Below are 69,716 nucleotides of genomic sequence, written 5' to 3'. Positions count from 1 at the left end.
AGTTAGCTCTGAAAGGACCCACATGCCACCATGTCCTCAACGCAAGGCTGTACTGACTCCAGCCTACTGCAAACACAGGCCTTCAAATGAGACTGCACCCAAGGTCTAGAGAAAGACTAGGTCCCAAGAATTCGTACCTGAAGCTGAGAAAAAGACATGAAATTTGTAAAACTTCCCTAGCAATCTTTGGAGGTGGGGACCTTATAGAAAATTCTAGACACACAAATTTATATTTTTTAAATAGTGGAGAACTGAATCCCCAAATCGATGGAAATTCCTTTGAAACAAAAAGCATACCTAGTTTGTAAAATTGTAAGGACTAGTTTTAGGTGAACCTGCCCAGATCGCAGGGCGCCCAGATATCTAGCCAAGTATTACTTTCAGGTGTCTGTGGGCACTTCTGAGTGAGATCAGCATTAGAATTGGTGCACGGAGTAAAGCAGGTGCCCCGCCCAGTGTGGGCATCATCTGATCTGCCCGGGGCATGAACAGAAAAGGTACAAGGGAAAATGGGCTCTCAGCCCAACTGCTGAGCTGGGACAGGGCCTTCCTCACACATCACCTCTCCTGGGTCATCAGCTTTCAGGTGACACATCAATGGACTTCTCACCAAATTTTAAAATACGTATCTCTTAGAGTTTTGATAATTTTAGTTAACAGGAGACCAACAAGAAAACCCTGCTGTCGTTAATACACCACAAAACCAATCACAACCCCTAGGTCAGACCGTACCATTTGACTTGCTCAACACCAAGAAAATGGCTCCCATTTTATGTAGTGGAGATGAAATTTATTTAATTGTCCTAAACGGATACTACTTTAGCTCTACCAAAGTTTAGGTCTCGAATTTTTATTTATTTTTTTTAGCAAGCTCCACATCCAGCATGGGGCCCAAAGCAGGGCTTGATCTCACGATCCTGAGATCGAGACCTGAGCTGAGATCAAGAGTCCGACACTTAACCGACTAGGTCACCCAGGTGCCCTCGGATTTGATATTCTTACAGTGTTTACAAAAATTCTTCCTGCTGATGTCTGGCTAAAGCTGATTTGAAGGGCTCTTTGCTTTGGTCATTTTCTTCTGTTCTGGTTGATTGGAGTTTTCCTCCCACACAGCCATTTCAGACTGCTTAGCCACTCCACGGATCGGAAATTTTAAGACATTCCATTCACATTCATTAATAAAACCGAGATGGCTTTGAAGTCGCTTTAAGGTAAGCTGGGTGGACTAAATTCCAAAAACCCTCTTTGTCACAAGGGCTTGTCATTATGCAGTGAGCAGCCGACTGAGAGAGTCATCTTTTCCAGAAAAATTTCTTGCTCATAAATAGAAAAAAAGGGGCTCCTGAGTGGCTCAGTTGGTTAAGCCTCTGCCTTCAACTCAGGTCATGATCTCAGGCTCCCTGCTCAGCGGGGAGTCTGCTTCTCTCTCTCTTCCCGTGCTTGTCCTCTATTTGTCTCTCTCTCAAATAAAACCTTTGGAAAAATAAATAGAAGGGAAAAACTGACAGGACCTGTTTGTTTTTTCATCTTTTAAATACAAAAACAGGGGTGCCTGGCTGGATCAGTCAGTGGAGTATGTAACTCCTGATCTTGGGGTCATGAGTTTGAGCCCCATGTTGGACGCAGAGCTTGTTAAAAAAAAAAATCTAAAAATTAAAAAAGGATTAAAATACAAAAATAGCTCTGGAAGACAGAAAAATATGAGAAGCAGAGAAAGAAAGGAAGGGGCGCCTGCGTGGCTCAGTTGACAGATGATTGCCTTCGGCTCAGGTCATGATCCCAGGGTCCTGGGATTGAGCCCCGCATCGAATTCCCTGCTCAGCGGGGAGTCTGCTTCTCTCCTTCCCCTTGCTCATGCTGTCACTCACTTGCTCTTTCAAATAAATTAAATCTTTGAAAAAGGAAATGGAATGAAAAAAGAAATTCTACTTTCTAGATCTGTCCTGCTTAGAGACCACAAGTTATAACACACTGCTTACTTCAGCCTTTATTTTTTAATAAAGCACATTAGTCCAACAGTTCCAAGATACAAAATTCACCAGTTCTGAAGTGACAAGGATAACAGCACAGAAATCAATCCTTCCTCAGGGGAACGGTCTCCTCCCGGATGCCCTCCTTGGTCACGATGCAGATTCTGAGCGCGTCCCCGGTGTACACGTCCCTCTCGGCCGCAGAAACGAAGACGTCTTTCACGAGCCGCATGGCTCTGTCCAAAGACAGTGGGACATGCTCCACGTTCTGCATGTTCTTGAAACCAACCTGGTGGGACAGGAAAGGTGGCTGAGTCATCACATGACAGTAGGAATGCCTTCAAGTATCTGAGGATTCGCAACGAACAGATCACACAAACCTGGTATGTCTGCGAGCTGAAAAGCAGTGACACCTGACACTCATTCACTAAGACAGAGCTCCTGCTCCTGAGGAGCACACACAGCCTAGAGAGGACATACGAAAGCAGAGCTGCGGGCCCCAGTGTGCTCCCAGCAAGAAGGAAAAAGAGCCAGGAGAGCTGGAGCTGCCGTAACTAGGTCGCCTGATGGGAAAGGCTTTGGCAGAAGATACTTGGGTGCAGGAGTGGGAAGGGTGAGCCACAGTCAGAGGGGAGTGACACTGCGGACCCAAGGCCTGGTGACGGGGCAGGCACACCACACCGGAGGTGCGGGTGTAAAGAAGAGTGGCAGGAGACGCAGCAGAGAAGCAGCACACACCAGTGGCTACACATCTGTGATACACTTCAGAAGCACAAGGAAGGAAGCCTGGAGGCAAAAGGATGCTGGGAAACGCAGGCCTCAATTTAGCAACAGTAACAGAAAAGGGGTAAATAAAAAAATGTACTTGGAAGTCAGAATACAAAATTAGGTGACAGAGAAATGGTGAATATGGGGAGAAAGATATATATTTTTTAATCTTTAAAAAAATTAACATATAATTTAGGATTTGTCCCAGGGGTACAGGTCTGTGAATCATCAGGCGAACACAGCTCCAGCACTCACCATAGCAGGTACCCTCCCCAGTGACCCTCACCCAGCCTCCCCACCGCTACCCCCAACTCCCTCCGGCAGCCCTCAGTTTGTTTCCGGAGATCAAGAGTCTTATGGATTGTCTCCCTCTTGATCCCACCTTGTTTCATTTCTTCCTTTCCTACCCCCCAAAACCCCCCACCTGCCTCTCAAATTCCTCAGATCAGAGAAATCCTATGATAGTTGTCTTTCTCTGATTGACTTATTTCACTCAGCATAATACTCTCTAGTTCCATCCACGTCGTCCCAAATGGCAAAATTTCATTTCTTTTGATGGCTGCATAGTATTCCATTGTGTATATGGACCACATCTTCTTTACCCATTCATCTGCTGATGGACATCTGGGCTCCTTCTGTAGTTTAGCTATCATGGACACTGCTGCTATAAACATTCGGGTGCACGTGTCCCTTTGTATCACTACATTTGTATCTTTAGGGTAAATACCCAGTAGCGCGATTCCTGTGTTGGAAGGGTAGATCTATTTTCAACTTTTTGAGGAACCGCCATGCTGTTTTCCAGAGTGGCTGCCCGAGCCTGCATTCCCACCAACGGTGTAGGAGGGCTCCCAGGAGAAAGGTTATTTTCAAGATCTTCAGGGAAAGGTGCCAGAGAACTGAAAACATGGAGCAACCACTAACCACTGTAGACACCAGAGCCTGGACTTCATAGAACACAGAAGATGCTACCGCCGTGGGGCAGAAAGAGGCCACAAGATAGCCAGCCAAACAGAGACAGGAAGACTGGGGTAGGGAAAATCAGCCAAACATATTCAGCAGGGACACACAAGAAAGCCCTGATGTCTCCATTCTCCTCCGCTGGCAAAGAGGAGAACGCAGAGGAAAGCACTTTGTGTCAACGTCACATGCAACATGGATGCAGTCTCTTACCTGGTTGTCAAGCAGGGGCTGGAGCATGGCACTGGCTGAGCCTCCAGCCTTGAACGAGTCTCTCTGGTAGGACCCTACGGGGTCAAAGCTATACACGGCTCCCTTCCCTGAAAGAATAAAACAATCTCTATAGGGGTCCATCCTGACCACAATCCCAGATCACAGCAAGAATAACCCTAGTCGAAGTGGGACTATGCACGTGACTAAAATTCCAGCCAAATTCGGTAAGAAGTACATCCGCTGTGATAGCCAGGGCTCCGCTCCCCTCTTCCCAGAATGTGGTCAGAGGCACGCCTGCCCGTTCCTGCTTCCTGATGGTGTTTTTGCCCCTGGAGCTCCCTGCTGTCATCAGGGGGACATCGTGGATCGCCCAGTGGCTCCCAGTACATTTGTGGTCTCGCAGGCACACTGGTGAGTCACAGCTCCTGCTCTGAGTTCTGCACCAAGCTCCTCAACAGTCCTAACAAATGAACTAGTGCACTTCCAGCACCGACTTGCGTTAAAATTCTTCTGCTGAATGTGAACAATCACAAAGAAGATTCACTGTGTGTTTTTACTTTTTATTTATTTTTAAAGTATTTATTTGACAGAGAGAGAGAGAGAGAGAGAGAGCGAGCGCACAAGCAGGGGGAGTGGCAGGCAGAGGGAGAGGGAGAAGCACCTTCCCGCTGAACAGGGATCCCAGGCTTGATCCCAGGACCCTGGGATCATGACCTGAGCTGAAGGAATCCGCTTAATCGACTGAGCCACCCAGATACCCCTCACTGTGTTTTTAAACTAAGCAGTAGCACACTCTTTAGCATCAACACTATAAAAAAACCTGATTCTAATAAAGGAAAAATTTCAGAAAAACACAAACACCACAGGCAAAAGTTTCTGCCTAAAACGTCATCACTCTGCTCTGTACTACTGGAGTTGATCAGTATTGCAAAAACAAAAACCAAAACAGAACAAAACAAAACAAAACTACCAAACCAGAATCTGGATGTACACATTTCTTTCTTCTTTTTTTTGGATATTTTATTCGGTGGAGAAAGAGAAGAGAACGTACGCACAGGAGCAGGGGCGAGGGGCAGAGGGAGAAGCAGACTCCCTGCTGAGCAGGGAGCCGCTGCGGATCATGACCTGGACCGAAGGCGGCAACTTCACTGACTGAGCCACCCAGGCACCCCTGAATGCACCCACTCTTAACAGCAGTTACAGAGTGCTACAAGGGGCGGAAAAATGGGCCTCTCGGGCTCTCCTGAAGGGTGCATAAATTGCTATGACTTTTGAAACAGCAATCTGGCAGTAGTACCCATTTAAATGGAAAGGTACACACCCTATGGCCCAGTAACAATCCCACTGTAGATCAGATCTACCTACAGGAAGGCGTATTTTCACCAGCACCACCCGGAACGCAGAGGGAGACAGGACTGCCCCACGGCCCACAACCACCAGACGATGTGCAATGAAGAGCCCTATAATACCTGTAGCACAGTCCTGTTGTTTAGAAGCGTAGGGAAAACACATACGTATTTGTACAAGCACACAAAAAGCATGGTGAGATAACCTGCAAACTGTAGTTGGTGCTCTCTGTGGGACTAGAGGCAAGAAAGGAAGGGAATCGTCTGGTAGGCTTCGGTACTGAGTCTGTTACTGAGCACACGTGCCACTGTAATTTTTTTTAGAACAACTGTGTTTTGGGTGTGAGACATCATGGGTCATTTACGAGGTAGGCCTTAAAAATGACACCTGTGGTCTAGAAAACACATCACACCAGAACTTAAACACCTGGGAAACGGGAGACGAGGACAGCTGTCTTCCCCCCACGGGCCTCTGCTGCGCTCAGCGGTGTGCGCTTTCTCGGAGGCAGAATTACTTACACCTCTCGGCTGAGAAGGCAGCGTCCGAGGTGCTGAGGTCGCCCAGAAGAACCCGGGGAGTGTTTCTGCTGGGAGCAAGTGTGGGACAAGACGGACATCCCAGTGGCCAGTTCACTAACTTCAGCACACGAAAAAGGGACAGCAAGTACAAAGCCAAAGAGTCACTCTATCTCTCAGCAGGCCAAGAGGCCACAAGTGAAACGAGCCCAGGTTTTAACCAAAGGCAGAACCAATCTCAGAAAGAGCTACACACAACACACTGAAGGAAAAGAGGGTGGGGTAAGTTGAAGACCAGAGCTTTGAAGACCTTCCCCCGACTTAACAAAGGCAAGAGACACATGTGTAACATCAGAGCAGAATGGCATGAGTCTTGACTATAGATAGGGTGCTTTTTCCTCACCATAATGCCCAATATTAAAAAAGCACAACAGCTTCAATGTAAAAAATAAAGTCAAAACAAGACCTAGAAAGAAATAAACATAAACCCCAAAAGGGCGAGTCCTAACAAGGTAGGACACTCAATGTCATTAAAAAAAAAAAAAAAAAAAAAAAAGGACCATTAGCCTGGACCATATGCAATTCAGAAAATTCTGCTTCTGCCATAGCTAGACACCCCCCAAAATTAAGAGACAAAACACTCCTGGGAGCGGCGCCTGGGTGGCTCAGTGGGTTAAGCCTCTGCCTTCAGCCCAAGTCATGATCTCAGGGTCCTGGGATCAAGTCCCGCGTCGGACTCTCTGCTCAGCGGGGAGCCTGCTTCCCTCTCTCTCTCTGCCTGCCTCTCTGCCTCCTTGTGATCTCTCTCTATCAAATAAATAAATAGAATCTTAAAAAAACAAAAACCAAAAACTCCTGGGAGGCATCCACTGCATACATTACAGAGCTAAAACCCCTCCTAGGTATTCACGCCCCAGCTACAAAGGCCTTTCTGAAGAGCAAACCAGGGATGGCATCAACATGACAAAAGTATGTCTTCTCTGACCCAGCAACTGAACGTCCGGGAATCTTTCCAGGGAGGTGTAAGTAGTTAAGAAGTTTACAAAACTGTAAGTACAAGAATGTTCATTACATTGTTTCCATTACGGAAACTGCAAACAACTGAAATGACCTTCAGAGGACTGCTAGGTGAATGCCGGTGGAGCTACAACCTATGTAAGTCAGTCAGCGATTCATTACGGATCTTTACTCACTGGCATGAAACTGTCTCCGTGACAACACATCCCATGTACAGACGCATGCACTACACACTCTACTTACACAGCGCACAAGCACACACGACCGCCAAGATATCTGGAAGCATGCTCACCAGAAGTTTAATAGAACTCCTCTCAAAGTAGAAGCTTGGCGTGATTACTACTCTCATTCCTGTATCTTCTCATACTATTCAAAACTTCTACAGTACTACTGTTTTTGTTTCAGAAAAACTAAAGCCATTTTTAACTGGGCCACGGGCGGGGGGGTGATTGTATGTATGTATGTATGTATGTATTTATTTATTTGACAGAGAGAGATCACAAGCAGGCAGAGAGGCAGGCAGAGAGAGAGAAGGAAGCAGGCTCCCCACTGAGCGGAGCGCACCTGAGCCAAAGGCAGAGGCTTTAACCCACTGAGCCACCCAGGCGCCCCCCGGGGGGGGGGGTTGATTTTTAAAGCATGACTGTAAGTAGAGACGTAACAGCGCAGAGGTCAGAGCGGACGGCTACTGAACTGGCTATCCCGAAAGGCAGTTGTTGGATCTAGTGCCCTAAGGACAACCACTGATCTCACTGTCCTAAGTTCAGCCGTTGACCCCAGTGTCCTGAAGGACAGACATTGACCCACCTACCCTAAAAGTCTCAATTACGAGCACTGCTCTCCTAGTCACATAAAATCCTCTAAAAAATAAGAATAAACATAAAGGATAATCAGGGCAGACCAGAGAAGATTTAAAAAGAGTTGGAGGGGAGCCTGGGTGGCTCAGTCCTTAAGCATCTGTCTTTGGCTCAGGTCATGATCCCAGAGTCCTGGGATCAAGCCCCGTATCAGGCTCCCTACTCAGCCAAAGGCCTGTTTCTCTCTCTCTTGCTATCTCTCTGTCAAAGAAATAAATAAAATCTTAAAAAAAAAAAAAAAAAAAAAAAAAAAGACAGTTGGAAATGCCTGAGAATACCACCAAAACATCAAAGAACAGAGCTTTGAACTCAAAACAGATTCAAACCCAAACCTTGGCTGGGCCTTTGCCCTTCAGTAGATGTGAGCATTCCTGAACTGGTGTGTGTCTTTCAGTAAAACTCAAAGGATATTGTCTAGTGTTCTCAAATTCAATGGCAGCTATTATTAATGTTGCTAAAACCTGACTTTGACATTCAAGTCAGACATACTTTAAGTGAAAAAAAGTGTTCAGCATGTTGGGTTTGGCAAGATGACCTGAGGCTAGACTACATCCATGCCTTGCATTGCCTCTCAGTTTGCAATAAGGTTGAAAGCCTCAAAATACACTGTGTCAACCTAATTTGTCTACATCTAAACCGCGGTAGATAACAGGACTAGAATGCTCCCGGAGGCCACGTTTGGGGGCAGCTATTAAGACAGAAAGAAAACAAAGGAAAAGCCCCCGGAACAGAAGGGGCAGGAGTAAAAAGTGGATACAGGACAGGAGAAGAACCCAACTCCTTGCCATCCAGAAATTTTCCCTCTCAGGAGATACACTTTAATATATTGTTATCAGCCGGGCATTTCTAAAACTTTTTTTCAGTGGACTACTGTAAATGGTGGCACAGATCTGTCCTGAGAGATAGTGTCTGGTTTTTGGAAGCGAACAAAAGTCAATCCAAATGAGATCCAGTGAAAACCACCAGGGTCCCTGCTCTGTAATACAGCTTTGTATCAAAAAACAGGATGGGCATGTCAAGTAACAGAGACTGATTTTCTTAGGCCCTCCAGATAGTCCTGAATACATTCAGGATACAGTGTTGGAAATGCATACATTTCTTTTAAGGCAGTGCTTTTTAAAAACTTAAAAGTCAAATATTTTTGGAATGTACAATGATAATTAGATCAAGCTTCTTCAAGTCTGTTTTCTCTCCATAAGATTCAAATGCTAATGATCTACTACTTAACTCATGTGAGATCTTCAGAAAATACTAGTCATTATCAGGGCTTCCGGATACAATCTGCTGATCACCTCTTTACTTTCCTTTTACCTTCAGTTCCTTATTGCTTTAATTAAGAAAAATGAAACTGTTGGGCAAGATGGTCTTTATGGTTCTTTTCGACTCTACATGGAAACACACGTTATCTAAAAAATGCCACCCCCACTCCATTTTCCAGAATGAAAGAATTCTACCTTCTTCATCCAGTCCCCCGATGATGTTGTACACGTAGTAGGGAAAGAAACGTCTTGAATAGAGGATTGTGGACAGCATGGCAGCAATCGCCCCGGTCGTCATGGTTTTGTTATTAGAATGCTTGTACATCTGCAAGTATTAACGAAAGTAACAGGCATGGAGAGGCAGGTTGTACTACAGACTTGAACGAGGAACAATCAAGTTAAAGGGTGAACGCCGACCTGGTGAAAGAGTGCCCATCTCTTCCGTGATCACACAGCAATACTAGCATACTATCTGGGAGGGCTATAAAAGTTTTTAAGGGAAAGAACTTTAAATCTGCCCTCAGCTATTTTCCATGCCACCTTTATCTCAGGAACTGCTCATTCAAGAGCAAATGCACACACGAGGCTTACGTGGGGTGACCTGGGAGGAAGACTAAAGTCCAGCTCTCCTCTACCTCTGCCGGCGTCGGCAAACTAGACCGTTGGACCAAATGCAGCCCACCGACTGCTTCTGCAAAAACAGCTTTATTAGAACAGTCTCGTTCATTCAGATCTACCTCTGCCTGCACACTGCAACAGCAGAGTCAATGGCCCATAGAGCTGAAAATAATTACTCTCTGGCCCTTTACAGGTCAAGTTTGCTGACCCTTGATCAGACCCAGATACAAGCCCTTCTCTTTGCAGAGCAGATACCTGTGACAACAGAAGGTGTGAGGGCAGGACCCTTACTCTGGGAAGTGCTCTTGCTCCTTAAAGCATCTACAGTGGAGAATACAAGTATCCAAAGCAAACCTTATTGTGATTTTGAATCCCAGATTTACTGCAGTCTTGGGGAACCCTAAATTATCCAACAGAGAAATTCTACAAAAATTACAAACATAAAATAAACTTAAGTTCACAAATTTATGAGCCACAGAACAAGCATCTCTAAAGATTCACTTAAGAATACAGGCCAAAATAATCAGTCAAAATACCAGAAAAAAAAAAAATTGGGAAAAATAATCTTTGTTTCAAAAGCAAGCATCAACACTTTAATCACCACACCATTTGTGTGATAATACATGAAAGAAATTTCAAGGATTGTGTAATTGTGTTGAATTCACTGTTCCTTGTTTACTTTATTAACACAACACTACCCTGCTAGTCATGTACTTCTGTACTTTAAGTTTCACTTACAAAGTATGTACCAGGACGCATATAAACATGTCCATAAATGTACAGGGAAGCGTTCAATGTAAAGATTTCAAATACTACTAATAAATGGTTAACTATTGAATGTAATCATGTCTACACTCCAACGAGCGATTTCAAAATGATTCAGAAACAGGTTACATTTATTACAAACTCCAGTACCTATGACATCATTCGTAAGTGCATATGATCTCGTGTTACTCAAAACCAGGCAAAGACAGAACGTGCCCGCCTCTGCTAACTTCTTCACGTATCAGGTGTCCTTACCACCACCTAACAGTTGGGACGCGCACCCGACAGAAGTGAACCCTACTCCACCCTTGTATTTTTGCCAGTGAAGAGTATGTATTTACTAGTTACTCTCACAGATAAAACCCGTTTTACTTATCTTCAGAGAAAAAGAGAGCATGTCCGTGCACACAGGCCGGAGGGAGGGAGTGGCGCAGGGAGAGGGAGAAACTTAAGCAGACGCTGTTCTGAGGGCAAAGCCTGACGTGGCGCTCTACCTCACTACTCCTAGATCATGACCTGAGCTGAAACCAAGAGTCAGACACTTAACCAACTGCATTACCCAGGTGCCCCTAAAATCCCATTTTAATACAGGCTACACTACTCCTAGCCTACTCTCCTTGAAATGATTGGAAGTTACATACTGCTGAACATACAAAGGGCTTAATAAAAATCCAGGCGCCCACGTCTGGTGGCTCAGAGGGTTAGGCCTCTGCCTTCGTCTCAGGTCATGGTCTCAGGGTCCTGGGATCGAGCCCCACATCCCGCTCTCTGCTCAGCAGGGAACCTGCTTCCCCCTCCCCCTCTGCCTGCTTCTCTGCCTGCTTGTGATCTCTCTCCCTCTTTCAAATAAATAAATAAAATCTTTAAGAAAAAAATCGACGTGCCTCTACTTTTATTGAAAGTCAGTATTCCTTTGTTCCTCATGCCTACCCATCTCACACAAAAAACATGCAGGCAGTGACACCGTCAGCCCCTCCAGAATCTGCAGGACAGGTTAGAAAGGCTCATTCTCGCACTTCCTTCTCATACCACCCTTTCCTGCTGTTCTACTCCTACCCCTCAGGTATCAAAACTTCCCTAGCGGGCAGTCAACTGAAGCCTACCAAGGTGGCAGGTGAGGACAGCTTGGGTTGTACCTCCTCATCCAAACACTCCTGCCTCGTCTACTCCTGTTCCTGCTCTTGCATCCTGTTGACTCAGAATGCAATGCCGCAAAGAGAGAAGGCACGTCAGCTAAGGGCATTCCAAACCAAGTTCCTATGCAGAAGCTTGCCTCCTCCAGAGAACATTTGTTTTTGAAGATTATCTTCTGAAGAAACCCTTCCCAGGCTACCTTGAAAAGGGTAGAGAACCTTTATATTGCACAGAGATTTTAACAAAGGGAATATTCTGCGGTTTCACATTATGCTACTTTCATGTGGCTGTATGAACAGTATCATATCATTTTCAGAATGGGCGACATGTAGTTTCATCAGCTAACCTGGAGCTTCTCCCGCTATTCTGAACGACAGTTCTGCTGTACACTTCCAACAGTGGAAGAATTGCCATTAACTTTCCATAGCATAGACAGGTAAGGAAGGCATCTACCTTTAGTCTTGCTTCAATAATCTTTGTCAGGGTAAGACAGTCTCCATGAAAACCACTGCATCCAATGACTGTTTTGTCTGTTCTGTAAAAAGCACATTTCAAGAAACTGAGCTGGTCAGATAACAAAGTAAAACACGCCTTGGGCAATTTTAAATTTAAAACTCCTATTCCCACTACTTACCAAACGGTAATGGGACTAGTTAGCCCTTTGTTGTTGTGGGGAGGGGGGTCATCACTTTATTCCCTCCGCTACACTAATTACATGCAGATCAAAGACTTAGAAGAATTAAAGAATGAGTGGCCTACAGAAAACACAGGTGATACAATCTTGGGTTGGGAGCCACCTACTTAAATATGATACAACCCAATGTACACACAGAGAAGTTTCATAAATTTGACTACACAGCAAATCAAAAAATATTTTTTTAAAGATTTATTTGAGAGAGAGAGAGACAGAGAGCGTGCGCATGCATGCATGAGAAGGAGGAGGGTCAGAGGGAGAAGCAGACTCCCTGCCGAGCAGGGAGCCCCATGGGGGACTCGATCCCACGACTCCAGGATCATGACCTGAGCTGAAGGCAGTTGCTCAACCAACTGAGCCACCCAGGTGCCCCGCAAATTAAAATTTTTAAAAAGATTTACTTACTTACTTGAGAGAGTGAGGGAGCGAGTGAGCAAGCAGAGGGAGGGACAGAGAGAGGGAGAAAGATTCCCTGGCAGAACCCCCACTGAGCCGTAAACCTGACGCAGGGCTCCATCTCTCGACTGCGAGATCATGACCTGAGCAAAAACCAAGAGGTGGACACACAACCCACTGAGCCACCCAGGTACCCCTCAAATTAAAACTTATATAGAGAAAAATGATAAAGAGAAAAGAAACCCTACAGTAGATATGACCGAAGTCTAATTTTAACCTTAGTCTAAAAGGGCTCCTATCAATATCAAAAGTATTAACACACTGTATCATGGGATGTAATGTGCAGCATGATGACTAGAATTAATAGCACTGTACTGAAGGTTTTAAAGTTGCTGGGAACAGATCTTAAAAAATCCCCAACAAAAGAAAAAATTCTGTAATAACATACGGTGACAGGTGTTCACTGACTTGTGGTGATCACTTTGCAATACGCACCAATATGGAATCATTATGTTGTACACCAGAAACCACTGTATATGTCCATTACATCTCAATTAAAAAAAAATGGGAAAACTGGTACAGTTAAATGAGTCACATAAAAGGAAACACAAGTCACCATGAACATATGAAGACCCTTCATGTTGTTCACAAATCCAAAGCTACACAGGAGATGATTTCAATCAATTAGCCTGGTTAATAATGCCTAATGCTGGGGAGGCTGTGGAAAATGGTACTCCTAATAAATAACTGGCTAAGAGTATATATTAATTTAATTTTTTAAAAGGGTCATTTGGCATATCCAGCAAAAATTTAGGTGAACATCAGTTTTGTTCAGTAATTCCACTGCTAGAAATTTATCCTGTAAATATACTGATGTAAGTTTGCAAAGATGACTACACGCTTATTTGGGAAAGTATACGTGCTACGTTAATGGCTCTGTAAACAAAACAAACAAAAAGCAACTTAAATGCCCACCACTGTGGAACTGATTAAATTCTGGTAGAGCCAAAGAAATTCAACCAGGTCTCAAAGACTTCTGAATTTCAGTATCAATCTATACGGAAACCTGTATCAATATCATCAAGATAATTGCAGAAGTCACATGATAAACTCTTCCTTCCAGAGATTTATGAGTGATTCATACAAATCATACCTGTCCAGCCAGGGGAACTGACAGCTCTGGGGGCATCACCAGCATTTCCTGACCTATCGCTACAACCAGCCTCACTGCACCGAGTTAAAGAGCTCCAATCCTCCGTAAGGCTGCAGTGTCTTTAGTTATCAAGATGGTCAGTGAATAATACCAATAGAGTAGGACAAAATCTCGGAGCTTTAAGATGCTTCTCCCAGATATTCAGGTGCACATTAAAGGGAGGAGAGTCTGCATGCAAAGAATGAAGACTAAATGCAGACTCGCCAACAGGTGGGGAAGAAGCAAGTTTGGCTCTAAGTCAGCCCCAAAGGACCTGGGATTAGGTGTACACAGGCAGTTTCAGCTCTATGTATGGTTCAGTGCGGAAGATGGATGATAAGGATAGAGGACGTTACTAACGTGCTATCTATCTACATACCTGTAGTATTGCATAAAAAGAAAAAAGAACAGGTATTCTCCTCATAAACACACACGCTAAAGCAGAACATTACAAAGATAAGCAGAACCTTGCATGACAATGGTATTTGTAAAGTTAGGTTCTTAAATTTTATCTGTGACATTTACTACTTTCAAATTATGAAACATCTTAGAAGAAATGAGGTAGCATCCATGCACTACGAATTAGAGAAGAGAAATGTCGAAAGATGGAAGGAGAGTGGATGCAGGGGCGTCTGGGTGGCTCAGTCAGTTAACCGTCTGCCTCCAGCTCAGGTCACGATCCCAGGGTCCTGGGATGGAGGCCTGTGTTGGGCTCCCTGCTCGGCAGGGAGCCCGCTTCTCCCTCTGCCCCCTGTGCATGTTTTCTCGTGCATGCATGCGTGCGCTCTCAAAGTCTCATAGAGGGAAAAAAAGAGTACATGAAGAGGACTGGGAAGATGAAGACAACCATCAGTTGTTCTTTAGGATAGGGTGTAGGCTGGGCCTGGCCCAGGAAGGGAGACAGAACCCTCTTCTTTACCTACTCATAACACAGGGCCCGATCCAAAGGACTTGAACCCCATCAATCCATTCCTATTACAATTCAGGGTTAACAGGCTCTTGTGGACTAACTTAGGAATTAACCACCATTTGTAACTGTTTCCAAAAATGTGAACTACAAACCAACGCCCATCAGTGCATATTTCATTTTCATGGTTTAGAAAAAATATAGCTAGCCCATTAAGACTGTGGCTCACAGACATAGCTGCTTAGATTCTGGGTAAATGTTCTGGTTAAAAAAAAAAGTGGGAGATTAAAAAAACATGCAATGGGTTAACACATAAAAGAATGCAAAGCTATGTGATAACGAAACTATACAAAATGTTAACAATAAGAGCCACGTGACAGCACACAGGTGTTCACTATAAAACTCTTTCACCTTTGTTGTATATTTGAAAATTTTTATGATAAAATGTTAAGGTAAGAATATTTCCTGCAAAAAAAAAAGAAAGAAAAGAGTATTTCCTGCCAGTACAACAAATACCATGAAGACTACACATTGAATTATTAAGAAATACCAATTCAGAAAGCGATTTTCTAACAAAAATGCAAACTAAGCTCTAAATACGCAATCTAAAATCTCATGAAATAAACTGTTTAGAAGTGGGATCTCTTACAGCAGTACACCACCACAAGGCATTGGGAAATGCATCCCTAGAAATATTTACTTACAATTTGTAACACTTGGGGCTATCCCGGGTGTGAATCGAATACCCTTCACTCAATCGAGTGTCAGAAGCAACAATCGAAAAATCTTCTCCAGCGATTGCCAATACAGTTCTGCGGGGGGGGGGGGGGGCACAAAAATTAATGAATATTTGTGGGTGATTAATAGCACCTCTCTCTAGAGGACAGTTACCTGTAGCATATATTGGAATAAAACCCATGGGATTTGAGCAAGAGCAGAACTCAGATGAAAGATGAAACATCAGAGGGAAAAGACCCCTTCCTATGAGTCATCTGGGAAAGAAAAATTTAAGTACTCCCTGAAAAACACACGCCTAAATCAGAGCAGAAGTCACGTAACAGAAGGTAACAGAAAAACCACTGGCTTCTCATAACATCATCAATACATAACGACATCAGAAACATTAAATACTGACCTTGTGCAAGATACTGATATCACAAAACTGGACCCTAGTCCTGCCCAGGGGATGAGGGACAGACAGTGGTACCAACACCAAAGCCCTCTGAGCTGAGAGGAGGCTCAGTGGTTTCATTCCTTCACATCCAAGCTCTTAGTAAACAGCATGTCGGAAATGAATGAGCAAATCCCGAACCTTTCCTCTTACTGTGTACGATCTTTGCTAACAGTTTACGGAAAAGGCCTGAAGGACGAATTCCAAAGAAGTTTATCCAGGTCTCATTCCGGATCTCTCCGGACTGTGGGTCCGCTGCTCAACATCCTCATGCACACATCAGAGACCCTACAGTAACTACCTATCAGGACCGTGCAAGAGTTAAAGGACTTAAGGACTGTAAAGCCCTTTCACTCTGGCCTGGACCGTAACGGGTCCTCCCGTGTTAGCTGTGATCGCTGTGGCATAGGCGGGAGGAAGGAGCGTGTGATCCCGGGGATCCTGAGCTCCGGAGATACTGGAGACCCCGCCTTGCCACTTCCTGGCTCTGTGCCGCCGCCCCGTGGTCCAAGTTCCCGCGGGCAGTAGCAGCTCCCGAGTAACAGGACGACTGCCCGGGCGAACGACAGGGATCACAGCACCCAGCACAATGCTTCACAGACGACCAGCCTTCAGGACACGGTCCGTTCCCTTCACTGAGGCCGACGCGCCCTGAAGCTCTAAGTACCAAAGGGCGGCATTCCGGGTCCCGCGGACAAAGAATAAAGGGACCCGGGAGGATCCAGCAACTCCACACACGTCATTCAGGCGCTCCTTTCGCTGTGAGCTCGGGGAAGCACCTAGGGCTTACGGGCAGGGCGCGCGGGTGACTCCGCAGCACCCTCACGTTCCGCTGCAGGGCTGAGTGGTCTTACAGGGCCCCTGGGCCAGGAGCGCCGCGCGAGCCGCGCCGGAAGCGCTGCCCCAGGAAGATGGATGCAGCAGCGCGGCCGCAGTGCGACCCGGAGGAAGCGGGGACACGGGAAACGCCAACTGGGCAATTTCTGGAAGCACCGACCGTGCCAGAAGTGCCAGAGGCAGCTGGGTGGCCAAGACTCTCAACCGGGCCAAGCAGCATGTGGCGTCCGTTAGGGCCGCGAAGAAGGGACTGAGGAATGACGCGCTCGGTTTTGGTTCGGGCGACCTGGGTCACCGCGACAGCGAAAGTCGAGCGAGAAAGGTTTCAACTAAGAAGCCCCAAAGGAAAGACAAGGAATAAACAAACAAGAAGCCCAAGAGGAGGGACTCGAGAGAGGCTGGACCGGGCGGCCCCGTTCGGGAGTCGCCCGCCCACGGCGAGCGGAGCCAGGAACGCGGCCGAACCCGCTGCGCTGCGGGGACCCGGCGCGGCTACGCGGGGAGCGGCCGCGGACTGCGCTCCCCGTCCCCGCAGCGCCTCTGCCGACTGGCCCGCGCGGTGACGCGGACCGGCGGCGAGAAGCCGCAAGGCTACACGAGAGCCGCCCCGGGCCCGACCCGCCCGGACACGACGGACCCCGGGCCCGACCCGCCCGGACACGACGGACCCCGGGCCCGACCCGCCCGGACACGACGGACCCCGGGCCCGACCCGCCCGGACACGACGGACCCTGGGCCCGACCCGCCCGGACACGACGGACCCCGGGCCGTCGCCAAGAACCGGGTCCGCCCGAGCCGCGGCGGGGGAAGCTACGGACGCGCCCCGAGCGCCGCCTCCCGCCGGTCGCCCCGCGCCCCCGCAGGAAGCACCCGCGTGAAGCCGCCGGTGCAGACGGACAGCGGAGGGCGGCGGCATCGCAAGGGCCGCTCCGCTCCCGTTCCCCGGAGCGACCGGGCCCCCGGACGCAGGCACCGAGCCTTCCGTAAACGCCGAGCGAGGTTCCGCTGGCGACGCGCCCACGACCAGCGCGTCCCGACGCTGACCCATCGGCCCCCAGGAGCAGCGGCGGCCACCCCGCGGCCTCGCCGTCCGGCCGGAGCCCCGCTCAGACGCCGCGGAGAGCCTCGGGGTCCCAGCCGGGCCTCCACTGCGGTCCACGGCCTCGCTGCGGCACGAGCGACCGGCCGGCAAGGCCGCCACAGCCTGTAGAGGGACGGGGGAAAGCGAGGCTCTCGGGCCGTTACCCTCCGTTGAAAGCGTAGGGCGAGAAGCGCAGCTGCACGGGGCCCGCGGTGCTGGCGGGCTCCATCGCCGGGTCTCGGCCGGGTCCCCAGCACCCTACGGCGGTCGACAGCATCGCACGGCGGGGGCGGCTCCGACGGCTCCGGCGGCGGCTCCCGCGGCGGCGGCTGCTGTCTCACGGCGAGATGGCGCCCGGCCGGAAGTCCCGTCACTTCCGGCTCCGGCGGCTCCCGCGGTCTCACGGCGAGAGGGCGCCCGGCCGGAAGTCCCGTCACTTCCGGCTCCAGCGGCTCCCGCGGTCTCACGGCGAGAGGGCGCCTGGCCGGAAGTCGCGTCACTTCCGGCTCCGGCGGCTCCCGCGGTCTCACGGCGAGAGGGCGCCCGGCCGGAAGTCCCCTCACTTCGGGCTCTGGCGGCTCCCGCGGTCTCACGGCGAGAGGGCGCCCGGCCGGAAGTCGCGTCACTTCCGGCTCCGGCGGCTCCCGCGGTCTCACGGCGAGAGGGCGCCCGGCCGGAAGTCCCCTCACTTCGGGCTCCGGCAGCGCTCCTACCGGCCGCTGTATCTCGCGGCTGTCGTTGCTCCCGTGGAGAGCCAGGCGCCCCCTCTTCCGAGGAGGCCGCCAGATTTTTTTCTCCCTAAGAAAGGTTTTCCTTTCCCAAGAAAACATTGGAATTCACGCCTGGTGGACAAAAATTTCAAAGTCTGACCCTACAAGAAAATTGGCGGGACTGTGGAAGCTCGACTGCTCTGTGGGCGTTGCCCGGCCCCGCTGCAGAAGCAAGCGGTCCCGGCGCGGGCTGGAGCCTCGGCACAGCCCGGGCGCGGGACAGTGGGGGCGGCCCGGCTTCCCCGGCTCGGAGCGGCCGGGTTGTCCCCGCCCCGAAAGCCGGCTGACAGCCTGGCGGGAGGGAGTCTTCCGCGCTTGCGCACCGGAACGCGCGTCCCGTCCCGCGGGGGCGGGGCTGGGGGCGGGGCTCGGGTCCCGGAGCCCGTGCGAGTCCGCGCGCGGGCCTCTGCGGCGGCCCCTGCGCGACCGTGGACCGAGCCCTGAAGACGCGGGCGAGCGGGCGGTTGGCTCGTGCGGGACGGCCCCGCGGACACGCGCGCAGCCCGGGGCCGCGGAAGCGTTTGGGGAGCTTCCGGGGAAGGTCCCGCAGGTTTCTCGGCGAGCGGAGCGTGAGGCCGCGTCTCCGCGGTCGGTTCCGGGCGGAGGGTTCGGCGGGTTCTGTGCGGGCCGCAGCGCGCTCTTCCCGGGGCAGTGTCCGGCCCGCTCGCGTGTGTGCGTGACTCGCTCCCCGCCGCGTCCCGCGGGGGCAGGGTCGGCGCGTGGCCGGCGGCGCTTCCAGCCCGGACGGACGCGGGCGCGGGCGGCGCCGCGGGGCGCGCGAGGACCCTCCGGGAGCCGGGCCGGAGCCTGCGCCGCGATGCTGCGGGGGCGGCGGCGTCGAGTCTGCGCGCACCGCGCCCGGCCGGGACCGCGGGAGGCGGCTCCGCGCTCGCTGGTGTCGGCAGCGGCTGAGGGGCCGCCCCCGCGGCCGAGGACACCGGGTCCGCCTCCGGCCGACTCCTCGCTGATGCCCCAGGGACGCCGGCTGCCGAGCTCGCTCTTTGTCTCGGGGGAGAGGGCGGAGCCCGCGGGGAGGCGGACCGACTCGGGACTAGTCCGCCCGTCGGAAGCCGTGCCGGTGCCCGCGTCCCCGGGAAGCGCCGTCCGTGCCTCTCCCTCGCAAGCCTTGGCTTCGGGGAGAACCGAAGGGCCCGAGTCACGGTCCGCGCATTGGGGATTGGGAGCAGGTCAGCTCGGCTGTGGGTTGGGGACGGCCGTGTGCTGTCGTGTCACCCTCGTGCGTAACGGGAGACGCCGCCCCAGCGCGCCGAAAGCCCCGGGCCGAATTCGGAGGAGGACCTGGAAAGGGTGACCTGTACTGCAGCGCGGTTGGGCCCGGGTACCAGTTGGAGAGGTCAGGGGACCCCTAAATGGCTCCTTTGGATTCCTGCCTCCCATTCAGGTGCCTCCCAATTAGGGATCTTGGTTTGGTTCCGTCGGGGAGGACCCAGAAGCGAGGAAGCCTTCAGTTTAACTGGCGAAGCCAACTTCTAGAGCGGGGCCAGGCTGGCAGGTCCTCCGGGCTTCGTTGAGTCGAAGTCCCAGGAAGATGAGGAGTATTACTTCTGTTCCCAAAGAAGGTCCACGAGGGTCTATTTTAATTTTTTGTATTATTTCTTAAAGATTTTATGCATTTATATGAGCGAGTGTGCGCGCGTGCGGGGACACACACCCACGCAGGCGGAGGGGCCGAGGGGGAGGGTGAAATAGCCTCCCTGCTGAGCAGGACGCTAGACTCCGGGACCCTGATATCCTGACCTGAGCCCAAGGCACCCATTTTTTTAAAATTTTAAACTATTTTTCTAAGATTTTATGTATTTATATGACAGAGATCAGAAGGAGGCAGAGAGAGAGGGGAAAGCAGGCCCCCGCCGAGCAGGGAGCCCGATGTGGGGCTGGATCCCCGGACCCTGAGATCATGACCTGAGCCGAAGGCCTGAGCCAAAGGCAGAGGCCTGACCCACTGAGCCACCCAGGTGCCCCCAAGGCAGCCATTAAGCCTTTAACCGACTAACCAACCCAGGCGTCCCACGAGGACATGTTTTAAATAAATGATGCAGCGAGCTGAAAATCAACCAGAGGGAAAAGACCTGTTTTGCAGAGAGAGCCAGAGACAAACAGGGGTGGGTGGGAAATGTTACTCGAAGCTTTGAATCTGCTCCCACCTCTGCCTCCACCTCCTGCTCCTGTTTCTGCCCCCCCCCCCCCCCCCCCCCCCCCCCGGGGACTCGGCTCACACAGCTGCTCCACCGTGCTGGGTGCTTGCCCGTGCCTCTGGCTTCTGCTGCTGCTCCTCCTCCCCTCATGATCAAGGAGTGCAAAGCACCCCAAGAGACTGGGCCCTTCCTTAAGGGTGTTCAGGATAAAGTGCCTCCCAAAGCGCCTCCCAAATTAACGTGAAGGAACCCCAGGGGCACCCTGGGCTTGAATTGAGCTAACCTCAGACCCCCACAGGTGCCCCAGGTAAAAAGTGACAGCGGGGAACAAATCAGTGGTCTTTTAGTGGATGCAAGTGTGACGTGTCCAGTATTAAACCTAATTCATTGCTGTTGGTATAATTAAAATAAACATGTTTTTAGAGTTGTCTGCATGGAATACAATACATTAGCTTTTACTCTACCTGAGTTTATTAATTAAAGTCATTATGGGGGCGCCTGGGTGGCTCAGGGGGTTAAAGCCTCTGCCTTCGGCTCAGGTCATGATCTCAGGGTCCTGGGATCGAGCCCCGCATCGGGCTCTCTGCTTAGTGGGGAGCCTGCTTCCTCCTCTCTCTCTCTCTGCCTGCCTCTCTGCTTACTTGGGATCTCTGTCTGTCAAATAAATAAATAAAATCTTAAAAAAAAAATAAAATCATATTGTATCTGTTGTATTGTCAACAAAAATGACTTTTTTGTCTGTCTCATAAAGTTTTCATAAGTAATTGTTATAATCAAGTAGGTTGAATAAATAAAAAGGCATATAGCTTTCAAAATCTTTGGCAACCTTGAACTTTTGCTAAGTTAAATGATAAATTGGGCTGAACTTACTGGATATGTAATTCTTTTCTAAATAAGATAATATACTAAAACATTATTCGATAAACAGGCTTATCTGCTTCTGGCTTCTTAATACAGAGAAACTTGGGTCTGCTAATAAACACAGTTTATACTTAATTGAAAGATTGTGCTATAATACATATGTTTTTAGAAATTATGAAATGTATTAATAAATTTGCCCCCTGCAGAATCCTGGTGTAACAGTTCACAATTGGTTACTACTTAATTTTCACTGGAGACGAAGGTTTCTAAGAGTTCAAATTCTGCTAAGTGTAGTGAAGACTGATGGAAATAAGGAAAGCAGCTCCTTATGTAGGAAAGAAAGAGATGTGTAAGAATGGGGGGAGGGGCGCCTGGGTGGCTCAGTCAGTTAAACAAATCAGGTCAAGATCCCAGGGTTCTGGAACCAAGTCCCACATCGGGCTCCCTGCTCAGCGGGGAGCCTGCTTCTCCCTCTCCCTGCTGCTCCCCCTACTTGTGCTCTCTCTCTTGCTGTCAAATAAATAAAATCTTTTAAAAAAAAAAAAAGGTAAAGTGGCAATCTCCCTGATTTCTCTTAAAAAAAAAGAAAAAGAAATGAGAATGGGGCGCCTGGGTGGCTCAGTCATGAAGCCTTCAGATCGGGTTATGATCCCAGAGTCCTGAGCGTCTCTCACCCTGCTCCGGGAGTCTGCTTCTCCCTCATCCTGCTCGTGCTAGCTCTCGCTCACTCTCTCAAATAAATAAATAAATCTTAAAAAAGAGAAAAGAGAATACACTTTTCTTCAGGTAAAAGAAAGTAATTTTGTCCTAAAAGGAGACTGGTTATATAGAAAAAAAGGCTTAGGACAAAATCTGAATGAAAAAGTTGTGGAAGGTTTGTGAAGGTTTGTGTTTTTCAAATGGGAAAAACTAATTTTATGTGTGCTCAAAACTAAGATGGAAATGAATGGATTTTAAAAGTATACTTGTATAAGACTGAAATTCTGTTTTTCTTTCTATTAAAAAAAGTTTTCTGGAATTGTTGGTCAATTTTTTTTTTGTTAAGATTTTTATTGATTTATTTGACAGACATCACAAGTAGGCAGAGAGAGAGGGGGAAGCAGGCTCCCTGCTGATGCCGGACTTGATTCTAGGACCCCAGGATCATGATCTGAGCCGAAAGCAGAGGCTTTAACCCACTGAGCCATCTGGGCACCCTTGTTGGTCAGTTCTTGATAAAATACTTTCTTATACTTGATATGATAGTTACTTGATAAGAAAGTATAAACAAAGTTTTTTTTCTTTGTGCAGAAAACCGAAGTTTCTATGTTTTGCCTTTATCAGGTCTTTGATTACTTAAGAGAACTAAAACTCAAATATTAAAGGAGCTAAGTTTTGCTAACTATATAACCTTCTGGAGACTCTCTTATTGCCACCTTCGTTAAATAGTTAATCAAATATTAAGTGTTATAGGGGCGGCAGGGTGGCTCAGGGGGTTAAAGCCTCTGCTTTCAGCTCAGGTCATGATCCCGGGGTCCTGAGATCGAGTCCCGCATCGGGCTCTCTGCTCAGCGGGGAGCCTGCTTCCCGGCCCCCCCCCCCCGCCTGCCTCTCTGCCTACTTGTGATCTCTGTCTGTCAAATAAGTAAATAAAATCTTAAAAAAAAACTTAAAAAAATTAAGTGTTATAATAGTGGTCCTATTTAGGCATGTGTTTTAGAACTTTCAGGTTTTTTAAAACAAACTTCCCTAGATTCAATTTCTAAATGAAGTCTTTTTGACTCATTAAGCTCTTTTATTTGGTATGTCAAGTTACTGATGAGCCTGGTTTGAAGCATTGCTAGTTCTCTAATGTTTGTTCTTCCAAATTTAAGGAAATTTTCTCTTAGGATATCTGTGACTGATGGAAATATGATAACATATTCCTTTGTGAATAAATTTAATCATTTAACTTTTCTCCCTACTCAAACCCTCGTGAATTCAGAAACTCTAAGTATTCTTTCTTTCATGACAATTAAAATTATTTGCATAAATTTGGCAAAATTCTGTTCTTCTTGTAACAGGACACCATTGGAAACATTCATTATACTACCAAGGCTTTGACTGGAATGCCATATTGGAGAGAGACATACATAGAATCAGATTTGACTAGCAGCTTTAAGGAATTAAGGTTGACTTTACAGAGTCATTAAAGCTCCTTGGGGATGTCAGTGGGATATCTTGCATAGGAAGTCCCCAGCAGCCTTGCTAGGTGAGTCAAGAATGTCACTTCCTGGCAGGTACTGGAAACTTTAAAATATTTGGGGGGACCTCAAGAAGAAGAATTCACCCAAATCTACAGGTATTACAGGCAAATCTGACACAAGTATTTGGCTTGGCTTCTGGCCTCAGGACACTATTAGAAGTTCAATCTGGGGGGCTTGGGTGGCTCACTCAGTTAAGCTTCTGCCTTTGGCTCAGGACGTGATCTCAGGATCCTGAGATCAAGCCCTACATCCGGCTCCCTGCTCACCAGGGAGTCTGCTTCTCCCTCACTCTCCCTCTGCTCTGTCAAATAAAAATCTTAAAAAAAAATTAAATTTCAATCTAGAGAATCCTTATGAAAAGTTCTAGAAAAGCAAGTTTTAAAGAATTTATATAGTCAATCACTATTCCTGCTGAGCTTATGTAAATAATTAGGCCAAGGTTGTTAAAATTGGACTTGTTTTTCAAATGATTTAGTCTCAATTTGCTATCTTTAGAAATGAGGGCGACTTTAGGAAGAAAAATTGTTTCAATAACACACCTTCGTCGGTGTGAAGTTCTAGTCCTGATTATCTTTGAGTGTTTGCCTGTGCTAGACAGTTTGAGTTAAACATCAGAGAAATTGTCACAGTAGCTGACGTATAGACAGGCCTCATGCTTCTCTGTGGGGATAATAACAAGACCACGTGGGCATATGATTAATTGAACAGCGGGACAATGGGATGGATTCCCCAACAATTATGAAACTCAACTATCACCTTGACCAGTTCTCTGTGGTTGGGATGGCAAAACTGTTCCTTCAAAGCTGGAGCATACCCCATTCCATGGTGTTAACAATGGACTTGTGGAGACAGTGCATGGCCTAACTTTCCTTATGGTAGGATTGGATGATGCACTTGGGGATGCCCTTATTTCCTGGAACAGGCCCCCTCCCACTTGCCATGATTCCTCTTCATTAAGGCATTCTTAAGGCTAGGCTTCCAGCAAAGAAGGCTTCTTGATTTCCTTATCCCCTTAGCTCTATCTGTCCCAGGAGCTGTCTCTAGTGAACTAAAATTCCAAGTAGAGGCGTTAGCCAAGCATACAATGCCACCGTTTGGCGACCCTGTCACTCACAAACTCAGAAGGCGGCTCTCTAAAACCAAATGGTTCTTACAGATACTGACTGCAGCTCAAGGAGGACCTGTGCTTGCATTGAGTATTTGTGCATATGTCCCGAATTACTAAAAAATGTAGCTGATGTCACGAAAGAGTTAAACACATCATCACCATAGATGCTCCAGCTCTAGACCTTTTAGCAATTGGCTAAATGTAACTCCTCCTAAATGGAAATATACCCTCTTGCGCATTGCTCTATTTCTTGTTCTCCTTGTCTTTGGTTGTTTGAATTTAGGCAACTGTCAAGCAGGAGCTCTCTGTATTCAATACTAGCTTGGAGATGCCCTTAGTAGAAATGCCAGAAACAAGACCCCACCCCCCACTCAGTAAAAGTCTTTTCTCCAAGATCCTTCTGTGGTCCCCAATTAGGAGGAAGTAGCTCCAGAAGAGGAGCTTCTCCTTTAATCCCAGATATGGACAGAAGAAACTGAAAGTGCGGAATGGTTGGCTCCCGACCAGTCCAGCCACACTGTACCCTTTGAGCTCTAGCAAGCACCCTTGGCCCCCGTGAGTAATCTTTACCTGTACACCATGCGTTCTTTTTTAAAAGATTGTATTTATTTATTTGAGAGAGTGCGAGCGAGAGCGCCCCAGCAGGGATCAGGACAGAGGGGACAGGGAGCCCGATGCCCACCTCGTCCCAGGACCCTGGGATCGCAACCGGGGGAAGGCAGACGCTTAACCGACCGAGCCCCCCAGGCGCCCACCCGCACGGAGCCGACACCGCGAGCCATCCCCCCAGCACAGCTTCGGAGCGCGGCGCTAACGTGGCTGGCCGGTACCGTCGATCTGCGCCTGGTCCCGAAACGCGAGGGCCGCTGCCCGCCCGTAGCGATCAACGGCCCTGAACTCCTGTAAACACGCCGAGCCAGGCCCGACGCCGGAGCGGGCCTTCTTCCCGGGGTCGCGCTCGGGTCCGGGCGCCTCGCCCTCCGCGGCCAGTGTGGAAAGAGCGCGCGGGACGGCGCCGCAGAACCGGCGGCTTCCGGCCCCTCCCCGGGCCCCGGCTCGCGCCTCCCCGGCCCGCCGGCTCGCGCAGTCCCGCCCGCGGGGCGCCCTCGGCGGGCGATCCGTCTGGGGCAGAGCGACGCCGCCGCGCCGCGTTGGAGGCCGCGTTGGAGAAGCGCGATCCGGCCCCCGCGCAGCCAGCGCCCACCCGCCGCGGCCCCGGCCCGGACCTGCGGGGGACGCCGCCCGCCGCTCCTAGCCTTTCCGCCCAGGGCCGCGGCCGCGGCGGAAGTGCCCCGCGCCCGCACGACGCATGGCCGCCGCCCCAGCGGGCGCCGCCTGCCGAGGCCGAGGCTGGAACGGGCGGAAGTGACATCATCAGCGCGCGCCAGAAGTTCGTCAGGGTCGGGAAGGGTCGCCGTGGCGGGCGCCTGGGCCGCCCGCGGCTCAGCTTCGTTTCCGCGGGCCTGCGGCGGTCTGTGCGGGGGCTCAGGTAACGGCCGCTCTAGCTGCCGCTCGGCCGGGGGATTCGCGCAGGGGCGACCGCGCAGCGAGCGCCCGGGGCGGGGGCGGGGGGACGCAGAGCGGGCCGCAGGCCGCGGGGGGAGGGGACGTTCCTCGGGCTCGAGCCGCCGCCGCTCCGGCCTCTACCGGCCGCCCGCCCGGCCCGGCCCGCTGCCCCGGTGCCCTCAGCGGCGGGCCTCGGGGGCGGCGCCCGTCGTCGGAGCGCGGGGCTCCGGGAGGCCCGGGCCGAGCAGCGCCGCACAGCCTGCGGCCGGAGCGCCGGTGGAGCCCGGCCGGTGCCCGCCTGCCCGGCCGCCCGCAGGAGCGCCGCGGGCCTCGGGCGCCGGAGAGCCCGAGGGGAGGCAGCAGCCCGGGCCTTCGCAGGCCTAGCGGCGCGGCTCCCGAGTCCGGACGTGTCGCCGGGCGCCCGACCGACGTGCGCCCACGCCGGGAGCCGCGAGGCTCGAGGCTCCCCCGTCGGCGACCGTGCGTGCGTCAGCCTGCGGGAAGGGAGCGCGTCCCGCACGCGGCTGCGTGTCTGAGGGGTAAGTGGGCGCTGCGGGGGCCGCCGTGAGCGGGCACGGAGGGCCGCGCGCGTGCTCCGGCCGGAAAGGCGTGCGGTCGGCGCGGCGAGCGCCCGGCTCCGGGCAGCCCGGCGGCGCGCGTTCCCCGCGCGGAGGGTCGCGATGCCGGGCCGGGTCCGGGGCCTCGGCGACCGGGGACGTCTCTTGCGCGTCTGCTCTCGGGTCTCGGCCTCCGCGGAGCGTCGCCTGCGGGCAGTTGGGTCCGCCCAGACTGGCCCGGCCCGCGGCGAAGGGCACCTTTTCACGCGCACGTGCGAGCCCCCGCACCGCTCTCGCCGTGTGACCCGGGGTCGCGCTCGGAGCCCGCGCGTCGCGCCCACGCCGGCCGTGCGGGTCCTGAGCTTGGGTCTCGCGGGCCGCGCGCTCTGGAGTCCTGTGGCCCTGCGGGGATCTTTGGCCTGAAAGTCGGATGCGTGAGTTCCTGCTCAGCGGCCCGCCGGACGCAGTGGCGCGGTCGAGCTTTGCGAAGACGCCGGGCTTCAGAGCGCCGGGCAGGGTGCCCGGGTCTGCGGGCGCGCGCTGCCTCGGTGCCGCGCTGTCCGCGGGCGCGTGGCGAAGTGGCTGCGCTGCGTGGGCCCCTCCGGTGCGGGAATGTCCGTCTGGCCGCGGGGATTTGCCTGCCTCCGGACTGAGCGTGATGCTGACGGCCGTGCCCTTACCGTGCTCGTATTGTAGCACTGCGGGTGTAGGACAGCAGTTTTAAAAATATGATTTTCTTGAATCTGACATTTTCGGAAGTGGCTGTTCCCTTTTTTCTTTTCTCTCTCTCTCTCTCTTTTTCAGTGATGGGTATGTGGGATATATAGTCTTTGGGTCCTTTGTCCTCTCAAAGTGATTGTCTCGTTCTGTCATTCATTCAGGAAATATCTGAGTGCTCGGTTTGTACCAACACATGCTTGGTGTGTCTTTGATATGTAACATGTAACTTTGAGACCAGCAAGTTTTATATGTGACAATATCTTGTTAGATAATAATGTTTAAACTGAAATAATAATAGCTAACATTTATCCTGTGCTTACTATGTGATAACTAGATGCTGCTTTTAAAAAAAAAAATTTCATTTATTGACAGAGATCACATCTAGGCAGAGGGTGGGGGGAAGCAGGCTCCCCGCTGAGCAGAGAACCCCATGCGGGGCTGGATCCCAGAACCCTGAGCTCAAGACCAGAGTTGAAGGCAGAGGCTTCACCCTCTGAGCCCCCCAGGCGCCCCTGGGTGGTGCTGGTGATGTGTTCATCAGCCAGTCCTGTTTGATGCTATCAGTTCTCATAGCAAGTTAACGATCCATCTGAACTAGACTCAACAAAAGGTAGTCGCTTGGTTTTTTTTGTCTAAAAGAAATAAAAAATGTGCCGCTAGTAAAGAGACAACGAGTTAAGGAAAACTAGAGAGAGCACAGTTTGTATTTATGGGTTTTGAAGAGCTCAAGTTACTACGTGTATAAAAACATGTTTTATTTATTTTGGGGTCTGTACAGCTTCTATTACAGTGTTCTATTAAATTAGTAGATCAATAAACGGTTAAAATGTATTGGATCCAATTCAGTATTTATTGAACTTAACACCCAAGACATTGTGGAGAATATAACATGTCTAATAGCACTGATACAGTCCTCAGTAAATATTTCTACTCAGATATGACAGTTTGCTTAGGAATTTGTTTTCCCTGGATATCTTTTCCCTAAAGATATTTAACATCAATTATGACACCTTAATCTTGAACAGTCGTATTTAAACATGTAATAAAACAATTTTTGTTCTATTGATAGTTCTACATACCATCACAGTAAACATAGAAAAAAATAACATTTCAGCATTATAAGGTTAGAAAAAATATGGCATACTAGGTTCTTTGTTTTTTTCTAGTTTTGTGTAATTGTGAAACTGGTTTATGAGACTGTACAGCTTGCCTGTATTCTTACATTAAACTTTGAACTTTTTTCAAAGCAGACTGTTTGTTGATGTACATGAAGATAATGCAAGCAGTTGAGGAAGTTGCTAAGAAGCGTGGACTGGGGATGCTCTAGGAAAAGACTGAATGCCGAGGCGCGTTCCAGTGCAGAGGTACTTGATTTTCCCAGAAGAAGGTGAACATCATGGATCAGAACAACAGTCTGCCGCCTTATGCTCAGGGCCTGGCCTCCCCTCAGGTAATACAGCGGGGGGGCGGGGTGGGGGGAGTAGATGGGGTAGAATCCGCATTATTAGAGCCCTTGTAAAAAGGAAGGAAGGAATTTAACCATTTATTGTTGAAAATGGATTTATATGGTTTTATGTTTCTCTTACTTTCTTGAGAAGTTCTATTAGGCTTTGAGTAGGCATGGCAGTATTTAATTTGGGGAGTTAAAATATGTATCTGTCTATAAGTCTTAATCTTTCTGTAAACATTTTTGAAATGTTGATTATCAGGTCTTTGATTTTGAAAGTCACCAGGTTATATTCTGGTTTATCTTTCCCTTTTATGCTTACGTTTCCAAATAACATCTACTTTTTTTTGTTTGTTTGTTTTAAGATTTTATTTATTTGAGAGAGAGAGGTATGGGGAGGGAGAGGAGGAGGATCTCCAGCAGACTCTGCACTGAGCGCAGAGCCCTGTGCTGGGCTCGATCCCATGACCCTGAGATCATGACCTGAGCCGAAACCAAGAGGTGGCTGCTTAACTGACTGAGCTCACACCCAGGTGCCCCCAAAACGTTACATGTTTTTAAAAAGTAGATACGTTATTTGTGGGTGCTGGGTGGCTCAGTTGGTGGTGGGTCTGACTCTTGGTTTCAGCTCAGGTCCTGATCTCATGGGTTATGGGATGGAGCCCTATATTGGACTCTGGGCTTGGTGTGGAGTCTGCTTGGGATCTGCGCTCCCTCTTCCTCTACCCCTCCTACTTATGCTTTCTAATAAATAAAAAAAAAAATCTAAAGAAAAATGCAGTCTATAAGTCAGAGAAAGACAATTATCATATGATCTCACTCATATGTGGAATTTAAGAAACAAAACAGAGGGTCATAGGGGAAGGGAGGGAAAAATAAAATAAGATGATATCAGAGAGGGAGACAAGCCAAGAGATTCTTAACTCTAGGAAACACAGGGTTGCTAGAGGGGAGGTGGTGGAGGCATTAAGGAGGCACGTGATGTAATGAGCGCTGTATGTTGTAGGCAGCGCTGAGTCACTGAACTCTGCCTCCAGAACTAATAATACACTATGTGTTCATTCACTGAATTTACATAAAAGATTTTTAAATAAAAAATTAACCTTAGATATGATTTTCATGAAATGGAAACATCTATTTTAAGTGTTTTGATAATTGTGTATGCAAAATACGCATCTGATCTGCTGATTCACAGCTAAAGAGAGTTTTGCCTAGAGTTTCATACAAATGGAATTATATCAGGATGTACTTTTGTGTGTGTCTGTTTTCTTTGTCCAATATAATGTCCGTATGTCTGCAGATTCCTTTTCATTGCCAAATAGTACTCGGTTGTGTGGATGTACCACCTTTTGTGTATCCGTTCTCCAGTTGCTGACATTCGGGGGGCTTCTAGGTCAGGCTTTTATCAGTAAAGTTGCTGTAAACATTTGTGAACAGGCTTTGTGTGTACTGTTTCTGTCTCTCTTGGGTAAACACTTAGGAGGGGGATTGCTAGGTCATATGGTAAAGTGTATGTTTCACTTTACAAGAAAGTGTCAGACCATGATACCAGCAGCGTGTGAGACTTCTGGTCATTCCACATCCTCACTGACACCCGAGGCCTTAACTTTTCACCATTCTGGTGGTAGTATTTCTTCGTGATTTCAGTTTGTATTTTCCTGATGGCTGACAGTCTTGAGCATCTTCTCAAGTGCTTATTGGCCCGTGACACGCCTTCATTTGTAGCATGTGTCCTCACCCTTTGCCCGTCTGTTCATTGGATTGCTCGTCTTCTATCGAAGTGTGATTGCTCTTCCTGTGTTGTGGGCACGGGTTCTTTCTCGGGTAGGTATTGTAGAGGTTTTCCCTCAGTCTGTGGTGTGGCTTACTTGCTAATTTTCTTAGTGATGTCTTTCAGAGAGTAGAAGCTATTACTTTTTTTTCTGAAGTCCATTTACGTGTATGTCTGTGGTCCATTCTGTGTTCATTTGTATATGTGATGTAAAGAGGCAGATCTTTTTTTTTTTTTTTTAAGATTTTATTTATTTATTTGACAGACAGAGATCACAAGCAGGCAGAGAGGCAGGCAGAGAGAGAGAGAGGAGGAAGCAGGCTCCCCGCCGAGCAGAGAGCCCGATGCGGGGCTCGATCCCAGGACCCTGAGATCACGACCTGAGCCGAAGGCAGCGGCTTAACCCACTGAGCCACCCAGGTGCCCCAAAGAGGCAGATCTTTAAAAAACCTTAATCTTTTCAAAGTAACAGAACCTGAATATTTTCTTGCCAGTATTTTCTAGACCTAAGAGTTAGATGCAGCAGAATAATGTCTGTACTTAGGGCTGCGGTATACGTTCGTTCTTCCTTCCACTCTGCTGGTTAAACGATTCACCGTAAATATCTTAGACAGTTTTGGTTTGTGTGTTCTGCCGGATAAAGTGGTAGAAGTGGGAAAGGGTTAGGCTGTCTTTCGGATCTTGCCCCCATGTGAGAATCTAATGAAGACTATGGATCCCTTCTTGCCAAAATACTGGGTATAGTTTTAAGAGGTCCATGAAGTCACAAGCTCTGCAGGCCCCGTGGGCTCCATGGATTTCGGTGTCTGGTTAGTGCTTTGGACTGGATCTCAGGAGAACGTAGCTGCGATTGTGGCTTCTCCACTAGGGAGATCTGTGGTCTCAGGAAAGTCATTTAGCTTTGTCTCCTGGTGTCAGTTCTCTTTTCCTTAATGTGGGAAGAACAGCATCTGTTTTTCCCCTTTCCCAGAGTTAATAAATGTAACAGTGTCTGCAAAAGTTAAGCATTTGGAAAAATAAATTGATATTGTTCTATTAGAACAATATCTAACAGAACAATACAGTATTGGATTTTCTTGATTTAAACTTCTTGGAGAGCAAATGACCCACGTTTTTGTAGAGTATTCTGATAATTGTCATTATTGTTGTTAACACGTCAGTGTTTTCTTTGTGCCTGTCATTGTGTTGAATTAGTTAAGAGGCATCTCTAGGGTAAGCCTATAATAATCATTCAAACTTGGACAGATCCCTTGAAAGTGAACAGGGAACTAGCCAGGCAGTATACTAGGGTAGCAGTTTAAACACAGATGGGGAGTCACTCTAGTTGTTTGCTTTATTCTCTCTGTCGGTATTAGAACATTATCCTGTGGATATGCCTGAAGGGCTAAGCAACTTCCTCAAGTTTTCACATGTAGTAAGTCGCAGGGTTGGATTTCACACCTGGGTTTGATCCCAGATACTAAGCTTTTACCTACTGCGTTATGATGAAGAGGAAAGAGATATGTATGAGAACAGCAAATGCCTTTTTACTAAGGCATCATAATCCCACTGATACTCGAAGGCATCTGCCCTCCTACATCTCCCCTCCTCCTCTACTGCACACGTGCCGGGAACACCCATTCCCAGCTGGCCTGACTGTACTGTTCTCCTGATTTTCCACAGGGTGCCATGACTCCTGGAATCCCTATCTTCAGTCCGATGATGCCTTACGGCACAGGACTGACTCCACAGCCTATCCAGAACACCAACAGCCTTTCCCTCTTGGAGGAGCAGCAAAGGCAGCAGCAGCAGCAGCAGGCCCAGCAGCAGGCCCAGCAGCAGCAGCAGCAGGCCCAGCAGCAGCAGCAGCAGGCAGTGGCGGCGGTTCAGCAGTCCACCTCCCAGCAGGCCACCCCGGGGGCCTCGGGCCAGACACCACAGCTCTTCCACTCACAGACTCTTACCACTGCACCCTTGCCGGGCACCACTCCACTGTATCCCTCCCCCATGACCCCCATGACCCCCATTACCCCTGCCACACCCGCCTCTGAGAGTTCGGGGATCGTGCCGCAGCTGCAGTGAGTACTCTCTGTGTTGTGTCTTCTCCCTTGCCCTAGAAGGCTCCCTCGACTGGGTGCTGCTGTTCCTTGTTTTCGGGTGGATGAGCTTGTGGAAGGATGTAGCGCCAGTGGTAATCGTATGCTAACGATTAAGAATACATGTGCTCGTATGCTAACGATTAATCAATACATATTAATCGATCGTATGCTAACGGTTAAGAATACATGCGCTCTCTCTCATGAGAAAGGGATGCTAAGCTGCCTTAGAGAGTCAGGCCCTTCAGTAAAAGACTTGCATGACATCTTCAGACGTTTATGATTTTGGGCCAGATACACAAGCTACCCAGTTGTTACAGGCATTGCCCTGCAGCTGATCTGGTGAATCAAGCCTTGTGTAGTGTCCTTCCCTTGTCAGGTTTTCAGTTTCTGGGAAGGGAAGATGAGTGACTTAGTTTTTGTTAGTTCATGGTGATCCATGATTGTCTTCATTAGTTATTATGAGGGCTGCATATAACGCTTTGGAGAGCTGTGTCCTTTCCATGAGCTGAGGATGTCTTTTCTTGTCCTGAATGGACTTTGCTACATAAATGAAATGGGTTCTTTATGTAACCGAATTGGGTGTGGGGTAGGTGGGAGTAGGAAAAAAAATTATGAAAAACATACAGATATTCTCATGTGTCTGTCAATGAGAAGTACATAGCCTTTGGTTTTGGAAAACTTACTGCCGAATTGAGGGTCATTTGCAATAGCTACATCATCTAGTTTTCTTGTAAGCCATCTCTGGTCATTTTTAGAGCTAAGTAATATTTACTTATGGATCCTGTTATCCAAATCTTGCCTCGGGTGTTTGACCTGACATAGTTTTAAAAATCAGACACTTTGCATTTTACTGATTTAGAGAGATAATCACTTGTGAATTCACCTTTGTCAACACCACTTCCTGTTGTCTTGCATACTTGTTTGGGTCTTGTGGGCACTTTTGCACCTCTTGTTTAAATCAAATTATGACTAGTTGTGATGGGGGTATTTGTTTCTTGCCGGCACCTTAAACTTTCTGATACTCTACAGAGCATCTAGTCAGACACATTCCTGAGTTTCCATATCAACTAAGAGCCCTTCTGGGTGGGAATCCAATGGTCTCTAAATCTTAGAGGCTTATGAAGAGTTGGGGTAAATAATTAATATTTAAGAATATGTTTTTAAGGGGGGCCTGGCTGGCTCAGTTGGAAGAACATGTGACTCTTGATCTCAGGGTTGTGAGTTTGAGCCCGTGTTGGGTATAGAGAATATTGAAATAAATAAACTTAGAAAAGAAAAGAAAGGGTTCTGGGGGGAGGGTAAAGCAGGAGAAAAGCCCTGGACCACACGGACCACACGGACCACAGGCTTTGGGGAATTCTCTCAGACACTTAAAGAAGAACTAACACTAACCCTTCTCAAACTTTTCCAAAAAAATTGAGGAGGGAATGCTTCCTAACTCATTCAGTGAATCCAGCACTGTGCTGACACCAAAGCAAAAGACACTGTAAAAAAAAAAAATGTAAGATCTGTATCTCCATGATCATTGATGGAGAAGTCCTCAACAAAATGCGAGGAAACATCATTAAGCAGCGTATTATACACCATGAGCAAGTGGGATTTTTATTCTTAGAATTCAAGGGTGGGTCAGCACACAAAAATCAACCAGTGTAATACGCCAGAACAATGAAATGAAGAAAAGTGATCATCTCAGTTGATGCAGAAAAAGAACGGACAAAATCCAACATCCTTTCATGATAAGAACAGTCAACAAAATAGGAAAAGATGGAAACTATCTTAATAAAATCCATATGTAAAAAGTCACAGCAAGCCTAATACTCAATGTTGAAAGACTTAATGCTTTTCTTGTAAGATCAGGAATAAGGCACTTACATTTAGCAGATTACTGGAAGTTCTAGTTGGAGGAGTCCTAAGAAATGCACGGCATTCAGAGTAGAAAGGAAGGAGTCAAGTTATCTCTTTGCAGATGTTACGATCTTACACATAGAAAATCATAAAGATTCCACAAAAAAGTATTCGATTTAATAAGTGAATTTATTGAGAAAAGTGGCAAGCTACAAAGTTAACACTCAAGAGTCAGTTGCATTTCTGTACACAGTGAACAATATAAAAAGGAAATTAAGCAATTCCATGAACAACGTGATCAAAAAGAAGGAAATACTCAGGGATTAGATTAACCAAGGATGTGAAAGACCTATGATGAGAACTGTAAAACATTGCTGAATTAAGAAGACCTGAATAAGTGGGAAGACATCTCATGTTCATAGATTGGAAGATTTTATATTGTCAAAAGCTTAATATTACCCAAAATAATCTATGTATTCTGTGCTATCCCTATCAAAATCCCAGTGATATTTTTTGCAAAATAGAAAAACTTAGGCTGAAATTCATATGGAATCCCAAGGGACCCTGAATAACCAAAACAATGCTGAAAAAGAAGTACAGCCTGGGACACTGACACTTCCTGATTTCAGAACTTACTACAAAGTTACAGTGATCAAAACAGCAAGGTATTGGCATAGACACAGACATTTAGACCAATGCGGTAGAACAGAGAACCCAGAAATAACTCTTGCATATATGGTCAAATGATTTTTGTCAAGGGTACCAAGACTGTTCAATAGAGAAGATAGTCTTTGCAACAAATGGTGCTGGGACAACTGGATATCCACATGCACAAGAATGAAGTTGGGCCCTTAACTAACACCACATTCAGAAACTATGGCGACAACCTCCCCATAAGAACATGCCTGTCATGAAGGACCTCCTTTACCCGACCCCAGAAGAGCAGAGGAAGTACAAGAAGAAGCGCCTGGTGCAGAGCCCCAGCTCCTACTTCATGGCCGTGAAGTACCTGGGATGCTACGAAATCACCACTGTCTTTAGTCACCATAAATGGTAGCTTTGTGTGTCAACTGCTCCACTGTCCTCTGTCAGCCCACAGGAGGAAAAAGCCTGCCTTTTAGGTGGAAGCAGCTCTAAAAGCACCATGAATCAAGATGACAGGATTTTGGATATAAAAAACAAAAAAATTAAAAGTAGATCAAAGACTTCAGTGTAAGACTCAGAACAGTAAAACTCTGCAGGAAACGTAGGACAAAGGCTTCATGACATTGGATGTGGCAGTATTTTCTTTGATGTGACTCCAAAGGCACAGATAACAGAAAAAAATAGAGAAATTGGACTGCATGAAAATTTTGAACACCTGTGTATCCAAAGACACTGTTCACAGAATAAAAATGCAAACCACAAAGTGGGAGAAAATGCTTGCAAATTGTGTATCTGATAAATGATGATTATCCAGATATTTAGAGAACTAAAAACCGAACAACAAAAAAACAAAGAGCCTGATTGCAAAATGGGCAAAGGGCTGGAATAGACATTTCTCCAAAGAAAATTCGTGAATGGCCAATAAGCACATGAAAGGGTGCTCGAGGTCGCTAAACATTGTTTATGTAAATGCATATCAAAACTGCAGTGAAATACCACCTCCTACCCATTAGGATGGCTACTGTCAAAAACAATATAGCAAGTGTTGGGCATACAGAGAAGTTTGACCCTTATGCACTGGTTTTGGTTAAAAAAAAAAGAAAAAAGAAGAATACATGTAGCAATCGTATGACTTAATTTGTGGTAGATGCCCCACTACCTACTTGATTCCATTTGTAAGGAGAGAAATGCCAAAGGTAGGTGTGTATAAAGTTGATTGGAAGCAAACAGATGATGTAGAAATGAAAACATTCATTGGATTGATCATTCTGATTGCTCTTAACAATTGTGTATTAAGGTACCCAGCTGTCCTCTTATCCAACCAAATTGTGAGCCATCAGGTTTTCAGAGTATTGCATTTTGACAGGACAGGAAAGGAATCAAAAGCAGCAATGAGCTAGAAACAACTGGAGGTGTATTTGCCGTCTGGAATCAGTATTCACAGGATGGTGATGTTCCTCCTCAGCGCAAGATGGTTTAAGGGCAATTAGTTTTATTCGAAGGGTTTATCAGGGCTTCGTTCAGAAGGCTAAGGCATGGCTCTAGGGATAGATGAGCACAAATCCTGACTCACCTGGCACAAGTAGCCCCATTTAAGCCTCTGCGTCTTCCCCTGAAAATGTGATATTAATAGTTACTACTTCATAGTGCATTGTAAGTATTAAATGGGTAACTATGTAAGATGCTGACCATGGTGTGTGGTAAACAATAAATGTCAACAGTTTAAAGAAATAGATTTAATATAATTAAATTTGTTCTAGTAAAAGAATCAAATTTCTAGATAATTATCTAACATCTCAACCTATAAAAGTTAAATAAATGATCATGTTTTCTTTTCAAATTTCTTGCAGAAATATTGTATCCACCGTGAATCTTGGCTGTAAGCTTGACCTAAAGACCATTGCACTTCGTGCCCGAAATGCTGAATATAATCCCAAGGTCAGGGTGATTTAATGTATTTTAAACTGTAATAATACAGGAATTTACTGTTAAAGGTCCCTAAACCAAAATGTTTGTGTCATACCTACATTTGTTGGTACCAACAAAATGAGGAATTATAGCAAAATGCATATATATATATTTTTTTTATTGAAGAGTCACCATGTGAGAGACCCTAGAGTAATAGCAGTCTACATGTTAAACTACTAAAATTTATTTCCCCGTTATGATGGGGATCCTGTGACATTAAAGAACAAAGTCTGTAGTGTGACTGCATCGATGTTCTGAAATCTGTGTAGAGTGGAGTCTACTTCAAAGTGAGCCTGTTGGAGAATGGGGGAGGGCATTTGGGTGAAACAGGGTGGCCAGAAGTTAATAATTTTCAGAATTGGATGGTAAGTACAAGGGGGTTTATTATATTTTTCTAAAATTTGTATAACTTTTAAACTTTCTATAGTAAAAAGATTGTGGGATAACATACCTATAAGAATTTGTTGTTAAGGTAGCAGCCTGAGTACATGGTAAGACTCTGCATTAGTAGATAAGCTGTTTTTTTTTGCTGTTGTTTTGTTTTTTAATAATACAGGGGCGTCTGGTGGCTCAGTGGGTTAAAGCCTCTGCCTTCGGCTCAGGTCATGATCTCAGGGTCCTGGGATCAAGCCCCACATCGGGCTCTCTGCTCAGCAGGGAGCCTGCTTCTTTCTTTCTCTCTGCCTGCCTCTCTGCCTACTTGTGATCTCTCTGTCAAATAAATAAAAAAATAAAATCTTAAAAATAAATAGTGCATATTTGCATTCACAGACGAGTGGACATTCTTTGAGGACCAGAGCAGACAGGTGAGGTGTTTGAATGTAGAAGATGATCCGATGGAGGGCTTCCAGGACAGGGCCCAGCAGAAGACTGTTCCCTAAAGTTGAGAACATTTATTATTAGCATGCTATTTACTTTCTTACCTGGGGAGCTGATACTAAATTTATTTTGTCAAACAAAGAATAAGGTTTTATATAAGAAAAAGAAAAGTAGGCAGAAAGAAAAACTTGAGAATTAAACTGAATTATCTGTGACTGGCCGGCTGGGTAATGGGTGTCATTGTGTGGTTTGTGCCTCTCATTTTTGCCGGGTCAGCACCGTTTTCTTTCCTGATGTCTCCCATGTTCCCGCTTTGGTTAAATTCCCAGTCGGGGTTGCCCATGAGGGTTTTACTCTTTGTCTCATGTTGCATTATTTGAATGTTACCTTGAAAAGAGGGGCCAAGTGGCAGCCTTTTAGCACCTGGATACTCGACAGTGGAAGAGTCGTGAAGAGTAAGAAGCATCTTAAGTGTCCTAAGAAATAAATGGAACTCACTTCATATATCCAGGTTTTGTTTTGTTTTAGTTTTAGTTTTCTGATGCCTAACTGAAGAATTAACTCCCAGGAATCAGTTGGGTCAGTTTTAGGAATGAAGTCTTTTCATCTCAAGTGATTGATTGTTCTGTTCTGCGTCCCCCCTGCCCACCCCCCATATTTGTCCACTTACTAGCAATTGTACCAGTACTGCTTGGCTGGCCGGTAGATAGTTGAGGACAGTGTTATGAGCCAGCTCTGTTTTAGCCCGTGAATTTGTGATCGTTGGGGGAGGGGTTTCGTTTGTTGTCTGAGCCACAATCCGGGAACTCCGCAGTCAGGGTAGAAATTTCATACACAAAGTGAAATCCTGTTCTCATACCGTTTTGGACACAGCACAGAATGATGAAAACCAAGGGGAAGAAGTGAGAGAAAGGAAAGGCAGTAAATCTACAAAGTCTGTTGTGCTGTCCTTGATTCAAGAGAAGTCTTGGGAGGAAGCTGTATTTTCGGGAGGCATCACTTTCTGGAGGCCTTTTAGTAGATTTGGGGTTAGTGTTCAGGCAGAACCCACAGCCATTTGGATTCTCAGTACACGCAAACTGGGGCAGGAATCCGTGCTTCTGATCCTGATGCTTGAGAATAATGTTTCAGGGAGGAGAGCCTGAAACGCTTTCATCTAGGCAGTTTGGAGCCGACTTCCCCGATGTCTCTTTCGTGTCTCCGTCTGCTCCCTGTACGTCATGTAGAGATGTGTGCAGTGACGTTTCCTCTGGAAGTGTAGCTCACCCATAAGCGGGTACGTGACTCTGTATATGACATTGGTTTGACCAGTAGAGGTTTCCCGTGCTATCCAGAAGTTTGCGTTAAGTCACTTTGCTTTTATGAAAGATGGACCTTAGTACCTGTTGTTGCTAACAGAAAGACATCCGAGGAGAATTTTTGTTTTTACAGAATGGTAATTGTCTCCTCACTTTCCTCCATTTCAGCTTTTAGCTGAAGTAACCAAGTGTTGTTGCTTACAGATGCAAGGAGAATTAGAAGGTAGATGACCAAGAAATGTCTTGCTGTCTCTCTGTCCGAGCACGATATATATTTGTTCTATAATTGTTTAAAATGGTAAACATGTATTTCAACATTGTCCTTCCGCCAAGAAATTGAATCGTTGTTATATCGAATATTAAAAAAAGTAAATACCAAATAAAAACTTTATTGGCCAGTGTTTTTATCTTTATCTTAAGAGATTATCTAAATATTAAAATTTTTATAAGTATTTGTCCAAGAGCCCAGGGTAACTAACATCTGGAAGTAACTGTTTATCCATTGTGCCAAGCCTGTAGCATTAAAATAATTAATCATTTATCATTTTATTTACTTTGAATGTGTAATTTTACAGTTTTATAGTCTCCAGTGAATTGATACTGTTTGATCGAAAAAACCAGTAGAGGGAATTTAAGAAGTGCTAAATGATGAGGCCTTTCCTGGGACTTGTATAAATTAGAATATAGTGCTAGTATGATGGTGAAATCTGAGGGGGGACCACAGTTTGTTGTTGTTGTTGTTTGAAGATTTTATTTATTTATTTGTCAGAGAGAGATCACAAGTTGGCAGAGAGGCAGGGGTGGGCAGGAAGCAGGCTCCCCGCTGAGTAGAGAGCAGGACTCGATCCCAGGACCCTGAGATGACCTGAACCAAAGGCAGAGGCTTAACCCACTGAGCCACCCAGGCGCCCCAGGGGACCACAGTTTTAAACTAAAATTGCTAAAGCCGTCTAATTTGTTGAAGAGTCATCTTGATTAGAAATGAATTTCTCTTTACCGGATATTAAAATTTTTAGTTATTTGAAAGCTATTTTTTGCTTTTTATCAATTAAGCTAGTATTGGAGGCAATTAATTCAATCCATGGCTGAAACATGTTCCCCTTGAGTTATAATGTTAGCAATAAAAACATTGTTAAAGCTTAAAAAGTAGAAATTAAAGATAGAAACTTTGATTTTTTTCTTAATTTGGTATTTTGTAAGTGTTGATTCTTTAATACTGTTTCTAAAAGCCAGTTGGAAACATAAGGTCATTTCAGTACCTCTTGGTATGTTTGTAATCTGATTTACTCCCATGCTGGAGGTAGAGAAGGTTTGTCAGTCTATCTGCCCAAAAAATCATTAATAAAACAGAAGTCACAATTCTACAAGCTGGCAAATACAAGGTAGGAAGAGGTACTGGTATTTATTAAGGATGTAATAAGTAAAACATTTTGCAAATATTACTTCTTTTCTTTAACTCGGGGTGCAGAGTGAACGGGAGAGAACAATCCCCAGGCAGGCTCCGCGCCCCGCCCGAAGCCCGACTCGGGGCTCTATCCCACAACCCCCGAGATTACTGCCTGAGCTGAAACTGAGAGCTGGTTGCTTTACTGCCTGTGTCACAGGCACCCCACAAATGCTGCTACTTGTTGCGATGCCTGTGAAAGAATGTGCAGACCTGGGCTCGCCTTCATCCTGCTCCCTGTGCAAAAAGCATGCGTGATGCTGTGAGGGAAGCCTGTGTGGGAACATGTGTCGCACCTTACGAGAACTCCGTATGTGACTCTGTATGTGTGTCATTGTTCTTCTAAAGGAAATCAGCAGTTGGCCTTATTGACGGTTGTCTCTGACCCTTTTAGCGATTTGCTGCTGTAATCATGAGAATAAGAGAGCCCCGAACCACTGCACTGATATTCAGTTCTGGGAAGATGGTGTGCACAGGAGCCAAGAGGTAGGGTTAAGGAGTTCATTCTCCTGGTCATATGTTACCATGATTATCCAGTTGCATTTTATGTATATTTGATAAAATGTAACATCTAAGCTATGGCTAAGGATTCCTGTATGTGAAAAATTTTATATATAGCACAGATTCATCCCCAAGTGAAAAAAAAAAAACTGGTCAGGAACCACAGAATCTCAGAGCTGATGGTGTGAGGGAGTCCAGATGGGCTGGGTCCTGGCAGCGGGACAGCCCCGTGTGCGTTGGCCACAGAGCCCTGCTGCCCCTTGTTATAGGCCGTCTGCCTCCACCCAGGAGGGTGGGGTTGTGCAGGTCTTAACGAGTGTCCCCTTTCCAGACAAGGGGTGTTGCCTGTGCTCTGCACCTGTTCAGAGTGAGCCTGTCTGTGAAGGTTAACGCTTCGGGCCTTGACTCTAAGGCTTGCGGAGCCGACGCCGTGTAACTGAGGGAGGAGTAGATACATCAGCGTCGTAAAGCTTCAACAAACGGAGGAAACTAAACTTCTGAAATAAAAGATAATTCCTATGCCTTGGAGTTGTCCACACACAGAGCGGACTGTGGATGCCTTTGCTTATTTGATGAAGGGAAGGCCGTTGTTGTGGACGTTGTGGTTCCTGGTCTCTGAGTCTTCAGAAGGCAAGATGCGGGTCCATCCGTGGCTTTCACAGAAGTCTTCAGTTAGGAGACTTGTTTCCCCTGAATGGAGCATTGAAAACTTCTGGTTTATCAGTCAGTTCTAGGCAGTTTTTCTTTCCCAGACAGGCTTTTCATGTGCACTGTTCAGCCCTCTTTATCCCTTTGCTACATGCTGAATAGTGTGTGTCTAGTTTATTTTAGTGAAATAGGAAGCTGCAAATAAATTTATTTTCCTCCAGAAAAAAAACAAAGCATTGCATATATGTGTGCTGAATTTTTGTCATTCCTGTGGCCCTGCACTTGAGGGTCTTTTGCTCACGATGGTGTTATTGCTTTTATTTTGCTTTTCTTGTGTAAGCTCTGCACTACTAAGCCATAGTTTTGTCCAACTGATGAGTAATAAGAATGGATAGTGAGAGGTTTGACATAAAAGAGGATAGAATTAGTGTATGCATTCGTCACGTACAAATTGCATCGGAGATGAGGATTTCCTGTCAAAATGAAGTTGTTAATTTTCATCTCAGGGTTGTGGGGTAAAATACAGGAATACTCATGATAGTGGTGGAGATATGATGCTCTACTTGTATGAAACCTGGGTATATCAGTAATATGGAGTAAGCCTGCAATTTTCTGTCAAGGACACAGGAGTACTTTATAATAAAATAGTTCATGTCTTCTGTTATTTTCTCTTCCTCTTAACGGAGGGTGCCGTTTTTCAGTTTTTTAAAAAATAAGCTTTTCTAGTTTCGCCTTTTTATAAGTTATTCATGTAAGTAATTATTTTTTGTGGCTTTGACTATGACTATCTCACTTTTTCCTTTCCCTAGTGAAGAACAGTCCAGACTGGCAGCGAGGAAATATGCCAGAGTTGTACAGAAGTTAGGTTTTCCAGCCAAGTTCTTGGACTTCAAGATTCAGAACATGGTGGGGAGCTGTGATGTGAAGTTCCCTATAAGGTTAGAAGGCCTTGTGCTGACCCACCAGCAGTTTAGCAGGTGAGTCTGAAATGTACTGCCTGTGGCAACAGTTCGTTTGTAATCTGTGTAAACACGGTTCATGATAAAACATGCAAAACAGACAGTATGTAAGCGCGGATGATGTAGTGACCAATGTATTTAATGTTGAGGTTTCTTCCTTATGTCTCGGAAAATGTAGTATTCCTACCATTCTCCTGCTTCCCGCTTCACTTACTAACATCGATTATTCTCCTTGACTGGGATGAACTTGATTCCCTGTTATTTTACTGCTCAATCCATGCATTTTAAATGCATTAATTAAATCTATAACCTCTTCTGTCAATTTTTATCCCCAGGTTTTTTTTTTATTTCTTCTGCTGAACATTATATGAGCTCTGCCAGCAAAGTGTAAACTTGAGTGAAATGAACATCTTTGCTCTTATTTTCCCTGCCACTTACAAGGCCACTGCCCACCTTTCCAGCCTCTCTGCTCCCTGCGCCCCTCAGACTTGCCCTGCCCCTCTTGGACAAAGGCTTTTGTTTTTCAGTTTTATACCTGGCACCCTCCTGTTGCACTTCCCACCTAGGAAGCGTCTCACATTTCAGATGTCCTCCCAAGTGTACCTTCCTCAGGGAAGCCTGTTCTGCATTTCCCACTAGGTTAATCACACATATTATAACTGGTTGAGGCTGCTGGGGTTCGAATCAGACATGCCACTCATGACCCTTGATAAGGTAAGACACTGCAGAGCATACACCTGAGGGTCTCATGTTCACTTACATCAGAAGATCCAGACTCGTTAGAGATCGGTCTTCACGTGCTGACGACAGATGGCCTTTACTGACCTTAAGTTCTCTCTCTTTGGGTTCACCTCCCAGTGAGTTTGTGGCTTAGTCAGTATTTTCCCTGTCGGTCCCCATTTTGCCCCAGAGCATGGACAGCTTTTCGTTTCTAAACTGTTTCTTGCCATTTTCCTCCTAGTTACGAGCCAGAGTTATTTCCTGGTTTAATCTACAGGATGATCAAACCCAGAATTGTTCTTCTTATTTTTGTTTCTGGAAAAGTTGTATTAACAGGTAAGTTGTAACAGAAAAGTAGTGTCTGAAGGTTTGAAAGAATTTCAAGAGCAGCATTTTCTCAGTGCTGAGAAGTAGTTTCACAGATTGGGGACAGGTGGCTAGCAAGCGGTACAGACAGATGCCTTTGCCCCTTCGTTCTCCTCCACCCTAACAGTCTGACGAGAAACGTATCTACCAAGGCAAGGGAGAGCAGGGAAAGGGGACCACAGAAGACCTTTAGTAGGCAGAGCAGGGAAGGTGGCCGTTCCCTCCGTCAAGAGATGACATTTTAAGTTGGAAACCCTCCAGAAGAACTTTGAGATTCATCAGCAGTGCCATTTGGAGACAACAGGCGAAGGTTCAGAAGAGTTTGCTTGAAGGCAGCAGGCGGGAGAATAATGTTTGGTCCTTCCTTCTGCACGCCTGGGTCACGAGCTGCTCAGGTCATGTGCCGATGCAGGGACTGACACTGGTCACATGGGAGCTGCTGGGGGAAGCTGCAGCCATCCAGGGCACAGTTCTTAACAGTTTTAAAAATCCATTTTAGGAAAACAATACTTTAAAAACAAAAACAGCTTTGTGACAAGGGGTTCCCTCATTAATGTTTTAATGTCTGTGTCTAACTGGTAAGGGAGAGAATTGTGCTTGCAGTTTTTTTTTTTTTTTTTTTTTTTAAAGATTTTATTTATTTATCAGAGAGAGAGATGGGGAGAGAGCGAGCATAGGCAGACAGAATGGCAGGCAGAGGCAGAGGGAGAAGCAGGCTCCCCGCTGAGCAAGGAGCCTGATGTGGGACTCGATCCCAGGACGCTGGGATCATGACCTGAGCCGAAGGCAGCTGCTTAACCAACTGAGCCACTCAGGCGTCCCGTGTGCTTGCAGTTTTAAAGTAATTTAGCTCTTTAATGTGTTAAGAAAAGCTTTTTCTGACTCTCTTCTCCAACCTGTCTTCATAGGTGCTAAAGTCAGAGCGGAAATTTATGAAGCATTTGAAAATATCTACCCTATTCTAAAGGGTTTCAGGAAGACGACATAATGGCTGTTCTGTACTCCTGCCTCTGCACCTACTTGTTTTTAAAACAAATCAGTTTTGGTACATGTAAATGGTGGTGTTGCGGACGGCCCCGACTTGGTAAGATGCTGTTCTGTGGGTTGCAGCACCCCATGAAGCTTTCCAGCACGCGTTCCCGGCGGGGTTGCCGAGAAGCGGTCTCACTTCTGCAGAGAGAACGCCGCAGCGTTATGTAAGTTGCTCGTACTGTGCTGCTGTTTGGGCAGCGCTGCCCGTTTATTTATATTTAGATTTTAAACACATACTGCTGTCAGCAAGTTGGTTTGAGGTACAAAACTTCAAGTGTTAAAAAAGCCACCACTTCTACAATTGATTGGACTTTTTCTTTTGTTTAATTTCCTCCCCATAAACCACAGTTTTTATATTTCTACCAGAAAAGTAAAAATCTTTTTTAAAAGTGTTGTTTTTCTAATTCGTGACTCCTAGGGGTTGTTTTTGTGCCAGACACATTCCGCCTTCTCAGTATTGCAGGCCAGAGGAGCCGTGGTAACGAGCACGGACGGCTGTGCGCATTTTTCTTCCTTCAGAGTACTCTGTACAATAAATGCTGTTTATAAAAGTGTTAGATTGATGTCATAAATGATACCTTGTAAGATTCGTGTGATCATACTGTTAAAGTTGTATTTTAGATATAATTGCCTTGAAACCATTTCAGTGTGTGCTTGCTTGTTTGTTTCAATCAACATTTCATTGTATGTCCAGTGATCATGGATGAGCTACCTGGAAATTTAAGATTACTCACGAAACATGGGTTTATTATGTTCCATATATCGAGCCCTCCTGTTTCCCAGAGACATTCATTGCCTGTAATTCTCACAAAACCTGTAATTCGGTTTTGTCCTCTTTCTCCGGTGAGCAAACGCTGGCCTCAGCTGTGGTATTTGCCCCTCGGCCAGAGTCCTTCAGTATGAAAGCTGGGCTGTGTGTACAGCCTGGCGAGGGGTTTGTTTTTCTCATGAATATTACCTGGAAATTTGTAAGTTCTTGGGTTTTATTGTTTGGGTTAACTCGTCAAAGTATACTTTCAAGCAGTTCAGAGGCAGGCAATCAGAAAGGAAGAGTTTCCTTCTCTCCTTTTGCTTAGTTCCCCAGGTATCTCCCAAAACCCCTTCTGTGCAGATTCTTTCCTTTCGGTCCGTGTTTAGATCTTACTAAAGCACTTGTTGTTTCATAGCTTTGCTGTTTTTCAGTCCGTATGTCGTGGAGTCTGATAGCATCACAGATGTACAGCACCCTCGCCTACGCACCTTTACGTATTCACCTGTTTCCTTCCGTATCGGCGGTGTGAGCATCCTAAACAGTGCGGTAGGAAGCACCCTTGCATGCCTGTTTGTGGTTCAGAGCAGACATTTCTGTAGTGAACATGCCTAGAGGAGAGCCGCTGCCGTCTGTCAATCCAATATCCTCTCCTTCTACGCAAGAAAGAAGTATTTTTCCACATATAGGTCTTCTCTCAGGTTCTTTAGTCAGGTTTTGTAATTTTTTCATAGAGGGCTTCTGTATTTCATAAAAGTTAATTCCTAAGTATTCTCTGGCCCTGTTATGTAATTTTTTATTACATTTCGATTCTTGTTGACATATTTCTTATTCCCAATCACTTTACTGAATTCTGAAGCTTTTCCCTGTGAAACAGCACACACAGACCTAACAGAACAAGCATTTAGCATAGCGTGTCACTCAGTAGACTGCAGCCACCACTCAGAACCTTGCCTGTGTCCCAGGGGCCCCTCCTGTTCCGGTCCAGCCACAACACACCCCCCCCCCCCGCCGCCCACCAATAACCATTAATCTTGAATTTTAAAGTTATTACCTAAAATTACTAATATGGGGTAATCTTCCATTTAAAAAAAATGGAAGTGTTTCTGTTTTATTTCTTATAGTCCCGTTCCCTATCTTTTCCTTTATTTTTTTTTTTAAGATTTTACTTATTTGACAGAGAGAGAGAGATGACAAGTAGGCAGAGAGCTCTCCCGCGGAGCAGAGAGCCCGATGCGGGGTTTGATCCCAGGACCCTGAGATAATGACCTGAGCCGAAGGCAGAGGCCTATTAACCCACTGAGCCACCCAGGCACCCTTCCCTATCTTTTCCTTAATATGTACAGCCAAATTTACAGCTGGTAGTTTCTTACAGTATGTGTTTTGCTATTTTCAAACATGTGGTGTAGTTCAGCACGTTCCTGTGTTCGATTTCCTGCAGATGAGCGGCTGCCTCCAGAGGCTTGGTCCCTCTGTAAAGACTATGCAAGTGGCATGCTCTGTTAGGAATCCAGTGCCCGGTTGTCTGTCTTCTCATCAATCTGTGAATTGGTTAGCGGTTGCAAATGATGAGATTCTACTTATTCTCCAGTTGCTCATGGAATACTTTTTATAAAGTGATACATTTCACATAGCAGGATAAATGATTGCTTCTTTCCGTTTGAAAGTTTTTGAGGTAAAATACCCAAGTTCTTATGTGTCCAATTCAAATTCAGGACTACGGAAGTTTCATTTAATCATGTTTTTTACACTGAGAATCCTTAACTTTTTAAAGACCATGGAGTGGAGAGTTCGGGAATCCCACGGTCGCTTACTTCACCTTACATTATACACGCAGTCGCCTCAGATCACACGACCACCAAGGTGACGATCAGAAGCACTTACACACTTAGTTGCGGTGATCTCTGAATTGTCAAGGGATGGCGAGGCCAGCATTCAGTATCTGACCTGAAAGGACAGGTCAGTGTGTTGCTCTCTTGGTAGGGGTGAGCAGTTGAGTCAGGCAGCGTCTGAGCCAAACAGAAGTTTTGGGGGACAGTGGACTCTGGATCAGCGATAGTGAATGACATCCTTCACAGGAACTTACTGGGTGAGATGTGATCGTTTGAGTGTTTTTCAATGCATCCTGACATTTCTAGAACTGAATTGCTCAGTGTTTTTGTGTAAATTTTTGGTTTTAGGTTATTTCTATTTTGTGTTATTTTGCGTGTGATGGCCATCTTTTAACATGGATGCTAGCTGGCACTGGGACTTTCCTTCTGTTGATTTGGACTAGTCTGTAAGCAGAAAGACCCTGTGAACCCTCACCCTAATTGCCAGAACTTGGTAGGGGTACACACCTCAAGAACAGCTTGGCTGGTTGTTGCCAACATGCCTGCGAGAATGTCCTCTGTCCTCTAGTGAGGTCTCCAGACAGCCCTAATGGATTTTGTTCAAGTCGTTAGCAGTCAGGGCACTATTCTGCTTTGGGAGACTTATGATAGTTTGCAGTGTGAAGACCCCCCACCACTAGCCCAGTTTTCCAGAAGCCACCGAGCTTCCCACCAAGTGTTGATTCTTGTCACCAGTTGATGACAACTTGTGATGTGTCCCTCCACTGGCCACCGGCTCTATCACTGTATGTGGGATTCTCAGACTTTGCTCTCCCAGCTTGAAAACTGTGACGCCTCCCTCTTTAAAGCCCAGTAACAAATCCCGTCGTAGGGCGATACTTTGGTTTCTCATGTGGCGCTATTTCACACACGTTTATGAACTGTATGTATATAGGTACACATATGATGGGGGCTAATCCACCAGTTCTCCTACAAAAGTATAGGGACATTAACAAAATGATGCACTTATGGCTAGATTAGCTATTGGTTTTCCAGTGCTGATCGGCAGCAGTGTCCCCTCAGGTTTGCTTTCATGCTGGGCAGGCATCACTGGTGCTGAAAGAACTGGACGGTCACAGCATAATCGTGAAACGCTAGGGCTGGAAGGAGCCTTAGCACAGTCAACAGATTTAGCTGACCTCCAGGCCAGATTTCCCTAGGGAAATTCCAATGGCCAGTTCCTGATTCCCCGTGTGTACACTGGCATGGGGGCGGAGGGAGGGGAGAAAGGCAGTCCTTCTGGCCTTGCATCTCCTGTCTGGCCCGTGCTGCCGGCTGATGAAGGTCAGTTTTAAAGGAGGGCTTCTCTTCTAGTGTCAGGTGCACCACACTCACTAGCCTGTGGGGTTTGTATTTTTCCAGTGTCCTGGGCTTCCACATATGCTAGAGCTGGAGACACCGACCTGATTACCTGTCATGTGTCCTCAGGTTTTACCCACATAGTTTTCTTGGTTTTAACATTGCAAATTTTAGTGGGGAAAATGCTCTGCATGATGATTATCTTAATTAGGCAATTAACCCATTTTTATTGTAGAAACACACATAGGCGATTACTTCACTTATTCCCCCCATCCTTGGTCGACTTGCTCACGCTAAGTATGGATCTTTCCAGATTTCTGGAGACATACACATGCATAAATACTTTCCTAAAAATACAAACATACTCTGAGTATCTTGGTGTCCGTTGAAACCTTTACCTTGTGCGTATAGGTGTGTATCCTTAAGACTGTATTACCTTCTTCTGTAGGGAGTCACCAGAACTTAATTACCTGTCACCAGACATTTTTGTTGCACGAATATTTACATACCGTAAACTCATCTAAAGCAACATCTTTGTACCTTTGTCTCTGCTGCAATTATTTCTTAGGATAAATGGACTTGCAAGGTTTAAGAGACTATGAGCATTTTTAAGGCTTTACATTCTCTTTAGGGTGTATTTGTTATATCTTGCTTCCAAACAAATTCCTCTGTGTAGCCAGTCCCCAGTCTACAGTTTTCAGCACAGGTGAAGACAGCCAGGACACCCCAGTCGATACTCCTGCCCAGTCTGTCGGCCTTCAGGTGGTTGAGGAGCTGGGGCATGACCTGAGAAGAAGATGACACGATTAGAGCCCTGCGCTGAGGCAAGGAACTCTGCTTTCAACAGACCTTCCTCGACAGACTGCGGGGCCCCTGGTCTTTCTGCTTGCTGGCTTTGACACTGAGAACCAATTACTATTGGATACAGTCTTCACAATTCCTTTTTTTCCTCAAGCAACAAGTATTACCTACCCCTCTGTAAGGTTAGCAGATCCACAGGACAACAGCATTTCTACCTAACCCAAATGGATTGTGACCCTAACAATTCCTTTTGAAAAACCATTTGTCTTAATGACTATATCCACCTGTTTTCCTAACAAATCCACAAATTAAGACCAAACTTTACTAAGGCCTCTCAAACGCTCCTGTCACCAAGTACAAAGACCTTAACTGCCATACCGAGAAAAGGAGGAATATTTACAATTACAAGGGAACAAAAGGCAGACACTAAAAATCATGATGTAACCACACTGGGAGTCCAGAGGGAAGAAGGAGCTACGTGCCGGTCAGCAGATGATGTCCAGAGACGAGCAGACTGACAAGTCATCAGAAAAAGCATTTAATTTAGAGCAGTACTGGACGAAATGGTAAGACCATTCGCTCCAGGGAATAAGCCTGTGGGTGGGACGCACTTTCCGTGGTAACGGCAGGACCCGTGTGCATGTCTTACTTCAGTGAAGTTTTGCGGCATTTAATAACATCACTTACGGTGATTATATATTAAAGTAGTCATTTAAGGTCATACCTGGAATTCAAATATTCTCTTGGCACCACAGGGGCAATTTGGAATATCCTTTTCTTGAGGGATATTTTCACCAGAGATCCAGACGGGTGCAATCCCTCTGCCGTATCTGAGAACCTGCAATCAGCCAGCATCGTGAGCAGATCTCCACCATCTCCTGAGCTGCCAGCACGACTGGTGATAACCTGGGGGACTGTGATGAACACTCACCCGAAACAATTTTACTGTTCCCCCACCTGAGACCTGGCACCACTAATGCTTTTTCAGTGTTATCAAATCAGGATTTTAGCTTATCTGACTCAGGATACCAAAATCCTATTTCGTAGATGATAATACGGTTAGAATCTGAATCCTAGGAATGTTCTGTGAGGGTCCCACCATAATTCTGTTTCTCCATTACCAGCTTCTGAATCCAAAATGTAGTCCAGAGTTTGCTTATTTTCACAGTAAATGGAACCTCAGTTAAAAATTTTAAAAGGGACCAGGGGTGTCTGGGTGGCTCAGTTGGTTATGCACCTGAATCCTGGTTTCAGCTCACGTCATGGTCTCAGGGCTGTGGGACGGAGCCTCCAGGCTCAGCAGTGTCTGCTCGTCCCTCTCCCCCTCCCCTTGTGTGCGCTCTTTCAGCACGCTCTCGCGAATGATCAACAAAATGCTCAGATGAAAAATTCTCCTTGCTCTGCCCCCCGCCCCTGCTTGTACTGCTCTCAAAATATATACATCTATATTTTTAAAGAAATTTAAAGGGACAAATGTTAAATAATACACAGTTGCTTAGATAAATATTAGAGATAAATTGCATTGTAACTGAGTGTCTTTCCTAGGTTTTTTTTTTTAAAAGCATGTGCATTATCGGGGCACCTGGGTGGCTCACTGGGTTAAGCCTCTGCCTGGAGGTCAGGTCATGATCTCAGGGTCCTAGAATGGAGCCCTGCTTCCCCGCTCCCTGCCTGCCCCTACCTACTTGTGATCTCTGCCTGTCAAATTAAAAAAAAAAAAAAGTCTTAAAACAAACAAAAAGGCATATGCATTACTAAAAACTACCTTTGCAGTGTTTAGGACCTAGGTCTGTTCTCATGATGTTCTTCCCCTGGGTATTTATTTAATTCAGTGACTGCTTTTCAGGCATTTAGCTGAACTTTCTTCAGTGATTTAGGTTTAGGACGAGAGTCTTTAAGGGGAATGATATTAATGGAAGAACAGAGATGAAGGGAGACATTTGCGGAGCACTTTACTACGTGCCTCCAATTCCCCCTTCATCCTCACAACTAGCCTCTAATTTTTTCACACCGTAGATGCAGTTACATCAGAGCTCTTCCTGTAACTCTAGAATGGAGGATTCTTCCCAAACCCCAAAGCCATTTTCCTTCTCACAAAACCAGTGTCTGTGTTTACGTATCATGTTGGTTTTACAAGCAAAAGGTTCCTGTTGGATAAATGGGCAAAAACATCTGTTCCTTTCTTGCTGCCACTGGCGCAAACTGCACATCTTACTCATCTGTGTCCAATGCCGCCTTTAAAATACGGACCCCACATGATAAAGAGCATAACCTCTAGTTTTTCAGTAATTACTGACCGGATCAGCAGACCATCTGGGTGAAGAATTCCCACTCTAAGAGACTACCTTTATCGTAGCTACTTGTCGGGGACTGTACCCTGAAAACACCACCTGAGAAGAACACAAAGAAGAGTTTACCTGTTCTGGCTCAAGGGCTATTTTAGTTTTAAACTTCTGGAAAATTTTATCTTCCTTGGATTCGTGTTTTGCCATGGAATCCAATTCATCCTCAAGTGCTTCACCTGAAAAATACCGGCACAACTGTTAGGGCAACAGAATTAGTGCCCATGACCTGGTACTTCCCACATGCTGAGGACAGGAAATTCCAAACAACCAAATTAGTGTTAAATGAGATCGCAAAAGCCCCATGTTCCCCACAGGCTCTTTCCTATTTTAATACCTTTTGTTTTCACTACTGCCCTTAAGCTGCCTGGCCCGTCCCTGTGTCTTCATGTCTCAGTCATGTCTTCTCCCAGCGGGTCTGCTCACTCTGTGTTCTCTCTGCCCACGCCTCTCCTGGGATCCCAGCTCTCTGAACCACTGTTGTCCTCAACAGGATTTAGTCTGTGTTCCATGTACCAAAGTCTGTTTTTGTTATCACCAAAATAGGAACTATAAACCAATAAGGAGATACTCTAAAGACTTCAGACTCTAAAACCCAATTTTGTGGTAGTTAAGAGCTCAAATTCTGGAGTCAACAACATGGGAGCTCAAACTGCAGTTCTGAATCTTTAGCAACTTTGGTTACATGACCATGTCACCCAGAAAACCTCAAACTTCTCACTGCAAAAGGAGGTACAGTTTCTAACTCACTGTACTGCTCTCAGGATTTTTAATGAGATCGTGCACAAAAAGCCCTTGATGCCGAGTAAGACCTGGACAAATGCCGGCTACTAACCCTTCTCTTAGGTTTAGTCAACCTAGATACTACATTAAGCATACCGTCAGCACCTCTCGGTAACCTGGAAAATTAGGTAGACGAGAGAAACATTTAAAGGGCACCTGCTCCCCAAACACTACGCCAAGTGTCTCCCATGTTTGACCTTGATCTGAGAAATAGATCTAGGATCCAGAGGAGCTTACCAAGTTGGCAGCATCTTGTGGAGGAGCCCTACCCAAATGACCACCTGGATACTTACCCTGACATGTCTTCACCAGAACCAGAGTCTACCTGACACATATGCCAAGGAGGAGGGACAGGAAGGATACAGTCAAGTGATCGTGTTTGAGAATCACAGGCTACAGGACTCCAAAGTGAGTTCACTTCCTGTCAGTACCGACCTCTCTTTCCGACGTACTGAGCCTTTTCTTTCCAGCCTTTTACTCAATCACTTAGTGAATCCAGTTCTCAAACTGGTTCCTTACCCATGCTCCCCAAGATTTCTGATTCATGTTCTTTTTCAACAACTTCAGGGGTAATCTCATCTTCTGTTTCTATTACAATTTCAAATTCTGGGAAAAGGAAGTTGTGGTCTGGAATTGTTCTGTCCAAATAATCTGAAACAAGAAAACGTAACTGGCATCATTACTAATCATACAGTTTTAAAGAGGATCCGGTCGTCCCCCGTTCCTAAAGTATATACTGCGTGCAGCAGCAGTTTTCCCTAATACATCAACCCTGGCGGCCCCTGCAATTTAGGTCGTAAATTAAACGCCTGTATTAAAGCAAGTCTGGGACATAACTGAGCAGGCAAGACCTCAGGGCTCCTCTCTCAGAGGTGTTCAGGGTATCCCTTACTAGGACTCCGAGAAGCAGAATGCCTTCTGTATTCTAAACTTTTAATCTCAAAACAAAAACCTTGGGTTGACCGAGGCCACGAAACGGAGCTAGGACTTCCGATGAGCCGCTCACCGGACGATGTGCAAGCCTGCTTGTGGCCGGATCTCCAGTCCAGAGTCTGGTGCTCCCTGCTGCAGTAATGGGCCTTGTGGCATCTGGAGCACGTTTTGGGGCCTAAACAGCCACAAACCCTGCAGAGATGAGCCCCGGACGGGAGCTGGAGGCGCACGCGGTCTCCCGTCTCTGCAGGAGGGTCCTCGGAAGGCGGCTCGTACGAGTAAAAGTCGTTTTTCCTGGGTAGCTGATTCCTAAAAACTGCGAGAGGAGGAGGAGGAATGTCCGTGTCACCGACAGGACAATCCCGCCGGTCGGAGCCTCCGGCCCGGGGCTGAACAGACACGAATTCCTTCAACAGACAAACAGGAGCTTTTGACTTCAGGGATCGGATCTTCTGTCGGGGCAGCAGTCGCGCGGGGCTCCGTCGGGCTCCGGGGTCGGGCTCCGGGGTCCGACTCCGGGGTCCGTCACGCGACCGCAGAAGGGCGGGGGCGCCGTGCGGGCCCGGCTGTGCGGACGACGGTCCCTGCTGTCGGGGGAAGCGCGCCGCCTGCCTCGGCCCGCACCGACGCGCCCAGGGGAGGCGGCGGGGGCACCCGGGACCCCGACCCCCCCCGCCCCCGCCCCGCCCCGTCCCCGGCCGCCGCGCGGGACCCCGACACCCCCCGCCCCCACCGCCGCCCCGGCCGCCGCCGCCGCTCACCGCGCAGGCCCGCGCAGCACGGCGGCGCCCGGCAGCAGAAGAGGAAGAGGCCGCGGTGGAAGGCGTCGGCGCGGCCGGGCAGCGGCGCGTACAGCTGCAGCAGGAAGACCAGCGGGCGGCCGCACAGCGCGCAGGCCAGCTCCTCGGGCCCCGGCAGCCCGGCCGCCCCCAGCCACGCCGGCCGCCCGCCCACCTTGCTTGGGAACTGCTCGCTGCGCAGCCGCCACGCCGGCGCCGCCTCCACGAAGCCCAGTTCAGCCGCGCGGGCGGCCGCATACGGCGAGCGGGGCCGGCGTGCGGGGCCGGCGTGCGCGGGGACGCCCTCCGCGGCCGGAAGGCGGAAGTCCGCGCAGAACCGGATATCCGGAGCGGGCGGGGCGGGACTAAGGAACTGTTTCCGGCCCCGTGACCTGGGGGCGGGGCGAGGAGTTGAATGACCCGGGAAGAGGCGCGTGCGAGTTCACCGAGGAGTTCGACGGCGTCTTGAGTGTCGCGTGTGCCCCTTCCCCGCCTTTTGGACGTGGGACCCTTTGCCACGTCGGACACGGGTTTTTATGTTTTTAAGTAAAAACGGACGATAAGATTCCAGTTCCAAATGCAGCAAGTCTGGCGCTTGGCCGCCTGCCGCGGAGCCGGTCCCTGCTCCTCCGAGGGCAGCCCCCGGTGACGCGCCGGTGACGCGCGGGGGGGTCGGGCCAGCCGGGCCGCGAGCGAGCGGAGCCTCGGCCCCCCCGTTTCTGTTTCCAGGAGTTACTTTGTAGCGAGCCGCGTCTCCGCGTCCGCTCCTCCGAGCGCGCGTGTCTGATTGTCCCCGCACTGCAGCGTGCGCACGCGGTGACGCTCTCGGGCCGCGCCTGGGCCGGGCGTGCGGGTCCCTCGTGGTCTGGGGCCGCGAGATCCAGTCGTGCCGCTGAAGGAGAGACAACACGAGAATGTTTGCCCCGGAGCGGGGGTCCCGGCCGCCTGGACCGTGAGCCGAGGCCGCGGGCGCCTGAGAATGTCTGCGGTCAGCAACTAGGTTCTTCTGAGTAGGGTGTTTGTAGACGCGAACTGCTTCCGAGGGAGCAAAGCCAGGTCCCTCTGTCTGTCGCGGTCCGGGAACCGCCGCGTTGAGGAATGTTCTGCTTCACTCCAGGGAGGACTGCCTGCCCCGACCCAGTGTGACCCAACGAGCGTGTCCTTCCAGCAGTGCCGCCCCAGATGGCTTAGAGTCCAGTGACGTTTCACACCTCCCGCCTGGGACATACGCTCCTTTCTCCGATGCGCACGATTCAGTCATGGGAAGACGAGGTCATGCCAGAGGCGCTCCTCCAAAACAACCCCACTGGGGGGGTCTGTTTCAGTTCCTCCTGGACATCCCTCTGCTTCTTCTCTTTAATTCCTGAACATTTGTTACTTGGAATCCGTGTGTCACGAATTGCAGCACATGTTTAGTGGCAAATGTTCAGGTCTGTCTGCCCTTTTCCCCAATGGACTGTCCGATCAGCTGTGGCCTGTGGCTCAGCTTTAGTTTCTGTCTTCATTACAACGGATCTGAAAGCATCAGCTTTCATTTCAGAAATCGATACCATCTCCACTCCTCTCCCAAAGTCTCCAAGTGGATGTTCTCCAATGTGACCTTTCTGGCTGAAGAAGCCCAGAGCCTGCCCCTTGAAGAAGGTGTACATGTTTGTTTGTTTTGTTTTAAGATTTTATTTATTTATTTGACAGAGAAATCACAAGTAGATGGAGAAACAGGCAGAGAGAGAGAGAGAGGGAAGCAGGCTCCCTGCCGAGCAGAGAGCCGGATGCAGGACTCGACCGCAGGACCCTGAGATCATGACCTGAGCCGAAGGCAGTGGCTTAACCCACTGAGCCACCCAGGCGCCCAAGAAGGTGTACATGTTTACAGCCCCCAGCTCTGGGGTCCTGCTTCCAGCCTCTGGCAGTGACCCTCCTCATGCCCTGTCCCCTGCCCCTATAGCTCCCTGGACCTGTTCTTGCAGACAGTGGAGAAACCCTCCACGGTGGGACACAGGGTCACCTACTACATCTTCACCAACCAGCTGGCTGCTGGGCCCATGTGCCCCTCTGGGAGAGGCAGATGTTGGTGGTCCTCATGGTAACCACAGGGTTACCTACTATGCCTTCATCCACCAGCCGGCTGCCAGGCCCATGTTCCTGTCCGGGAGGGCTGAAAGATAGTGGTCTTCATGGTGAGACACAGGGTCACCTGCTACATGTTCACTGACCAGCTGGCTGCTGGGCCCTTGTGTCCTCACCAGGAGGGCTGGAGGGTGGTGGTCCTCGAGGTCTGTAATGCCCCACACTGGCAGGATGTGTCCATGCGGCACATGGTGATGGTCAGCTGCTTCTGCGAGCAGCAATTCCTTCGTGAGGTGGACAAATTGGTGTGCAGGCGTAGACCTGAAGTTCTGTGATGACATGGGTGTGGAGATCCTGTCCCCCCTCTTTGGCACCCTGTACCCCAGTTCCTACAGGGAGCCTGCAAGGACTTCAGCTACGAGTGCCAGCCGTAGTCCCAGGCCCACATCCCCAGGGATCAGGGCAGCATTTACTACATGGGGGCCTTTTTTAGGGTATTGGTGGTGGAAGTTCACTGACTGACCTTGGCCCGTCACCCTGAGATGCGGGGTGACCTGGCCAGTGGGATGGAGGCCATGTGGTATGACAAGAGCCACCTGAGCAGGTACCTGCTGGATCACAAACTCCCTAAGATGCTATCCCCGGAACACCTGTGGGACCTGCAGTGGCTGGGCTGTCCCTGGAGGACCTGTGGGATCCACAGCTGCTGGGCTACCCACCACCCCCCCCTCCCCCATCATGAAGAAGCTGAGAGACATGGCCGTGCCCAAGAATCACCAGGACACCAGGAACACATGAGGGGCTGCCCCCGGTTTCCATCCGGGGATGCTGCCAGTGGAGCTATTAGAGCAGGTTCCTTCTTCTGTCCCTTGAGGGAGACTGTGAGGCCCAGATGTCCAGGGCCCCCAGCCACACCTGCATATGGGAGGCCTTCCTGGGGACACAAGTTCCTCTCTTTGTGGTCACTACATTTTGATAACTTCTGGGTCATTGGCAACTGTGAACAGCTCCAGTTATATATCAGATGTTTTTCTGTGTCAGTGCTGAGCAATCATCTTTATAAATAACAGTCGAGAGAAAAGGTTTCCTCCCTGGTTCTAAACAGACACATCTTGGTGGGGCTGGGAGTGGCCCTGCAGCTGCCGTGGAGCCAGAATGGGCCCTGGCTGGGTCTTCCCTCCCAGTCCCATGGGGCTTCAGGGTCAAGGGTGTGCCCAGCCACCTGTCAGACCCGCAGAGGCCTTGGCTGTGGCCACTAGCTCAGCCTCCAGGAGAATGGAACCCTCTGGGTTATATGTGGTTCCTGCCTTGGTTTTAAATGGCTATTTTGTGCTGGTGTTTGTAAAATGTGGGCACTGGCTCCGTCTGGATGCAGGTCCTGTTGGGATTCCTCAGTGCCCACCGGTGGGTTTGCACTTGTGCCCCCATCTGCCTGCGCTGTGTCTTAGCAAACATTCACTGAGTGCCTGCTGTGAGCTCAGTCACCAACAAGGGACAGAGCGTGAGAGCGAGAACTAAGATACAGGATCCTTGCTCCAGGGCCCTACGATGGCCCTGACCTCCTGACTCACTTCTTTCCTATTGTGGCATATCAGACATATAACCGACTCTGTTAAGCACATTTCAGGATCAGTTCAGTGGCAGTAAGTACATTCGCTCTTCTGGACCTGCCACTGCCATCCACTGCCACAACTTTGTCCTCACCCCAAACTGAATTCGACTCACCCTCACCCTAACCCTGCATCTCCCCTCCCCAGCCCTGGCACCCACTAACTCCTTCCACCTCTATGAACCGGTGCTCTCCATCCCTCACAAATGGGGCCCTTCAGTATCGGTCCTTTGGGGACTGGCTTATTTCCTGTAGCATAATGGCTTCAAGGTCTGTCCCCATGAGCCTGGAGCTGACCCACTTTTCCCCCAAAGGCGTGGCTCAGCCCTTTCCTGTCTACGCCAAGCCTCCTCAGTCCCCTCTGTCCCCCTCATCTTCCTTCTCAGCCTGAAGATGATCCCAACCGATCTGCAGCTTTGAAGACCTGTTCAGTCCAGATGCCAGGAACATCCCCCGCGGGGCTCGGGCCTCACCTACCCCATCTGCCCATGTCAGGCGCCTGCACTCCCCACCAGCTGGCAACCTGCTCCTCCCACAGGTGTCCCCATCTCAGGAGAGGGAAACACCAAGTCCAGACCTTTAGAGTCCTCTGTGACTTCTTGATGGCCACCAACTCTCCCAGTAGTGAGGTGGCTGCCTTCAGATGCTCCTCAGTTACTCCTGCACCTCTGGTGTCTTCCTGGAACCCTGACCTGCACTTTCTGGGTGGGGTATTTGCTGGAATCCGCAGTGTGTCCTGGTGCCCTATGTTTTTGAAGGCACATTGTTGGGGCTGTCCGAGGACCCAAGACTGTGGGTCTGTGGCCTGGAAGGATCTAAGCAGAGCTGGTGGGCTGGGAGGGCTTCAGGCACAGAGGCATGTCTCAGAAAGCTTTCCATGGTCCCAGGCATCCTACCGTTTTTGCCTCAAAGCCCTGAGATCTTTAAAATGCCAGCAGTGTTACAGTGTGGGCCAGAAAATCACATGTCTCTGCACCCAACACCACCTAAACTATTGGCTCTTTCTTGTCACTTGAGCTGAATACAAAAGATTAGGAGTAGGAGCTTGAGGGCAGGTCCTGAGTCAGACTTTGTGTTTGGGGCACAAAGGCCATCCAGACAAGCTTGTGCCAAGCCTGAGGAGGGGGTCTGTGTGGAGACCCCAGATGTAGACACTGCTGTCTCCTGATGCCCCCTCAGCCCACCCCAGTGCACCTGCTGCTGGGAGAGCCCCTGCCCCCTCCTCTCTGCAGAGGGCTCTCTCCTGCTCCAATGGTGCCTCCTCGCCTGCCAGTCACTGCCAGCCTGCAGCATGGGAGGGTAGATACCCCGATGACCTGCAGCCCTGGGGACAGAGCCAGTGCGGGTGGGGTGTGGTCTTCCAGCTGGCTTGAGCGCCAGGCCCCCAAGGTGCTCACTCTCCTGGGGGCTCAGTGTACTACGTCCTCCCTTAGGCTCCTTAGGCCCAAGCTGTCCCCTGCTCAGGGACCATTCTTGGCCCAGGCTCCACACGCTGGGATTGGGAGCAGGTCATCTGGACCTTCTGGACTCGTGCTTCCATGCCCATGGTAAGGGCATAGGCTGGCTTCACAGATTCGTCAGAGGAGACCCAGTGCAGAAAGATGCAGGCCACTACATGGGAGATGCCACGTGACCCCAGAGGGAGCACACAGGACTTGCACAAAGCACCAGGCTCAAGGGACCCAGTGCAGGATCTGGGCACCAGGCCACAGGGCATGGGGAGTCCTGGTGGGGAGGCCCTGGCGGGGGTAGGGGTCCATAGAAGGGTCCCAGAAGAGGCAGGAGACAAGGAAGGCAATAGGACTGAGCTTCCCCGGAGGTCGATGGAAGAGTCAGAGGATCACAGAAACCTTTGGGTAAACTCAGAGGCCCTGGAGATGTTGGCTGAAATGTTGTTATTTGATCCGAAAAGATGTGTCACAAACACCCAATTAACATTGAATGAGTTACTCTTTGTTGCTTTTAGGAATCAATGTGTATGGGCCATTAGAACACACATTGCATGAAGTCTAGGATATATTTAATTTTCTTTTTATTATTATTATTATTTTAAATTTATTTTTTATTTATTTTCAGCAAAACAGTATTCATTGTTTTTTGTACCACATCCAGTGCTCCATGCAATCTGTGCCCTCTCTAATACCCACCACCTGGTTCCCCCAACTTCTCCCCCCCAACCACTTAAAACCCCTCAGATTGTTTTTCAGAGTCCACAGTCTCTCATGGTTCACCTCCCCTTCCAATTTCCCCCAACTCCCTTCTCCTCTCCATCTCCCCATGTCCTCTGTGTTATTCCTTATGCTCCACAAGTAAGTGAAACCATGTGATAACTGACTCTCTCTGCTTGACTTATTTCACTCAGCATAATCTCCTCCAGTCCCGCCATGTTGCTACAAAAGTTGGGCATTCGTTCTTTCTGATGGAGGCATCATACTCCATAGTGTATATGGACCACATCTTCCTTATCCATTCGTCTGTTGAAGGGCATCTTGGTTCTTTCCACAGTTTGGCAACCGTGGCCATTGCTGCTATGAACATTGGGGTACAGATGGCCCTTCTTTTCACGATATCTGTATCTTTGGGGTAAATACCCAGTAGTGCAATTGCAGGGTCATAGGGAAGCTCTATTTTTAATTTCTTGAGGAATCTCCACACTGTTCTCCAAAGAGGCTGCACCAACTTGCATTCCCACCAATAGTGGAAGAGGGTTCCCCTTTCTCCACATCCCCTCCAACACATGTTGTTTCCTGTCTTTCTAATTTTGGCCATTCTGACTGGTGTAAGGTGATATCTCAATGTGGTTTTAATTTGAATCTCCCTGATGGCTAGTGATGATGTGCATTTTTTCATGTGTCTGATAGCCATTTGTATGTCTTCATTGGAGAAGTGTCTGTTCATATCTTCTGCCCATTTTTTGATATATTATCTATTTTGTGTGTGTTGAGTTTGAGGAGTTCTTTATAGATCCTGGATATCAACCTTTTGTCTGTACTGTCATTTGCAAATATCTTCTCCCATTCCGTGGGTTGCCCAGATATGGACCCTCAACTCTATGGTCAAATAATTTTCGAAAAACAGGAAAAAAATATACAGTGGAAAAAGGACAGTCTCTTCAATAAATGGTGCTGGGAAAACTGGGCAACTATATGTAGAAGAATGAAACTCGACCATTCTCTTACACCATGCACAAAGATAAACTCAAAATGGATAAAAGACCTCAACGTGAGACAGGAATCCAGCAGAATCCTAGAGGAGAACATAGGCAGTAATCTCTTTGATATCAGCCACAGCAACTTCTTTCAAGATATGGCTCCAAAGGCAAAGGAAACAAAAGCCAAAATAAACTTCTGGAACTTCATCAAAATAAAAAGCTTCTGCACAGCAAAGGAAACAGTCAAGAAAACAAAGAGGCAACCCATGGAATGGGAGAAGACACTGCTTCGATGATCTGTTTGTTTCTGAGAGAGGCGTGTTAAGATCTCCTACTATTAGTGTATTCATATCAATATGACTCTTTATCTTGATTAACAGTTTCTTATTTAATTGGCTGCTCCCATATTGGGGAAATAGATATTTACAATTGTTAGATCATCTTGGTGGATAGTCCCTTTAAGAATGATGTAGTGTCCTCTGTATCTCTGACTACAGTCTTTAGTTTAAAATCTAATTTATCTGATATGAGAATCACTACCCCGGCCTTCTTTTGAGGCCCATTGGCATGAAAGATGCTTCACCATCCCTTCACTTTCAGTCTGGGTGTATCTTTAGGTTCAAAATGGGTCTCTTGTAGACAACATATGGATGGGTCCTGTCATTTTATCCAATCTGCAACCCTGTGCCATTTTATGGGCGCATTTAGGCCATTCACATTGAGATTGATAATTGATAGATACGTTTTTATTGACATCGTGTTGCCTTTGAAGTCTTTCTTTCTGTAGACTGTCTCTATATTTCTGTTCAATGCTATTCTTGGGATTTTTCCTCTTTATAGAACCCCCCTTAATATTTCCTGCAGTGTTGCCTTGGTGGTTGCATAGTCTTTTAAGCCTTGACGGTCTTGGAAACTCTTTATCTCTCCATCCATTTTGAATGTCAGTCTTGCTGGATAAAGTATTCTTGGCTGCATGTTCTTCTCATTTAGTGCCCTGAATATATCTTGCCAGCCTCTTCTGGCTTGCCAGGTCTCTGTGGACAGGTCTGATGTTATTCTGATGGGCTTTCCTCTCTAAGTAAGGAGCCTCTTTGTCCTACCGGCTTTCAAGAGATTATACCTACAATTATAATTGCTCAATTTGACTATCAGGTGTCGTGATGTTTTTTTGGAATCTATATTCTTAGGTGGAGACAGTTTGGCCTCTAGTACATGAACGCTGGTTCCATTTGTGAGATTGGGAAAATTTTCATGAAGAACTTGTTCCACTATATCTTCTAGACTTCTTTCTTTCTCCTCCCCTTCAGGAATTCCAATAATTCTGACGTTGGAACGTTCCATGGTATCATTTATTTCCCTGATTCTGTTTTCGTGGTTTCTAAGCTGTTTGCTCCAGGCTTCCTCCTGATCCTTTCTCTCTGTTTGTCTTCTAGATCACTAATTTTATCTTCTGTCTCAGCAATCCTAGCTTTGAGAGAATTTAGATTAGATTGGAACTCATTGAGAGCATTGTGAACCTCAGCCCTGGTAGCTTTTAGCTCTGCCCTAACATTGTGAAAATCTTCTCTGGTCGCCTTCAGCTCAGCCCTAATCCATTCCATTTGGTCATCCATGGCTTTCTCCAACCTAGCTATTGCCTGGATAATTGTTAGCCTGAATTCTCTTTCTGACCTATTGTCTATGTTGATAGCCATTAGCTCTGTTGCAGAAGTTCCATCCTCTGTATTTTTCTTCTGTTGGGCATTCCTCCTCCTAGTCATTGTGGTGAGAGATGACTGAACAGATGTAGCTGGATGTATCAGAATGTATTTAATTTTCATTATTTTTCAGGACTAGATTTTTCCTGAGGAAATGCTAACCATGTGTCTTTCTATTCTTTTCTTTGTGAAATGGGCCTCTGTTTTCAGGAGCAGATTCCTGGTGCTCATCACCACTGTGAGCCCTGAGGAAGACCCCCCGTCACTTCCCATAATGGATGTGACCAAATGGGTGATGAAACACTGATGAAGCCCCAGTGTTCAGTATAGAGCAGGGACCCCAAATCCTCCCCTGAATGAGGGAGGGCATGAGGGAGGATGGGGGGGGAGGGAAGAGAACAGAGGAAAGGGGGGATAGGGGGAGGGATGATGGCACGTTGGGAGGATGAGAGTGAGGGAGGGAGGAGGCCGAGAGGGAGTCAGGAAGGAAGGAAGATGGAGTCAGGGAGGGCAGGGAGGGTAGAAGGGGAGGACGGGGGGATGATGATGGAATAAATAAATGAGTAGGGAGGGAGGGAGAGAAACCCCAAGAGTCGGTCCATACTTCAGGAGCCAGTATTTTGGGTGAGTTCTGAAGAAATCACAGCCAAGCCCTGCATGGTGGCTCGGGGCTGGTCCATCTGTCCTCCCAGTGCTGACCTTCCTTGTCCTTGGCCCTCTGTCATCCTTGATCCTCTCTATGTCCTCCTTAAACTATTACGAATGTCCCCAGGAGTAGGGTGGCAGGAGTGGGGTTCAGGAGGGCCTGCCGCCATCCTGTGCCCCAGACAACACTGAGAAAGGAGCCCCAGGACATTGTGTCAGGAGGACCGGGATGAGGATCCCCTCCATCTCCTTGGGCACGAACACTGTTCCATTCCCTGCTGTCTCACCACGGCTGTGCCCAATACTACTGAAAACACATCCGTGGCCCACCGAGCCAGAGTTTCTGGGGGTGAGTCCCAGGCTGAGCCCTGCTAGGTGACAGGTGCACCTGTGGCCTGGGATGGGTGCCGCTCACGGTTGTCTCAGACAGGGGTGCCTGTCTGCATCTCTCCAGGGGCCCTGCATGGGACCTCTGCTTCCTCACGTTCTCCCCAGGGCTGCTGGTCCCCAGACCAGACACCTGCCAGTCTGAGGGTGACCAGCACTGCCTCCCCAGGGTTTCCTTTGCCTGAGTCCTTCCCCGGGAGCTCCTGCATCTCCTGACACATACTCCCTGTGTGCCTCTCCTCCCCCTTGAACTTGCACGTGTCTAGTCTCTGTCCCTGTGGGACGCAGTGACTTGGAGCATGGATTGGAGCAGACCCATGGGAGACCTTTCTCTGGCCTAGAGTTGTGAGCGATGCTTTTGCGCTCCGCGGTGTGTCTTCCAGCTTTCTGCATTTCCCTGGTTTCTGTGTGGGCCACAGGAGGAAACAGCCGTGTCCTGTCTGGGGACCGACTGTGGTGTCCCAGCAGGAACAGGGGCCTTGGCCCCAAGATTGTGCCCAGAATTCCTAAAGGGGACCCTAGGATGACATCTCCTCTGTAATCCATTGGGCATCTCAACAACCAAGAAGGGAAATTCTATGTCAAACAGAGAGAAAAAACAAAAACCAAACATAACCAAACCAAACCAAACCCTAAACAAGGGCCCTTTGAAAATAGGTGCAGACACAAAGGCACCTATTGAGAGATTCCACTTCCAGAAACCTCCAGAACACGTGCAGGAACAGCTTAGGGCTTGCGAGGGGCAAGGCTGGGGTAACAATGGGCAGGAGGGCTTGGGCTCAGGGTCTCGTTTGGGGAAGGAGGTATCCTGCAACGATGTTCTGTGGTGTGGTGGCACAGCGTTGGGAATGCACTTCATGCTCATGACGTGTTCAAGGGAAAACAAGAACTTTTATTTAAAATAAATAATACAAGGCATAGAGGAGATGGACGGCGGCGAGAACGGTGACTCCATACAGGAGAGGAAGGACACAAGGGGAGGGGATGAGAGATTCTGGGGGGATGTCGGGGCCAGGGGATGGAAGCGAAGGCATTTTTCTGGGGAGATCTCCCCGCAGAGTCGTGGCCTCTGGATGCAGGTCTGGGAGTCGCGCAGGAGAAGTTGTTGGGGCAGGGTTTGGGCTAGGGGTGGGGACAGGGTCAGCAGTAGTGGCCAGTGCAGGATCCAGAGGAGGAGCTGGGTCAGAGGCAGGAACAGGAGCCCAGGCAAGGGCAGGGAAAGGAGCAGGAGCAAATGAGAGGGACTGGGTCTGGGGTGGGAACAGGGGCCTAGGCAGGGCCAGGGGAAGGGGCAGTGGTCCTGGCAGGGCCAGGGGAAGGGATGGTGGCAGTTGAAGGGGAAGACGCAAGGACAAGGCCTGTGTCTGGGGCAGGAACAGGGGCACAGGCAGGGAAAGTGGAGGCCTTCCTGGCAGGGGCAGGGTCAGGGTCAGGGTCAGGGACAGCATCAGGGGCAGGGTCAGGGTCGGGGGCAGGGGTAAGAACAGGGTTCGGACTTGGGTCAGGGGCAGGTGTAGTGGCAGGTGCAGGGGCAGGACCTGGGTCTGGGGCAGGTGCCGGGGCCGGTGCCGTGGCAGTGGCCCTGGCAAGGAAAGGACAAGGGATAGGGGCTGGGGAAGGGGAAGGGGCAGGGGCAGGAGCTGGGGCAAGGGCAGGGCTGATGGCCGGTGCGAGGTCAAGGGCAGGAGATGGGTCTGGGGCAGGAACAGGGGCCCAGGGAGGGGTCGGGGAAGGGGAGGGACCAAGGGAGGATCTGGGTCAAGGCCCAGAACAGGGGCACAGGCAGGAGCAGGGGAAGTGGGAGTCACTCTGGCAGGGGCAGGTGAAGGGGGAGCGGCAGGAGCAGGGGTGGGGGCAGGAGCAGGAACCAGCTCTCCCTGGACAGCATCAGCATCTCTGTGGGCAGGGCCCGGGCACCTGTGGGCTCCCGGTCTCCCGCCGAAGTGACTCCAGACACCATGTGCCCCTCCGGAGTTGCTGAAGTTGGGAGCTGGTCTAGCTCCTCCACTGGAGAAGCTGGGAGAGGAGAGAAGGTCACCCGTGGGCCTGCCTCTCCCTGTGGCTTTGCAGAGACAGAGCCCAGCCCGGGGCCTCCCGGAGAAGCCGCAGCCACGAAGGAACCCTCCCCGGGACGTCTCCCCGACTGCAGTCCAGCCCCTGGGTGCTCCGAGCCAAGTCGAGGCTCCTGGCCCCACACCAGCCTGTGGGGGCTTCTCCCTGTGGGGCCCAGCACCGACCCCTCCCCGCACAACCACAGGCACCCCACGCCAGCCTTCTCACCCTCGGACTTGGCCTTCGAGGGCTCTGTGTCCAGGACCGCAATCCAGTGGAGTACCACGGCCAGTCGTCTGGGAGGTAGCGGGTGCCTTCCCAGGACCAGGGCCTCCGGGGTCGGGGAGGAATGCGTGTCTTCCTGCCTCCTTCCTAGTTCATCCGTGGCCTGCCAAGGCAGAGACAGGGAGTGTGCAAGAGGCGTCAGAGCCCTGCCTGGCCGTACCCACCGTGCTCCTGCCCAGTGCCCCTGCTTCTCCCAGATTCCACGCAGACCTGAGCGTGCCCAGCCCCGCACCTGGGTCAGTGACCCGTCCCTGCAGGGTCTCAGGATCAACCCTGGGCAGAAGGGTGCAGCCCCCACACTCCGTCCCAGCTAGCCAGCCTTAACCTGGGGTGTGAACATGACCTGCCCAACAGGCATCTGACCCTTCATCAGCCTGCTCCTGCTCGGGGCGTCTCCATCCCCGATGAGCTCTCTTTACACACACACACACACACACACACACACACACACACGGGGAGGAGCCCTAGGCCTACACGGGTCGGTCAGAAGGTGTGGGGCTGTCTGACTCTGAGCCTCCCGGCGTCACCTTTTGATTCTTTTTGCCAAAGGGCCAGAGTCGTCGGGGAAGCCTGACACGACCTGCCCAGTGAGGGGACGTGTTTGGCGGGCGAGCTCTCCTCTGCCTGCATCCTCTGGGCTTCGGTAGGCAGCAGCAGAACATGTCGCTTCCTTCAGGATCTGCCCAGAAATGAGCTGGGCAGGGGGGTTTTCTCTGGAATGTGGGTGCCTGGATACGTGGGTTCCAATTCCGTTGGGCTGTGTCGTCAGGGAAGTGAGGTCACCACTGCCTGGGGGCTCCTTACCGGACTTCCTGCTCCCACCAGAGCTCCCTGAGGGCGCCCCTCCCCCAGCTGCTCAAGGCTCACCCTCCACCCCGTGCCCTGTCCATCCAGTGACCCCCACACAGCCTCCCCACAGCCCCTGGGAGGCCTGGGTGCAGCTGTTGTCCCCGCTGGGAGGGCCCAGCGCTGGGTTCAGACCGGGCTCCTGCTCCTGTGTGTGTGTGTGTGTGTGTGGGTGGGTGTGTGTGTGCATACACACACACACACACCCATACACAGATGCTCAAACACATATGCCTCTAGCTGTCTGGGGATGCCCGAGGTCATGTCCCCTCATGGGATGGGGTGAGTAGCTCTCCCCAAGCATCTGAGGAGCTCTCACCTCATAGCAAACCTCATGGGAGGGTCAGGAATTGTCTAGGCCTGGAGGAAAGCTCTGCTCCTTGGACTCTGTACCCGATTTTTGTCCTGGGCCAGTCGCTGCCTCTCTTGAGCCCAGGTTCCCAACTGTCCCTGAGGGTTGGACATGGAAATGCTTGAACCTGGCCTTTGCTCCAGGGGTAGGTGGAGGTGGAGGAAAGGTGCACCAGGCACACAGACCTCCATTCCGAGAGGGCCAGGTGTGCCCAGGAGACCTGCACACAGCACCTGTCCCCGGACCCAGCCTTGTGGTGGATGCGGACCCACCATGGCGCTGTCCCCGACTGGTCCCCCATGTTCCCTCACCACTGCCAAGTCCTCTGTGGCCGCAAAGTCTGCTGAGCCCCGGAACCGTGCCTATCCTGGGAAGCAAGGCTCAGGGTGCCAGGCCAGGCGGGTTGGACATCTGGGGATGCAAAGGTCATCGAGTACCCCCCACCCAGCTGGCCTGGAATTCAGAATCCCTCCCAGGGTCCTGCTCAATGCGGGCTTGAGCCAGAGGACTTGGAGACGTCAGTGGAGGCCACATCAGGGCATGGAGCTCAGTGGGCCCCTTCCACTTCTCTCTCCCTCTGCTGGGTCTTCCTGGGTGTTCCCTGGGACAGAGGTCCAGCCTGTCCTTGGATAGAGCCCTGGCTTGAGTCGGTGGGTGGGCAGGAGGACAGGGAAGGTTCGGGGTTGAGTTAGGGGTTTGGGTTAGGGTGAGGGTTATAGTTAGGGTTAGGGTCAGGTTCAGGGTCAGGCTCAGGGCCAGGGTCAGGGTAAGTTTTAGGGTTACGGTCAGGGTTAGGGTCAGGGTCAGGGCCAGGGTTAGGGATAGGGTCAGGGTTAGGTTTAGGGATGGGGTCAAGGTCAGGGTCAGGGTCAGGGTTCAGGTCAGGGCCAGGGTTAGGGTTAGGGTCAAAGTCATGGTTCAGTTTAGGTGCCAGTTTAGGGTAGGGTCAGGGTTAGGGTTTGGGGTTAGGGTTAGGGTTAGTGTTAGGGTTGTGGTTAGGATAGGGTTAGACAGGTTTAGGGTCAGGCTTAGGGTTAGGGTTTAGGGTTGGGGTTAGGGTTAGAATCAGGGTTAGGTTTAGGGTCAGGGTCCTTGTTAGGGTCAGGGTCAGGGTTAGGGTCAGGGTCGTGGTGAGTGTTACGGTAGGGTAAGGGTCAGGGTCAGTGTTAGTGGTACGGCCAGTGTCAGGGTTAGGGTAAGTTTTAGGGTTAGGGTTAAGGTTAGGTTTAGTGTTAGGGTCAGGGCAAGGGTCACGGTTAGAGTACATTGTAGGGTTAGAGTCAGGGTCATGGTTAGGACCGGGGTTAGGGTTTGGCTCAGGGTTAGGTTTAGGGACAGGTTCATGGTCAGTGTCAGTGTTCTGGTCAGGGCCAGGTTTAGGTTTTTGGTCTGAGTCAGGGTTCAGTGTAGGTTCCATTTTAGGGTCAGAGTTAGGGTTAGGTTCAGGGTCAGGGTTAGGGTTCGGGTTAGGGCTTGGGGTTAGGGTTAGGGTTAGTGTTAGGGGTGGGGTTAGGGTAGGGTTAGACAGGGTTAGGGTCTGGGTTAGGGTTAGTGTAGGGGTTAGGGTTAGGTTTAGAATCAGGGTTAGGTTTAAGGACAGGGTCCGTGTTAAGGTCCGGGTCAGCTTAGGTTTAGGGTCAGCGTCATCGGTTTTCGGTCAGGGTTAGGGTAAGGCTCACCATCAGCGTCAGGATCAGTGTTAGGATTAGGGTTTGTTTCTTGGTTACGGGTTAGGATTAGGGTTATGGTTAGGGTAGGGTTAGGGTTTAGGGTTAGGGTTAGGGTTAGGGTTAGGGTTAAGGTTAGGGTTAGGGTTAGGGTTAGGGGTTAGGGTTACGGTTAGGTTTTGGGTTAAGTGTCAGGGTTACGGTTAGGGTTAGGGGTTAGGGTTACGGTTATTGTTAGGGTCCGGAGCAGGAGCAGAGGC

At 48.7% G+C, this 69,716-nt stretch overlaps 3 protein-coding genes and 1 pseudogene across 4 annotated transcripts; 2 read left to right on the top strand and 2 right to left on the bottom strand.

The window, feature by feature from the left end:
- Positions 1-1,972: 1,972 nt before the first annotated feature.
- PSMB1 (proteasome 20S subunit beta 1) lies at positions 1,973-18,083 on the bottom strand. Its single transcript, XM_045079958.1, has 6 exons — positions 17,863-18,083; positions 15,314-15,421; positions 11,874-11,955; positions 9,099-9,228; positions 3,909-4,015; positions 1,973-2,259 (listed from the first exon to the last, which is right to left on the bottom strand). Exons 1-6 carry the CDS (start codon positions 17,973-17,975, stop codon positions 2,074-2,076), a joined length of 726 nt encoding a protein of 241 aa, XP_044935893.1. The 5' UTR covers positions 17,976-18,083; the 3' UTR covers positions 1,973-2,073.
- An 8,118-nt stretch (positions 18,084-26,201) lies between these two features.
- LOC101672089 (TATA-box binding protein) lies at positions 26,202-45,783 on the top strand. Of its 2 annotated transcripts, none has more exons than XM_045079956.1 (8): positions 26,202-26,307; positions 28,852-29,051; positions 32,482-32,876; positions 37,238-37,325; positions 41,311-41,402; positions 42,875-43,042; positions 43,986-44,080; positions 45,019-45,783. In XM_045079956.1, exons 2-8 carry the CDS (start codon positions 28,998-29,000, stop codon positions 45,096-45,098), a joined length of 972 nt encoding a protein of 323 aa, XP_044935891.1. In that variant the 5' UTR covers positions 26,202-26,307; positions 28,852-28,997; the 3' UTR covers positions 45,099-45,783. The 2 variants fall into 2 exon arrangements, with proteins under 2 accessions (XP_044935891.1, XP_044935892.1); XM_045079957.1 differs by having other exon boundaries at positions 26,209-26,307; positions 28,849-29,051.
- A 3,475-nt stretch (positions 45,784-49,258) lies between these two features.
- On the bottom strand, positions 49,259-55,959 carry PDCD2 (programmed cell death 2). Its single transcript, XM_045080298.1, has 8 exons — positions 55,928-55,959; positions 55,435-55,590; positions 54,681-55,090; positions 53,993-54,235; positions 53,506-53,637; positions 52,279-52,382; positions 50,586-50,699; positions 49,259-49,846 (listed from the first exon to the last, which is right to left on the bottom strand). The coding sequence occupies exons 1-8, from the start codon at positions 55,957-55,959 to the stop codon at positions 49,688-49,690; spliced, it is 1,350 nt and encodes a 449-aa protein (XP_044936233.1). The 3' UTR covers positions 49,259-49,687.
- Positions 55,960-56,120: 161 nt separating this feature from the next.
- On the top strand, positions 56,121-57,822 carry LOC101677633 (annotated as a pseudogene).
- Positions 57,823-69,716: the final 11,894 nt, after the last annotated feature.

This window comes from Mustela putorius, unplaced genomic scaffold, assembly GCF_011764305.1.
Source record: "Mustela putorius furo isolate JIRA1106 unplaced genomic scaffold, ASM1176430v1.1 tig00000450_pilon_pilon_pilon, whole genome shotgun sequence".
NCBI lineage: Eukaryota > Metazoa > Chordata > Mammalia > Carnivora > Mustelidae > Mustela > Mustela putorius.
Note: the sequence above shows the minus strand (reverse complement) of the source record. Positions and strands in the feature narration are given on the sequence as shown.

Bases quoted from the DNA above. Each gene is read 5' to 3' on its own strand.
- PSMB1 (XM_045079958.1), bottom strand. From the start codon at position 17,975: ATGCTGTCGACCGCCGTAGGGTGCTGGGGACCCGGCCGAGACCCGGCG. The intron at 15,422-17,862 runs GTAACGGCCCGA...CCCCCCCCGCAG, and splicing joins CCCTACGCTTTCAACGGAGG to AACTGTATTGGCAATCGCTG. The intron at 4,016-9,098 runs GTAGAATTCTTT...TTATTCTTTCAG, and splicing joins CGGGGGACTGGATGAAGAAG to GGAAGGGAGCCGTGTATAGC.
- LOC101672089 (XM_045079956.1), top strand. From the start codon at position 28,998: ATGGATCAGAACAACAGTCTGCCGCCTTATGCTCAGGGCCTGGCCTCC. The intron at 32,877-37,237 runs GTGAGTACTCTC...AATTTCTTGCAG, and splicing joins GGGATCGTGCCGCAGCTGCA to AAATATTGTATCCACCGTGA. The intron at 41,403-42,874 runs GTAGGGTTAAGG...TCCTTTCCCTAG, and splicing joins GTGTGCACAGGAGCCAAGAG to TGAAGAACAGTCCAGACTGG.
- PDCD2 (XM_045080298.1), bottom strand. From the start codon at position 55,959: ATGACTGAATCGTGCGCATCGGAGAAAGGAGC. The intron at 54,236-54,680 runs GTGAGCGGCGGC...CTCCTCTCGCAG, and splicing joins GTGCTGCGCGGGCCTGCGCG to TTTTTAGGAATCAGCTACCC. The intron at 53,638-53,992 runs GTGAGCGGCTCA...TTCTTGTTTCAG, and splicing joins GCAGGCTTGCACATCGTCCG to ATTATTTGGACAGAACAATT.